The 72,089-nt window shown below is 40.9% G+C and overlaps 2 protein-coding genes and 2 long non-coding RNA genes across 9 annotated transcripts in view; 3 read left to right on the top strand and 1 right to left on the bottom strand.

Moving 5' to 3' along the window:
- Positions 1-23,552: 23,552 nt before the first annotated feature.
- Positions 23,553-53,112, top strand: dhx40 (DEAH (Asp-Glu-Ala-His) box polypeptide 40). 2 transcript variants are annotated; one of them, XM_088427187.1, is made up of 17 exons: positions 23,553-23,864; positions 23,965-24,110; positions 24,192-24,311; positions 37,796-38,029; positions 39,725-39,791; positions 39,870-40,001; positions 43,334-43,433; positions 43,514-43,600; positions 43,688-43,870; positions 44,687-44,767; positions 44,853-45,010; positions 50,268-50,382; positions 50,470-50,578; positions 50,651-50,745; positions 52,325-52,394; positions 52,490-52,718; positions 52,809-53,112. In XM_088427187.1, exons 1-17 carry the CDS (start codon positions 23,633-23,635, stop codon positions 52,928-52,930), a joined length of 2,280 nt encoding a protein of 759 aa, XP_088283313.1. In that variant the 5' UTR covers positions 23,553-23,632; the 3' UTR covers positions 52,931-53,112. The 2 variants fall into 2 exon arrangements, with proteins under 2 accessions (XP_088283313.1, XP_088283314.1); XM_088427188.1 differs by lacking the exon at positions 23,553-23,864 and adding an exon at positions 26,612-26,681.
- On the bottom strand, positions 51,494-56,155 carry LOC148416380 (uncharacterized). Its single transcript, XR_015867186.1, has 2 exons — positions 54,949-56,155; positions 51,494-54,690 (listed from the first exon to the last, which is right to left on the bottom strand). It is a non-coding gene; the product is annotated as an uncharacterized LOC148416380 (long non-coding RNA).
- Positions 56,156-59,647: 3,492 nt separating this feature from the next.
- LOC148416379 (uncharacterized) lies at positions 59,648-61,714 on the top strand. The gene is made up of 2 exons (XR_015867273.1): positions 59,648-59,726; positions 61,393-61,714. It is a non-coding gene; the product is annotated as an uncharacterized LOC148416379 (long non-coding RNA).
- A 3,720-nt stretch (positions 61,715-65,434) lies between these two features.
- ccnp (cyclin P) overlaps positions 65,435-72,089 on the top strand; it is a 15,346-nt gene continuing 8,691 nt past the window's right edge. Inside the window, exons 1-5 of one of the 5 annotated variants that reach the window (XM_088427190.1) lie at positions 65,436-65,667; positions 70,608-70,745; positions 70,996-71,026; positions 71,164-71,333; positions 71,533-71,631. In XM_088427190.1, the coding sequence (XP_088283316.1) occupies positions 65,617-65,667; positions 70,608-70,745; positions 70,996-71,026; positions 71,164-71,333; positions 71,533-71,631 (489 nt within the window). In that variant the 5' untranslated portion in view covers positions 65,436-65,616. Of the gene's footprint in view, positions 65,668-70,473; positions 70,519-70,607; positions 70,767-70,995; positions 71,334-71,532; positions 71,632-72,089 lie in introns of those variants that run through there. The other 4 variants (XM_088427189.1, XM_088427193.1, XM_088427191.1 and 1 more) reach the window with 4 other exon arrangements.

Genomic DNA, 72,089 nt, shown 5'->3' with positions numbered 1-72,089 from the left:
TACACACAATACACAAGAGCTACTACAGAAAGTCAGCAGATCATAGAAGTCCTTTCCAAAAAAATCAAATAGAATAAAATAAATATATAATAAATACAAAAATAAGAAAAATTCAAGTGTCAGGCAACACTGTAAATATTGTAATACAGGATTGATTTGACAATTTATAAAAGAACAAATAAATAAATCATAAGTAAGTGAATACAACACCAAATGAATAATTTCCCAACAAAAATTTCATCAAATGTCAGGAAGCACAGTTAATATCTTATCATAGCAATCAAGAAATGTTTTATTCTTTTTATGATTAACAAAGGCTAAGGATTTATGAAGTGAGTTAAATTCTACCAGAAAATATCACATTCTGCCTGAGTTACGTTCTGCTATGAGTTTGTTTGTAGAGATTTTGGGTTGTTTGTTTAGCCATTTAGTTTGTATAGTTTCTTCCCCTCGTCTGCCTCGCCTCCCTGTCCATTAGTTTGATCTTGTCCACCTGTCACCTGTGCGTTCCTGCCCTTGCGTGTCACCCAATCAGCTTCCCCTGCCTCTTGTTCTCGCCCAGCTGTTTTGCGTTGTCTTGTAAGTAGCCTTGTGAATTTAAGTTGCAGCCTTTTCACTGTTAGTCGTCAGATTATTGTTATGGTCACCCTCACGTCCTTGCTCCCTCGTCCACAGTCACTCCGGTTCATCGATTGCCCTTCCCCGTAAGTTTAGTTTTGCGTTCTCTCGTTCCTTTTGTACTTTGCCCAGTTTTTGTCTGTTTTTGTTCCTGCCATCTTTTGTTCATTAAAACGGTATTTTTGAGCACATCCCCTCCTGGCTTCCTTGCTCCTCGCACCCCCGGTCCATTCTCCCGCACATCCGCATTCAAGACATTTGTTCTTATTTTCTTAGTAACATATAACATCTTTCAGAGAAAAACTGTTATATTAACATGGGCGAAGATGTAGGAGCACGTTTGACCAAAATTGCATTGTGATGTTACATTCAAAAAACAGATGGTTTAATTTTTGTCCACAAAAATTACAAGAGCTATCCGCATCCGCAAACTTTGAAATGAAAAAATTAACGCGATATATCTTGTGAAGAATTTTGAAATGAGTTTCTTTTACTTTGTTATGAATACAGTACTTGTGTGGTAAAAGCCATGCTTTTTCCCAATGTATGTCCTCCATATAAGAGTGCCAATAAAATTTTCCTCGTGGTGAAAACCTCTTCTTATCTTGGAAAATTATCCTTGTGTGGCTATTGTTACATTTCTTGTCATGTATGTTAATAACATTCAAAAACAAAACAGATGTACCCTCTGGTATGATTTCTTGACCAAAAGATAAGTGACTTTTCATTAAGTTAAGTAAACCAGAGGGAATTGCTTTTATCACAGAGTTGTATTCCTTGAATATTATCAGGAAATTATGCTGAGATTTGAACCACTCATAAGGCAGAAAAAGACCATGTTCATTCAAAACTGATAAGATATTAATATTTCTCTCAAACCATTTGGGATAGAAAATAGATGTATTTCTCATACAGTAGTTATACACTCGTTATTCCATAACAAAGTTTTATGAGGAGAAAAATTAGGAGTGAAGCAGGAAAGAAGCGACTGCTAATGAAATTTAGACAGAGTGACCGGAAGTTTGTAAGGCAAGTAGTGCAAAACAAAAGCAAGCCAACCAATTCTTTTAAAAATATGATTGGGGATGAACAACCACAATGAACTTTGATGTGTTAAACATCTTTTTAACCAATTGATTTTAAAAGTACAGTCGGCCCCTGGTTTACGAACACCCTCTTTTACGAACATTTCGACTTACGAGCGTGGTCCGCGGAGTTTTTTGTCCCCCACTTACGCACAGACCATTCGCCTTACGAGCAATCTGACATGCCAACTATTGTATTTGATCATATATTTTCGCTTTACCGTGTCATCAAAATCAGTAGTTAAAGCTTGTCACGGCAACGTAGAACGATATTGCTCTTACAATGTCACAGTCACTGTCTTAGTCACGGTGTCAGTCACGGTCTCACTCACGGAGATGCTATTGGCCGGCGTCACGTCAATCACAGAAATGCCGATATGCTATTGGCCGAACGCCTTTATCTAGCTTGATGGCACAGCTGGTCGGGATGGAAGGAAGGAGAGAAAATGAGTCAAAAACAAAAGGAAGGAATGTTGTGAAGACTTTGCAAACTTTATCTGTTAGACATGGCTTCTAAAATTGTAAGTGGCGGTAAAGGAAGAAGTAAGAGGATGATGACAATAGAAACCAAGCAGGAGATAATAAAAACATACAAAGGAGGCGCGTGCATAGTTAACCTTGCTCGTGAGTATGGACGGAACCGCTCGGCAATCTTCTAAGGGCAAGACTTTCCTTGCCGGGGGACGGACCTCGCTCGACAACAAAATGGAGAGGCTTCTTCTATTATGGATTAAAGAGAAGGAAATTGCCGGTCATATGTTTTAGTTTGAGAAAACTTCTTGTTTAAGAAAATAAATAAATAAATTCTGCAAGTTGGTCTCTGCTCACCTCTGTCTCCACTCAGTCACGTCGCCCCAGAGGAAAATGTCATTTATCCTTTGTTTATCCATGCTTGTTATATCAACTATGCAGTAGATTATGGTACTTATTTTAAATATGTGTGCAAATTCGTTATGGTTTTAACTATGATTTCGCCACGCGTTGCCAGTCAATGTAAACGTACAATTGACCTCGCTTTGCTACATTAACGAAAGCATCTGCTCATGCATGACACGGTAACGCTGATATGCTATTGCTCTTACAATGTCACAGTCACTGTTTCAGTCACGGTGTCAGTAACGGTCTCACTCACGGAGATGCTATTGGCCGGTGTCACGTCAATCACAGAAATGCCGATATGCTGTTAGCCGAACGCCTTTATCTAGCTTGATGGCACAGCTGGTCGGGACGGAAGGAAGGAGAGAAAATGAGTCAAAAATGGAAGGAAGGAATGTTGTTAAGACTTTTTTGTTTTTGTTGTTAAAACTTTATCTGTTAGACACGGCTTCTAAAATTGCTAGTGGGGGTAAGGCAAGAAGTAAGAGGATGATGACAATAGAAACCAAGCAGGAGATAATTAAAAAAAAAAAAATACGAAGGAGGCGCACGCATGGCTCGTGAGTATGGCCGTAACTTTCCTTGCCGGGGGACGGACCTCGATCGACAACAAAATTGAGAGGCTTCTTCTATTATGGATTAAAGAGAAGGAAATCGCTGGTGATATGTTCTAGTTTTGAGAAAAGTTCCCGTTTAAGAAAATAAATCAATAAATTCTGCGGGTTGGTCTCTGCTCCCCTCCGCCTCCACACAGCTCAAGTCACGTCGCCCAAAGGTAAATGTCATTTTTCCTTTGTATATTTATGTTATTTAATTTAACTGTACAGTAGGTTATGTTACTCATTTTTAATATGTGTATAAAGTCGTGATGTTTTTACCTAAGGTTTTTGCACGCGTTGCACGCATTCACGAATTAACATAGGTTTGGATTGCCCATCCTACAAGCAGTTCGAGTTACGAGCGTAGCCGCTGAACGGATTAAGTTCGTAACACGGGGGCCCACTGTATTGATATCATTGAAATTAAGCATTTCAAGACCACCTTCCACTCTGCTATTAGATGGAACTGCATCTTTAATTTTTTGTGATTTATTTCGCCAAATAAAGTCTAGAATTAACTTACAAATTTCGTTGGCAGTGGCATCATTCACAGATAGAGAAAGAGAAGGATAAACAAAGTGAGAGATACCCTCAGCCTTTGACAAAAGGACCCTGCCGAATAATGTTAAGTTTCTCTGAAGCCAAAGGTGAGAGATATCTCTCGTTTTTCCAACTCTTCCAGAAAAGTTAAGATGTTGTCTTGCTAATAATGTTTTTGTTATATGAATGCCCAAATACTTGACCGTGGATTTTACAGGGATATTATTTATGAAAGTTTCATCACAATTATGTATGAGCAATAATTCACATTTGGATATATTGAGTTTCAGACCAGAGTTTCAGACCAGAAGCTAATGAGAACTTATTCACTAATTCAAGAGCTTTGACCAACTTTTCTTTGTCACACAGGAAAAAGGCCGTATCATCTGCCAGTTGAGAAATTCTTACAGGGTGACCCAAAAAAAAAAAAAAAACGGGCCCAAACTCTAATCAGGCCCCGTTTCTTAGTGTTTTGTCCGAATGAAATGAAACTTTGGTCATAACTAGTTTATTATATTCAAAACATCACATCAGAACACTAGGGTCTTAAGCCTTTTTTTTCTCCATTCTACAGCATATGTTCTAGATGGCCTCCATTTAGGTCCATGCATTTCTTGAGGCGCAGCACGAAGTTGTCCAGACATCTACCTGTCGCTCATGAGCAAGTTCTGGTTCCAACAAGACGAAGCCAGTTCTCACACCTCAAACCTGTCCCGAGATTGGCTGAAAGAGAACTTCGGAGGCCGAGTGATCAGTCTCAAGACTGATTTTGAGTGGGCACCCCATAGCCCGGACCTAAGCCCCCCCAGATTTTTTTCTTTGGGGCTATCTTAGTGACAGAGTCTACGCAGGGAAACCCAGAACCATCACGGAACTCAAGAAAGACATCAGGGAGGAGATGAGAGCCATTACCAATTCAGTCTGTAATGTCATGGACAACTTTGTGCTGCGCCTCAAGAAATGCACGGAGCTAAATGGAGGCCATCTAGAACATATGCTGTAAAACGGAGGAAAAAAGGCCAAAGAGCCTAGTGTTTTGATGTGATGTTTTGAATAAACTAATTATGACCAAAGTTTCATTTCATTTGGACAAAACACTAAGAAACGGAGCCTAATTAGAGTCGGGGCCTCTTTTTTTGGGTCACCCTGTATTTCTCTGTTAAATATAGAAATGCCCTTGGATTCTTTATCATGTACTACTTTTAATGACAATAATTCTTCAACTAAAATAAATAGAAAAGGGGCAGTTGGGCAGCCTTGTCTGACTCCGATTGATAATCACTGAGCTATTAATTCCCTTGTAAAGAATTTCAATATTATCAATGAATTGACATCCAAAACCAAACAATCTAAGACATTCTATAAGAAACTTGTGTTCTATAGTGTCAAAGTACACTTCTGAGTGTACTGAGTCTGCATAGTCCAATAGATCCAAAATACTTGTCTGATGTTATTATATGTCTATCTTTGGCAAAGCCTGATTGTGTCTCAGCAACAATATGAGGCAGACCTGTTTTTAACCTACTTGCATAAACTGATGCCAGAATTTTGTAATCGATCGTAAGGAGAGTAATAGGTCTCCAATTTTCAATATGTAAGTTGTCTTTATCTGGCTTCGGAATTAATGATATAACACCTTCTTTCATAGTTGTCCTCATCTCTCCCTGACCAACACACTCACAATACATACGAAATAGAGGTTCCTGAATGGTCTCCCAAAAGTGAACATAAAATTCGACCGAGAGCCCATCCACACCAGGGGATTTACCTCTTTTCATTGAAAAAAGGGCAGCTTTTACCTCCTCTCTGGTCAGGCTAGAGTCACAAGTCTTTCTCAAGTCCTCATCAATTGTGACTGTGTTTTTTAATTTGATCAACAAACGATTAACAAGAGGAGTTTTTGAATTCTGATGTATACAAATCACTATATTAGGAAAAAACAGAATCACAGATTAATATTTGATCCATACAATTTCTACCATTATTATATGCATACTTAGTGACTTTCTTTGGCCATTTATTTTCTCCACAGCAAAAAAATAGCTGGAATTTGTTTCCCCTTCTTCCAGCCACTTGGCTCTAAAGCAGTGGTCCCCAACCCCCGGTCCGCAGACCGATACCGGTCCGTGGATCAACTGGTACCGGGCCGCGTGGGCTGCACCCGAAATATTGTTTTGGGGATGATTTAGTTTAATGGTACGCGTGCACCAAACGTGAACGAGGCGAAAAAGCTGAGGGTTTTGAATTGTAGTCAATGGAGTTCGCGTGACTGGGTGCGAATGCATGTCAGGTGACGCGATGGACACGGAAGGAGCGATGCAAATGGCCGTGCGCGGTCACGAGAAGCAAAATTTCGCCTTTTGCGCGAAGTTATTTTTTATTTACTTTTTCCGCGTTTCGAGTGCCACAGCCAATCAACTTCGGGAACATTCAACGACTCACGCAGGGGGCAGGAATGAATCATGGCGGCCGCTCTGCGGTCACCGGGAGCGATCCAACACAGCCAGCTGAGCTTTCAATACGAAACAGAGCCAAGCAAGAGCCCTAACCTGGCTTGTCGAAAGGCAGAAGCGAGAACTTGGGACAACTGGTATGTGCAGCGTTTTCTTCACTTAAAAGCTGTTGAACCGTATTTACTGTGCTAAGCTAACGATAGCGCAGAATTGTCAGAACAATATTTAGCACAGTCTCGGCCACTTGATTGCGACATTGAAAGTTTTATTTTTTGGCAGACGAGTATTGCCACAAAGAATAAAGGTGCTGTCGGTGAAAATATTGGCTCCGCGATTAAAAAAATGTGGACTGATGGAATTATTGTATATATGTATATATGTTATCATATAAAAACACTTTGCTCGCACACCTCTTAACCTACTCACTCACACACACACACACGAACACACACAAATATGTGTGTATATATACACACTCACACTACAGACATAAACAACTCCTTATACGGTATTATATTGAAACTTGTAACCGCCTTCTTTATAATCTTTGGAATAAAACCAGGAGGAGAGCCCCAGAACACCAGAAGACCCTGGTGCTCTCCCTCTTTAGCAAAAGATCGTGTTTGACTAAGAGTTTTGGCTTTTCTCCAGTCTCTCATTATTGATAACTCTGACATAACTTGGTCCTTCGAGCCGGATCCCAACATATCTGCGTCCGTGGGGTGGCCACTGATAGCGACTGAAGACTGTGCGCACAGCCAGACTGGGTCTGTAGAAGAAGTCCACTTTCCCGTGGCCGGTTGCATCAGCGTCCTCCCTGGGATTGTTGATTGACTGCATCCGTAACCAGCAACAGAAATTGAGATGGAGAGAAGACATGAACTGTGAGTATAGTCTTATCTTGTTAGCATGCTTGGTGAAGTAAAAGGGAGGTGGAAAGCCCTGCCCGTGGCCCAAAAAACAAATAGGGAGACCTACACCTAGAACACCTAGAAGTTCTAGAAGATTAAGACTAGAAAAGGTTTCAGTACTGTACATCTTAATAAGTAATAACAAGAATTAGAAGATCTAGAAGTTCTAGAAGATTAAGACAAGAAAAGGTTCCAGTCCTGTGCATCTTAATAAGTGATACCTAGAATAAGAAGATCTAGAAGTTCTAGAAGATTAAGACAAGAAAAGGTTTTAGTCCTGTGCATCTTAATAAGTAATACCTAGAATAAGAAGATCTAGAAGTTCTAGAAGATTAAGACAAGAAAAGGTTTCAGTCCTGTGTGCGTCTTAATAAGTAATACCTAGAATAAGAAGGTCTAGAAGTTCTAGAAGGTTAAGACAAGTAAAGGTTCCAGTCCTGTGCGTCTTAATGGCCTCATAATATTTAGGCATGACCAGAAACAGGAATTGTGGTAGAGGAAGAAAAAGTTGTATGATAGAGGAAAGTGGCTGAAAAAAAAAAAGAAAAAGGAAAGTAGACAATGATCTGACTGCAGCCACTGCCCTGTCAGCAACTAATGTAGCCAGACAGGAAACCCAAATTAAAGGAGGAAAACAGACACCAACAATTAGTACCTGAGTTTACCACCATATTCTTAAACCCAGACACCTGAGGTTTTCAGAGGTGGAGTTGACAACCAGGCAAGACCGTGGTCACGGCAGTAAAACCCCTTTCCGGCACTGGGTCTCAGCTCCACATCTGAGTACTGAAGGTTGACATGAAGCCAAAGAAGTAAAGCCATTTGAAATGCTGTGTGCAAAAAATGTGTCTTGTACATGCTTAATAGAGTCCGCATATATGTTGTAAACTGTATGTTGTGTGATGTGGATCTGCGTGTCTATCTGTCAGTTTGCTGGTGTGTAACTATTCGTGTGTTACATGTTCGTTATGTTAGATTGCTGGAAATAAACAATGATATTGGTTGAAATTTGGCTAAAAGACATTGTTAGATCATGCTTTATCTAGTCTGCATGGTTAAAAGTCAAAATGACAAATTTTAGATGGTTTCAAACCTGAGGTTTGTGGGCAGAAACTAGTCCATTCACAGGGTTAATTCTAAGCACACAGGTGAAATGAGAAAAATGGAAAAATGTATTATGGGATCAGGTGAGACTAAATTATGAATTAGGATGTTTTCAAATGCCAGATGAACTGGAAATAAATAATTAGTGGTTGGAACACAAATAAAATACACAAGGTTGTTGAGTTATATGTCGGGCTATGCCAGGGGTGGATAGCCAGATGATGTTGAATTAATTGTAAATGTTGTGTTTTCATAGCTTAATAACATGTAGGCATGTTGTCGTATGATAGTCAGCTTGGGAGAATGTGGTATGAAAATGAGAAGTGATTATGAGTGTAAGCCTGTGAAGCTTGCTCTGTTGAAATTTTCACACAGTTTGCTGCATGTGTTGCTGTTATTGTTGTTGCCATAGTTGTGAGAATTGTCATTATTGCTAAAGTTGATTTTGTTGTTGTTGCTGTTGTTGTTCTTCAAAGAGGAAAATATTTGAAATTGGGAAATTGATAGAGACCACTGAATTTGTTAGAGCAAAGCCAAAAAAAAATTTCAAATAGCAAAATCGATAAAAGAGAAAAAGTTGGATAAGGAAATAGCAGTAGCCATTAAATGACCTGAAGAGAAAATAAATCAGCCAAGTAGACACCAAACAAAGCTGCTTGCGAGAATTGCAGATAACGGGACAAAGCAGGGGCACGGAGAGCAGGGATGGCAATCAGAGGCCCTTGCCTCCCTTTTTTACCGCAACTGCGACTTATTTTGTAATTTATCCTCCACTTTCTGAAAACAGAAATGTGACCCTTCTCTGCCAGCCACACCTGTATAGAAAATTGCATAGATACGTGATAGGGAGTTGTATTTCATGATCAAAGTAGCAAACCTTACATGTTAGGACAAAAGGAGACAGAAAGGGCTTAATTATTTTTGAAAACTGGCCCTGCTCAAAAAACAAGTAAATAAAAGTGGAGGAAAGCCTGGCACCTTACAAAATATGAATCTATAAGGTAGACGATTGATGCCTTATAGTGTCATAATTGTTTGGAGAGATTTACATGATAGTATCAGATTTTACAGTGAAATAGATTCAACTATGCAAAAGGAGGATGAACCAGTTGATATGTTAATTGTTTCATATAGTATAGTTTGCAAGAGGTTTTTTTTTAAAACAAATCGCATTATGGTAGATAATGGATAATGGTGTAGAGTTTGTCCAGACCTACAAATACCTGGGTGTGCAGCTGGACAATAAACTGGATTGGACTACCAACACAGAAGCTCTGTGCAGGAAAGGACAGAGCCGACTGTACTTCCTCAGAAGGCTGGCGTCCTTCAATATCTGCAAAAAGCTCCTGCAGATGTTCTACCAGACTGTTGTGGCGAGCGCCCTCCTCTACGCAGTAGTGTGCTGGGGAGGCAGCACCAAGAAGAAGGACGCCTCGCGTCTGGATAAACTGGTGAGGAAGGCGGGCTCGGTTGTGGGCACAGAGCTGGACAGTCTGACAACTGTGGCTGAGTGACGAGCGCTAAACAAGCTGCTATCAATCATGGACAATCCAACACATCCACTACACAGCATCATCTACAGACAGAGGAGCTGCTTCAGTGACAGATTGCTGTCACTGTCCTGCTCCACGGACAGGCTGAGGAGATCATTCCTCCCCCATGCCATGAGGCTCTTCAACTCCACCCGGGGCAGTAAAAGCTCACATTAAACTCTAAACCTCATACTCTGCACTGCACTATTCACTTTATACAAGCACCTTAATTATACATGCACTAGACTCCAACGATTCACACTATTCTGTTTACACTGTTAACAAGCACCTTAAGTATACTTCTGTACTGGACTTATGTGTATCTTTGTGTATTTTATTTCTCATATTTTATCTCGACTTGAGGATACTGCTGGAAATGTGAATTTCCCTACGGGGATGAATAAAGTATCTATCTATCTATCTATCTGTCTATCTAACAGGCTGAACATATTGACAGCAACTGAAAAGAATTGCAAGGCTAAATGGAATTATACTACAAACAAAAATGTAGACATGATGTGACCCTCGTCACTCAAAAGTTCAGATGTGCACTATTCAGCTGAGAGTGGCATAGTAAAATACAAGAAGAAGTAAGTAATAGAATGTAGAGAAGAAAACGGACATTCTGGTGTAATTAAAGAAGAAGTAGATCAGCGGTTGTTCTTGTTGTATCTAACTAGATAAAGTTATACAAACTATTTAGAGTCATTAGATGCAGAGGCAGTAGAAACTTACCGGAGATAACTTTAAAAATAGTTAGAGAAAGTTATTTATTCTCATGTGATTCAGGTGCATGTAGAAAATTAATATTAAATAACAGTTAGAGATGATGTTTACAGAAATCTATAATGAATGAAAATGATCCACAATAGACATAACTGTCAGAAAAAACTGGTGAATATACACAGTATGAGAAAAATCTAAACGTGGCAGTTGGTTCAGTAAAGGTGAAATGAAAAAAAAAAAAAAGAACATAATAATTGCATGTCACACTGAGAGACAAGGAGACAAACACCCGCTCCTGATGACTAATATGAGCATGAGGGGGTGAAACAATGACCAGAAACAATCCAACAATTTACGAATTTATGAATGCTATTGTATTAATTGACTGATTCTGTGGAACATACAAACATGTTGCACAATTTATTAGGAACATTGAAAGAAGCAAAAGAAATAATAGAAACATTATTGTAATTCTTATATTTGTCTTTGTTTTCACAAAACAGAGAGATTCCCATGTTTCTTGAATAAATGAGACAAACACAAATTTAGGTTTAATGGCTGTCGTGGAGAAAGGCCTGGGAATCCAACAAACTTTAGCAAAACATTGTAGACAGACTGGAAACCAAGGCCATATTTAACAAAACATTGCAGATGTACAAAAGAGAATGTACTCAAGATACAAAAACAGTGGCAGTGCAGCAAATTGCAGACACATGAATTAGAAGATGTATAAAGGCAACATTTTGCCACAAGACAAAAATATTGCTAATCCTGACATTGGCTTAATGATGATATTTGGGCATTAGTATAAAGGGAATATAGTTCATGCCAAGTCAAAAGCTAAACCAGTAATTGATCATTCACAAAGGTAAAAGTAACAAAAAAGCTAAATTATTGTCATGTACCAACAGTAGAGTGACAGAAGGTTGTGGGTTCAATCACTGACCCCTGGCAACTATGTCAAAGTGTCCTTGAGCAAGACACTGAACCCTAATTTGCTCCCAGTGGAACTGATGGTGCCCTGCGTGGCAGCAGCTTCCATTGGGGTATGAATGTGTGTGAATGGGTGAACGTGAGTCTTTGTAGGGCGCTTTGTACACCATACGGTGTGGAGGGCGCTATATAAATTCACTCTATTCACTATAAATCATTTGGATCCTACAACGAAGATATTTTCTGCAGTGGATTTAAGAAATGCGTTCTTTTTAATGAACACCCACAAGATATACATGAACGATAACTTTGAAAATGACCTGTGTTGTGTTGGAACTTTCACATTTGTTCGTAGTTTCGATTGCGGGCCCAATTGAATAATAGTATATTGTTTACATACCTTTGTGAAAGATTCCTGCGCGTTCGGGTATGAGCCGGGATAAACACACATGCACACATTCATTGCGTCAACAACACTTCGAAGATTTATTATTACCAAATTGTCTAATGCAGTTTACAAGCCAATTGTCCAAAACAGAGATCTCTGGATCATTCCCGTGTCATGGTGAGAATGATGCCGGTTCCTCATCCGCTCTTCTCTTTTGTATTTGCCGGTCCACTGAATGGGGGTTGTCACAGGTCCATGTCATCCTGTCCTCTGCTGCCCCTTTCGGTTGGAGGATTCCAATCCAGCCATTTCAGCAACTGTGTAGACGCTTTTGACACTCAAACACACATTAGAACGTTGTTTTTTGCACCATTATATAGCCCTGACTTTTATTGTTACATTCATCTGATCTTTTAACTCCTCTCTCATACGGTACGATATTTCAGTATTTTATTGTTTGCGCCCGTAGGTGTGTGTGTGTGTGTATGTGTGTGCATGTGTGTGTGTGTCCCCACCGTCCCAGACCTGTGGACGCCAATCACCTCTGTGTATTCGAGGTCGATCATCAAACAATGCATTCTGGAGGACTTTACCCCCACTCCTGTCTTTTGTGGCACCCCTCTTTTGTTATTGCCGCCAGTAAGTCCCTGTTTTACTGACTGCATCACAAAGACAAATGATCGCACCAGGTGTTGACCTCCCGGGCCGGCTCCACAGAAAGTTGCTACTCTGAATTTTTCTTGCCAATCAACCTACTAAAAACTACATTCCTTCAGTTGTGAGAAAGACACATTGGCTCTATTGGAACACTTTGTGAAAACGGGAAATAAAGTGAGTTGAGCCAAATTACAAATTTTGTGACGGTGGTGGAGTAATTGAGTCATATGTTGACTGTAAGAAGTCATCATGTGTACCCAGAGAAAAGAAACCATCTTGTCAGCCCCAAACTGACGCCGGGTCCCTCCAAATGGCCACTAACGTGACAAGATGGCGAGAAATGGAAATGTTCAGAAAAAAGCCAGGCAGTGAATCTACCATGGGCGAACCTCACAGATCTGCTTTGCCCCTGGTGGATTCATTTCAAGTTCATTTAAGACATGCACTAGAAAGGAAAGAACTTGTTTGTAAATGTCTTTTAATATTCAATAGTGTGGTGACTCTCTTTTTTAAATCTTTTATTCTGTGTTTTTTCTCGCACATTCTGTGTCTTAAATCAGTGGTACCCAACCTTTTGATCACCACGGCCCGGTCAACACCTTAAATTTAGACTGCGGATGTATGTGTGTGTGTGTGTGTGTGTGTGTGTGTGGGGGGGGGGGGGGGGGGGGGTGCTATCTGCTCTAAAAAAAAAAAAAAACACATCATCCTTGTCATTACGCCTCAGATTGAAAACTTTCACTTTTCTGGGATGTGACAGAGCCATTATTTTCACGGACAGCATCTTTATTCTTTGCGGCAATTCTCGCCTGCCAAAAAATAAAAGTTTCAATGTCGCAATCGAGTGGCCGAGACCGTGCTAAATATTGTGCTGACAATGCTGCGCTATCGTTAGCTTAGCACAGTAACTACAGTTCAACAGTTGTTAAGTGAAGCAAACGCTGCACGGACCAATTGTCCCAAGTTCTCACTTCCGCCTTTCGACAAGCCAGGTGAGGTCTCTTGCTTGGCTCTGTTTCGTATTGAAAGCTCAGCTGACCGTGTTGGATCACTCCCGGTGACCGCAAAGCGGCAGCCATGATTCATTGCTGCCCCCTGCGTGAGCCGTTGAATGTTCCCGAAGTTGATTGGTTGTGGCGACTTGAAACGCGGAAAAAGTAAATAAAAAATAACTTCACTCTTGACCGCGCGCGGCCATTTGCGTCGCTCCATTTGCGTCCATCGCGTCGCCCGACGTGCATTCGGGCCCAGTCACGCGAACTCCTTCGACTACGATACAAAACGCTCCGCTTATTCGCCTCGTTCGCGTTTGGTGCACGCGCACTATTAAACTAAATGATCTCCAAAACATTATTTCGTGTGCAGCCTACGCGGACCGGTACCGGGCCGCGGACCGGGGATTGGGGACCACTGTTTTAAATTGTATGTATTATTCTGTATGTTCTACTGTGAAGCACTTTGGTCCACCTCTAGGTAGTTGTAAAGTGCTATATAAACATAGCACATTTACATTTACATTTATAAAATTTTACACGGTTTAGCTCCTTCCTATCTCGTCCTTCCTATATGTTCCGTCCCAGCAACTTCGGTCTCAAAATGCCGGTTTGTCATTGACCACCCGGTCTAAAAAGAAGTCCGCGGGATCAAGGGCTTTTTCCATTCGTGCGGCAGCACTCTGGAATGCCCTACCTATGGAATTTCACGCAGCCACCTCAGTAGAAATCTTTAAATCCTGACTAAAAACACATTTATACTCGCAAGCATTTAGTTAATGGGCCTGTCTGCAGCTTTCTTCTTCCTTTTTCTGCCCCCTTATCCCGGCTCGGAGAGGGGGCTAGCTAGATGGTGGCCCTGCGCTGATCGACCATGGCACAATATGTTTTCTGTAATCTGTATTGTGTATTTGTATTTGTCTGTATTGTGTACCTGTATTTGTCTGTATTTGGTACACACAGCATCCACTTCAACCTGTGAGCCTGGAAGAGGGCTTCTTCCACCTGCAGTCCCTACTGATGGTTTCTGATTTTCCCCAAAGTGGGGTTTTTGAGTTTTTCCTTCCCCTTCTGGAGGCTTTGACAGGGGATGTTCTTGTGTACCTAAACCGAAAAGATGTCTCTGTATGACAGGGGTGTCCAAACTTGGTCCTCAAGGGCCGCTGTCCTGCATGTTTTCCAGGTTTCTTTCCCTCACACACCTGATTCAAATAATCAGGATCATTATCAGGCTTCTGCTGAGCGGGTTGATGTGTCGATCATTTGAATCAGGTGTGTCGGGGAAAGAAACCTGGAAAACATGCAGGACAGCGGCCCTTGAGGCCCGGATCTGGACACCCCTGCTGTATGACTTCTTTTTTCAAAAGAAGTCTCGACATGACCTCTTTTCACCTGTGAAGCCCTTTGAGACTTCGGTGATTCAGGGCTATACAAATACAATTTGATCGATTGATTGATTGATTGATTGATTGATTGATTGATTGATTGATTGCATAGCACTTGTGATGCATATAGTTCAGAGATGTGTTATTATTATGTACAGTGAAAACAAACAAAACAATACAATGGATTATATACAATATATACAATGTGCAACAAGTCTGTTGTTGATTGGCTCACTCACTCAGTGAGTCTAGAACAGTATGCAGCCCACAGTGTCCATATGATGTGTGACTGTGAACCGGCATAGGTGTGTGTGATTGGGTGCAGCCTTCCTACCACACCGGCAGGTGAATGCACTCTGGTTCGTAAAGAAAGGAATTTGGTCAATAATGCACCTTCTGGACAACACTGGAAGGCTTATGCCATTTGAAACGTTTTCTTCAAAATATAATCTACAAGATGAAGAGCAATACAATAAGATCATCATTGCAATTCCTCAACCTATTGTGATGATGGCTTTTAATTGTTTTCAAAGTAAGGTAAACATTAGATTACCTTTGCTTTTGGTGGATGGTTGCAACGTCAATCATTACAGATTTTCTTATCTAAAAGTTCGGCAAGCATTTGTTAAGGAAATGTATCCATTCTCTTCAAACAGAATTACAATTCTCCAATATTTTTCAAAAAGAGGTTTGAAGTTTGTGATCCAAATATTTTCAGTTTCCCATTGCCCCCAAAGCAAAGGAAATTCATTACAAAATCCTTAATGGAGTCTATCCCTCTTCTGAACTCTTAAGACTGCGTTTTAATTTGGACCACAACAACTGTGTATTTTGTGATGAAGACATTGAAACAACGGAACACTTATTTTTTTACTGCAAATTTGTTAATGTATTCTGGGAAGATCTGTGTGACTGGTTGTTTCCTAAACTGCCTAATCCGTCTGTTCTGACAAAAGAAAATGTCCTGTATGGTATTTCTGTTAAGGAGTCATCTCATGACCTGGTCATTAACATACTCATTATTCTTGGGCATTTTTTAATTCATAAAAATAGATATTTCAAATCGAGACCTAGCTTCATTAGTTTTCATATGGACCATAATATTTTAAATCTTTAAAATTTATGAAGAATAAAAAGGCGACGAAGATGTATGGGTTGGTGGAGGATCTTTATGTCTTTAATAACTTTTTTTTTTTTTGGTGTGGCTTGTTTGTATTTTTTTTTACTTTTTTGATTTTGTTTTTTTCTTATTTGTATACTTTGGACTTGTCTGCTGTGGATTGGATATGGCACACTGTTGTGCCACTATGTTTTGTGTATATGTATATTTGTTTAAAATTGGAGTTTGTTAAATAAAGTTTGAGTGGAAAAAAAAAACGCATGTGTACTGTTTAAAAAGACATGCATACACATCTCGCAGTCATTTCATGAACAATCCCACGATAGTTCAATTCGATGGTGCAATTGAATCAAAACGATATTTGATTGATTGATTGATTGATTGATTGATTGATTGATTGATTGATTGATTGATTGATTTCTGAAACACTGCATCAATATGAGGCACTTGTCGAAATGGGTCAGTTTCAAGGTATTTGACACAATTCAGTATGGGGACGTCTTCTGGAAAAAAATCATTGCATTTCCATTAATCATATTGCATTTCCATTTTTACATTTGGGCAAAGTATAATAAAAATATAATGTAAATATTTTAAATATAATAAAAATGCAAGACACTATTGTGTCATTCTTACAAAACTAAAAAGTGAAATACATGTGCAGCAACATACTGTGATTAGTTCTATATCATAGCAATTGACTGGCAACCAATTCAGGGTGTCCCTCCACCAACTGCAAAGTAAGCTGGGATAGGCACCAACAAGCCTGCGACCCTTGTGAGAATAAGAGGCTATAGAAAATGGATGTATGGATGGTGGTTATATAAAATGCTTGAAACACTGGAATGGGTATTTATTTATATTAAAAATAAAAAATCATTCAGCATCCATCCATCCATCTTCTACCGCTGTCTTCTGGGGCTGGGTCGCAGGGGCAGCAGCTTGAGCTAGGAAGCCCAGACTTCCCTCCCCCTGGCCACTTCATCCAGCTCTTCCGGAAGGATCCCCAGGTGCACCCAGGCCAGCCGAGAGACATAGTCCCTCCAGCGTGTCCTTGGTTGTCCCCGGGGCCTCCTTCCAGTGGGAAATGCCCGAAACACCTCACCAGGGAGGCGTCCGGGGGGCATCCTAACCAGATGCCCGAACCACCTCAGCTGGTTCTTCTCAACGCGGAGGAGCAGCGGCTTGATGCTGAGCCCCTCCCGGATGACCGAGCGTCTCATCTCTAAAGGAGAGCCCGGACACCCTGCAGAGGAAACTCATTTCAGCCGCTTGTATCCGGGATCTTGTTCTTTCGGTCACGTCCCACAGCTCGTGGCCATAGGTGAGGGGAGGAACGTAGATCGAGTGGTTAACAGAGAGCTACGCCTTTCGGCTCAGCTCTCTTCACCACGACAGACCGGTGCAGTGCCCGCATGACAGCAGACGCCGCACCGATCTGTCTGTCGATCTCACACTCCATCCTACCCTCACTAGTGAACAAGACTCAGAGATACTTGAACTCCTCCACTTAGGGCAGGACCTCATTCCCTACCCGGAAAGGGCATTCCACCCTTTTCCGACTGAGGACCATGGTCTCAGATTTGGAGGTGCTGATCTTCATCCCAGTAGCTTCACACTCGGCTGTGAACCACTCCAGTGAGAGTTGGAGGTCATGGCCTGAAGAAGCCAACAGCACCACATCATCCGCAAAAAGCAAAGATGCAATGCTGAGGCTCCCAAACCGGACCCCCTCAACGCTTTGGCTGGGCCTAGAAATTCTGTCCATAAAGGTAATGAACGGAATCGGTGACAAAGGACAGCCTTGATGGAGTCCAACCCTCACTGGAAACGAATTCGAGTTACTGCCGGAAATGCGGACCAAGCTCTGACATCGGTTGTACAGGGACCGAACAACCCGTATCAGAGCGTCCTGTACCCCATACTCCCGAAGCACCCCCCCCAGAGATCCCCGAGGGACAAGGCCGAACACCTTCTACAAGTCCACAAAGCACATGTAGACTGGTTGGGCGAACTTCGTCGAAGCCGTCCGGAAGTCGCGTTCCATGGCCTCCAGAGAGTCCAACCCCTCTCGAAATGACTTGTACCAGAGCCCAAGCTGTGTGTGGAGGTGAGTCTGACTATATCTAGTCGGAACTTCTCAGCCTCGCACACCAGCTCAGGCTCCTTCCTCGCCAGAGAGGTGACATTCCATGTCCCAAGAGCTAGCTTCTGTAGCCGAGGATCGGTGCGCCAAGGTCCCTGCCTTTGGCCACCGCCCAGCTCTCTTTGCATCCGACCCCTATGGCCCCTCACACAGGTGGTGAGCGCATGTGAGGGGGGACCCACGTCGTCTCTTCAGGCTGAGCCCGGCTGGGCCCCATGGGTGCAGGCCCGGCCACCAGGCGCTCGCCAACGAGCCCCACCTCCAGGCCTGGCTCCAGAGGGGGGCCCTGGTGACCCGCGTCCGGGCAAGGGAAACATAAATCCATTTATCTTTTTCTTCATATGGGGTCTGTGAGCCATGTTTAGTCTGAAACCTCACCTAGGACCTGTTTGGCATGGGTGACCCTACCAGGGGCGGAGTAACTCTTCTGAGTTACTCTTTTTGCTGCTATATCCAATTTTGCTCTTATTTCTGTCCAGGTGGAAAAATACCCAAACAGTTGCTAAGTTTCGGTTTTGTTTTGAAACATTTTGTTTCAACAAGTTCCGGTAACTCCCTGCTAAGAGTATAAAGAACTTGCCTTGGATGTACTCTTTGCACTTTGTGTTTGATCGTAGCCTTTGACTGCATCACACTTAGGTCAAGAATATTCTGCATTAAAAACTTTGAAGTGTCATCTTTCGTGCCCCTGGAATTCAATTATTGACCGAACCTAGAATTGGACTCACACGCGAAAGGACCCCAAAAGGCTCGCCTTTCAACAATACCATTTTCTTCCTTGATTTTTTTTCCATCTACATGTTAAAATATTTTTGAGTGAACCTTCCCTCCGGCCTACTTGCATTTGAGTCCACACTTTCCACCACTTCCCCTGATGCCACAACATAACACTGGGATTTTAAAGACCAAATAATCCGTCCATCCATTGTCTTCACCACTTTTCCTCACAAAGGAAGCAAACCTGCTGGTACCTATCACAGTTGTCTTTGGGCAGTGGTCAAGGTACACCCTGAACTGTTTGCCAGTCAAGGCACATATACATGTGTGATCATGTTTATTACATGTCGACACACTGAAGTTACTTGAGAGTAATCTGTTTACTTGCATAAACGTGCTGCTGTATTGGTCAGCAGCCAAGTTCCAGTATCAGTATGTGAACAATAGTTTAAACTAAAATAATGACTGAGGATGATGGTGATGGAATAATTGTACATTTGTATATATGTAATCATATAAAAACACTTTGCCTGCACACCTCTTAACCCACTCTCTCACACACACACACTCACACTACAGACATAAACAACTCCTTATATGGTATTATTTTGAAACTTGTAACCGCCTTCTTTGTAATCTTTGGAATAAAACGAGGAGGAGAGCTCCAGAACACCGGAAGACCCTGGTGCTCTCTCCCTCTTTTGCAAAAGATTGTGTTTGACTCAGAGTTTTAGCTTTTCTCCAGTCTCTCATTATTGATAACTCTGACAATGGTCTCAGATTTGGAGGTGCTGATCTTCATCCCAGCCACCACACTTGGATGTGAACTGCTCCATTGAGAGTAAGAGGTCACGGCCTGAGGAAACCAACAGCATCACATCATATGCAAATAGCAGAGATTAATGGAAATATGTGGGGGGGGGGGGGGGGCTGTTATATATAAATGCTATGTATTAGTAAAATAGTGCGTTCATGAAACTGTGGTATTCTAATAAAAATGTACACAACTTAATGTCAGCGTAAAAAAAGAGGAATAGCCTTGGCCCAAGAGACATTGAGACTGATTGTCTCCTACAAAAGAAACAAAAGGCTTCCTCCAACAGAGAAGTAACACACCTGCATTCTTCAGTGAGACCAAATCCCCCAAAACTGTGTAAGAACTGGATGTGGAAAAAGAAAGACCGCCACTATTGTGATCTGCTGTGGTCAGTGATCTCTTGTACTTATTATCCCCACTCCTCGTCCAGATTAAATCAATTCTTTCAGTATGTCGTGGTATGTGCGTTATTTCAACAAAAAAGAACACGCTAGGAATTAGTTTGACGCAGGAAGTTTGTCCAGGCTTCTTTGAGATGCAATGCTGAGGCTCCAAAACCGGACGTCCTCAACACTTCAGCTGCGCCTTGGAATTCTGTCCATGAAAGTAATGAAAAAAATATGTGGCAAAGGGTAGCCCTGGTGGAGTCCAAGCTTCACTGGAAATGGACTTGACTTACTGCCGGCAATGCAGACCAAACTCTGACATTGGTCGTACAGGGCTCGAACAACCCGTATAAGGCTGTCCGATACCCCATTCTCCCAAAGCACTCCCACAGAGCTCCCTGAGGGAGACGGTCGATCACTTTCTCCAAGTCCACAACGCACATGTAGACTGATTGGGTGACCTCTCATGCACCCTCGAGGAACCTACCAAGGGTGTAGACCTGGTCCACTGAAAGAGGCATCCAGCAATTTCATTCACTTACCATTAGTTATTTTCTTCTGTTTTAGACAAACCTTTAACCTGCATGCGCAAACAGAAATCACTGATGTGTAACGCCGCATGCTTCACTTTGTGTATCCTACCTAATTTTCACCCAAGAAAACAACCAAAGCTTAACTGATTTTTTTTTTCCCTGACAAGTGCCTCCAAGATGTGCCATTACTTGAAGCATACTTCAAAAGACTATGTGAATGTAGCGTAACTTATTCGTAAAAAACAAGCTCGTCGAGGAGCAAAAGCTAATCACCCTTTTGCTCGGTGGCGAGACAAACTACAAGTAAAACGCAAATTCAATTAGTTTTCTCCTTGCCTTCCTTCACACTAAGTACACACGTCTCATGTCTTTGTATTCTGACAATAGTTACGTTATTTTTGTTGGACTGGCTGTCTGGGGTGTGCATCACTCTCGTGAAGGAGATGGTTTAGGTTTTCACTTTACAGTTAATGGAGAATTTACCTCTGACTTCCTGTGGACTAATGTCAGCTGTTACTCCTCAACAGCTACCAATTAAGTAATTCAGCCTTCATCTCTGCCGCCTGAGCAGATCTAATGAGAAGAAGCAGTTGTGTAGATTAATGCATGTGGTATGATCCATATTTGCACGCTGACTGCCTACCACACATGAACACACACACACACACACACACACACACACACACACACACACACACACACACACTCGCTGTTGGGTCTGAGAGTGGGCTCAATATCCCACAAATGACCCAAGGAGAGGTGTAAATAATAACACAGGAGTCAGAGATTTAGTTTTACCACTGCAGTGGGGAGAGCTCGAAGGAGAGCATAACCGGGTGTCAGCCTCGTTGCAAAGTCTCTCTCCACGAGCTCTCGGGCTGCAGCCTTTTATTGAAAAGTTGTTGCTGGGTCCTGGCGGGTGAAACAATGCCGCTGCATCAGTGCAACAGCCAGTTTATCATTAAATTATCTTACACACGCACACGTATGGGATGATGTGTCAGGTTGATGTGGAGTGGGAATCCAATCTGCATATTCAAATCGACATGGATATCAGTTAGTGTGTCAGCTGATATTTGTAGTAGTAGTAGTAGTAGTAATAGTAGTAGTAGTAGTTGAAGTAATAGTACTGTCGTAGTCATATTGTCATGGTCGTGAGGCATATTGGTGAGGAGCGTGGGAAAGGTGAAACCAATAACTGCAGGGGCTGATCCAGTTGAGGCTCAAAAAGATGATTTAATCAAGAACTGAACAGGATAGGAAAGAACAAAAAATATTATAGCATACAACAGAAACGGTATCGACCACTTGATTGTGACATTGAAACGTTTTTTATTTTTTGGTAGACGAGTATTGCCGTAAAGCCAGGGACACGCAGGGTAAAACAAAAAGAATAAAGGTGCTGTTGGTGAAAATATTGGCTCTACCACATCCCGGAAAAATGAAAGTTCTCAACAATGCTCTCCTTTCCGGATCCACTGTAAAGTGCACAGCAAGCTCACTCCCCTACCCTCGCGTGACACTGTTGCGTGAAAAGTGAACTTCATCTTGAACTTGCGACTAAACGCCTCGTGTAGAGCGTAAACAATGTGCTACATCTGAACGCAGCATTAGCATAATAATAGAAGCAGGACAGGCAGGCTTATGGGTGAGTGATTGTTTCCACCTGATGGTGAATGGGCAAATTGTGGTCAGGCAGGTAGGTGAGGGAGAAAGAACTGTCTTACTGTGACACAATTATTATTATTAAAAAGGAACTAGCTACACTGAACAGAAATGCATAACACATTTGTTTTGCTCCCATTTTTTACGAGACTAACTCAAAGATCTGAAACTTTTTTTCAACACGTACAAAATACGCATTTCTCTCAAATATTGTTCACAAATCTTAGATGATGAACACATTCTTTTGCGGAGCATTAATTGATATGAAAGGCGGTTTACATACATTACAATCAGGACCGAGAATTGTTTGGAACTGGAACAGAATAGAAGAACCTGATTCGGAACCGGAATTGTCCAAATTCAAACTATGCCAAACCTTTGTCAAAGTTGACAGGGATGAGCCAGGTCCAGACGTTAGCCAAATTTGCATTGCAAAATAAACACCCAAAACAGTTCTCAGGAAGGCACCCTGTAATGAAGTACAGTAATATTGTGAAGATAAGAAGACTTGAGCTTTGCTTCCGGTTGGGAGCCTTCTATTGCCTTCAAGCAACAAAACAAAAGCTCAATTACATGCTTTCCTTAAAAATAATAAATAATAAAAATAAAAAACATTTCAGGATTCAAATGGTGACAAAGGAGACTCTGACAAAAGGGGAACAGAAACATGTCCTAAGAACATGAACCAAAGACCAAAAAAACCCATAAAGTGAAGAGACAAACACACAAGCACGTTTCCCTTTCGTCCAATTTCCTTGTCCCTCCTACTTCAGGTGACTTTGACAACAGTGTCTCCTCCCCACTAATCATAACTGAACAACAATACATGGAGATTACAGTATTTTTATTAGTTTGGGGAATTTTGGTCCTTTTCTTCATTTTGGGACTTCGAGTGGGTGCTTTTCTTCGTTTTGGGGTGCTTTTCTTTATTCATGTAAACATGATGGAGCCCATTTTATTAATTAATCCCATTCACTTACATTCGCAAAATTTTTGAGAGCCAAAAATTCTAAATTTTTGTAAATGTTCCTCGCGTTCCCTTTTTTTTTTTTTTTTTACAGACACAAACATTACAATGTTGCCATCCCAAATCATTCCACATCATTTGAAATTATTCTAGATCAAACTACACTTTTTAATCTAGTCTCTCAGCCTTCACAATTTCTCAATAAATCGCATTCTAGTTCTTAGTCTCTTGTGATTTGGACGATTATTATTATTATTATTATTATTGGTAACATTTTTTAATGACTGTTGCCGTTTTGTTGTTCAAGTTGATTTTTTTTCCCACCATTTCCCGGTCACATGTCCGTTGATCGCCCAATAAGAAAACAGGAAGAGATCGTTAGCGGAAGTAAATGGGGTTCTGTGTTGTTTTCCGAACAACAATCACTTGAGGACAAGACGCTTTTTGTGGCAGCATTATGAGGTCCCTTTGTTTTTGTTGTTATGGGGCGCAGTATCAAACGATATAGTTATGTATTATTTGTTGTATTACCTCACGTCATAACTTCCGAACCGGCAATGTCCAAATATACGGTGAAGCGGGACAAACTTTTGCCAATCTACAAGCATAAAGCTCAACTTGTACTGGCTGTGAAGGAGAACACTTTCTTGGTGGTCACCGGGGAGACTGGCAGCGGGAAAACCACACAGCTTCCACAGTATTTACACCAATCAGGTAAACCACCCTATAATTGTGAATATAATGGTTGTGTATTGTATTGTGATGGTTATTATGGGGTAATGTGTACACAAGTGATGTCATGTTTCGTTGGTAGGCTTTTGTAGACGTGGAAAAATTTGCATAACCCAGCCCCGACGGGTGGCCGCCATCACAGTGGCACAGAGGGTTGCCCATGAGATGCAGTGTACTCTGGGAAGACAGGTGGGCTACCAGGTGCGCTTTGATGACTACACAACACAGGTGAGCGACTACCATATAGCCACCCCTTGCATATCGTGTTGTGAGACAAACTGTAGTGATATTACAATTTGATTCCGGCAGAACACAGAGTTGAAATACATGACAGATGGCTGTTTGCTCAGAGAAGTCCTGGCTGACCCTGGACTTTCTCACTACAGCGTTGTGGTCTTGGATGAGGTCCACGAACGAAGCCTCAACACCGTGAGTTCCCAAGTCTTGTCAATCCATAAAGTATTAGGGCCTTTAAACGCGACAGAATGGACAGTACAGGACTGTTATGGAATTGCGTGTTTAAAAACCCCACCACTACCACGCCGTTTATACATAATATAATTGTCTAGACAAATTGTATAAAATACTCTAAAGCTGTATCTTTTTAACATGAACAAAAAAGCAATATATATATGTATGTATGTATATATATATATATATATATATATATATATATATATATATATATATATATATATATATAGTCGCATCTCACCTGTCATATGTCCGTTTCATCTTTTCCCTAGCCTCCTTGCCTGCCTGCCCGTTGTGTTTGTTTTCTGTCTTGCCAGCCAGTGCCTTTTGTTGGAGTTTTTGCCATCCTGCTTTTTCTGTTGCTGTTCTTATCAGCGGGCGGCTAGGTGGCGCAGTGAATAGCACGTCCGTCATGTCAAGAAAGTCTGGTTACCCTGTCCCAGTTTGATTTAGTATCCCTGGAGTGTCTTACGCACCTGGTTAATGCAGCAAAGCTGACGTCACGCATGCTCGACCCGCTTCCAGGCAAACTCGTTAAAGACTTATTCCCAGTCTTACGGTCATCTGTCTTGAATATTATCAATCTGTCACTCTCCTCTGGCATTGTACCTGAAGCTTTTAAGACGGCTGGTATTCAACCATTACTTAAGAAACCTCACAGAGATCCTGAAAATCTCTTTAACTATAGGCCAGTGTCACACCTTCCGTTTATTGCCAAAATTCTTGAAAAAGTTGGAGCACAACAGCTTAGCGATTTTATGATCGATAACAATAGATTTGAACTCTTTCAGTCAGGTTTTAGGGCCAACCACTGAACTGAGGCAGCCCTTGTAAAAGTGACGAATGATCTTCTCTTAGCCATGGATTCCAACACCTCATCAATATTATTATTGCTTGACCTTAGTGCCGCATTTGACACTATTGATCATCATATTCTTAAAGAACGTCTTAAATCATGTTGGTATCTCGGGATCAGCACTTTCTTGGTTCAGATCTTACATCCTGGGAAGGACGCATAGTGTCTCTTATGGCAATGCGATCTCTGAATCTTTCTCCGTCTCGTGTGGTGTCCCGCAGGGGTCAGTACTTGGTCCCTTACTGTTCAACATCTACATGATTCCTCTTGGCGATATTATACGTAAACAAGGTATTAGTTTTCATTGCCATGCTGATGATACCCAACTGTATATGCCTTTAGAAATAACAGATCCGTGCAAGTGCAGTAAACTGGAGGCCTGCCTCGCCAAGATTAAACAATGGATGTCTTCCAATTTTCTGCTTCTTAACCCTAGTAAAACAGAGATGTTAATTATTGGCCCTGCTCATCATCAGCACTTGATTAAGATTACCACGTTGAACCTGGAAAACTGTACTATTTCCCAAAGTAGTTCTGCAAAAAATCTCGGCGTGATATTTGACTCAACTCTCTCCTTTCGAACACATATTAATAACATGACAAGAACGGCGTTATTTTACCTTCGCAATATAGCTAAAATTCGCCCTATTCTTTCTCCTAGCGATGCAGAAACATTAATTCATGCATTTCTTACGTCGCGCCTAGACTATTGTCACGTTTTGTTTTCTGGACTTCCCATGTCCTGCATCAAAAGCCTACAGTCTACTATTGACAAGGACGAGAAAGTTCGATCATATTACTCTGGTTCTAGCTGACCTGCATTGGCTTCCAATACACGTGAGATGTGATTTTAAGGTGCTGTTAGTTACTTATAAAATTTTACACGGTTTAGCTCCTTCCTATCTCGTCGACTTAGTATCACCATATGTACCGTCCCGACAACTTCGGTCACAAAATGCCGATTTGCTGTCGACCCCCACGGGCTAAAAACAAGTCCACGGGATAAAGGCATTTTCCATCCCGCGCCAGTACTATGAAATGCCGTACCTATGGAAATTTGCGCAGCCACCTCAGTAGAAACCTTTAAATCCTGACTAAAAACACATTTATATTCAAAAGCATTTAGTTAATTGAGCCCGTCTGCAGCTTTCTTCTTTTTTCCTTTTTCCTACCCCCATCTTCCGGCTCGGAGAGGGGGCTAGCTAAATGGTGAGGGTTGACTTGAGGGTTGACTTGACCGCCTCCTTTTGCTTATCGACCATCTGCGGTCCACTTGGGTGGAATGTGGGATGGTTCCTGCCCAATGGCTTTGCTTGCTGTCAAGACATCACTGCACTATATAGCACAATATGTTTTCTGCAATCTATATTTTTTATGTGTATCTATTTGTCTGTATTAGGTCCATTCAGCACCCACTTCAACCTGTGGGCCTGGAAGGGGGCTCCTCCCACCTGTGGTCCCTTCTGGAGGTTTCTGATTTTCCCCTAATTGGGGTTTTTGAGTTTTTCCTTCCGTTTCTGGGAGCTTTGACAGGGGATGCTGTTGTGTACCTTACACTGAAAAAAATCTCTCTGTATGACTTCTTTTTTCAAAAGAAGTCTACACATGACCTCTTTTCATCTGTGAAGCCCTTTGAGACTTCGGTTATTTAGGGCTATACAAAAAATTTGAATGCTTCAAATATATGGAAAATGGTTATTTATAATGGGCGTCAATGGGACAAAAAATTGATTTATATCACATTCCAGGGTATCATTTTCTGAGTGCCAATCTGAAACAGAGACTAGATCTTAGTGCCCTTTTGCATTTTTGCCTTCTTGCCTCTTTTGTCATTCCATAGGAAATTTCAGTACAGTTCTGTTTTTTTTTTTTTTTACAATGCTTTATGCTTTGATGAGACACAAATAAGGTGCAAAGTCCAAAAAACTCACCAAAAAAATACAAGAGTTAAAAAGCCAGGCTCAGCCTGCGTTGTCTCTCTGTCATTTCCAAATCCACTCACACCTCACCCACATGTACCTCCCCTCACAGCTGTATCACTCACAGCCACAAGCGTACTGATTGAAACCTGTCGTGAAGAATTGTTGTCAAATCAACATTGTATAATGCCAGGATTCAGCCGATGGAGAATGACAAGTTAGTGGTTTAGTTTGAAGCAAAAGTGCCTTCCTTCAATTGCAACTGGATAAGACCAAGGTTTAGTATAGGCAGGGGGTCAGCAACCTTTGGCTCCGAAGCTACTTTTGGCTATTTCATTCTTATGTTGCGGCTCTTCGAGGTTTGGGAAAATAAATAATGCTTGGTTCAGATTAACCATGTGGTCAAGCGACGCATTTAAATTGCCGTCAATGCTCTTTGCGTGACTGGGCGATTGGACGACATCTATAGGACGTGTTATGTGCGCTGTGCGGAAACCCAAGATATGACTACAATCGCAAAAACGAAACCAAAAAAAAAAAGCTATCTTTGTATCGTTAAAATTTTCCTGCTGTTTCGAACATCACCTCACTCAAAAGGTAGTGTAACATTTAATTTGTTTGGAATGCATTATATGTAAAACACAATTCATAATTTGACAAAAAAATCACGATACAAAAGCCATAGTGGAGAGAATTGATTAAAAAATAATTCGAAAATAAGGTGCTTCAAATCCGATACGAGATACATTGGAAACTGAACGTCATAATGCAATATGCGTTTTACGTCACTTTATATCGCAAATTATCGATATTATCGCCCAACGCTACCTTTAGATATAGGTTGGGCTGGGTTTTGGGTCTTATAAGTGTATTGTGATATATCAAAGGCATATTGTGATATATTGGGCAATGTTTGGTAAAATAAATAAATAAATACATCTATGGCACATATATTAAAATGTCTGAATGACCTTATTAATATAGAAAAATTCCATTCATTCTTTTTCAGAAGCTACTCATTATTGACATCTCTGAGCACACATAAACATTCTTTATTTAAGAAAAGCATGTCCACCTTCTTTATTTCGAGCAGCAGTTGAGAATACTCTCACACATGGCATGGATCTGGCCGAAGTACAGAGGTAGCATTTTGTCACACGTGTCAGCACAGAATACTGGTGACAGTACTCTTCAACCGTAAACGAAACCGATCAGTGACGTCCCTCGCTGTGGTGAAAAAAATAGGACAAAAACCAAGGAGAACGGTATTGTAATTTATCAAATACAATAAAATGTTGAGATATGGTCGCTTCTGTGCGTTTTTTTCCCCCCTTCATATATTACTTAGTGTATAAAAGAATACAAAATAATACAAAACTTGAAATCTCAAAATTCCAATTTGAATTAAACACACTATGATATTCTATTACTAATTAATATGACTGCTTGAATATTATTGCACTTTTCAGGAACACATAAGATAGCTTACTGCCGACTTGAACAGGAGCAATTTCCTTTACTGCTGTTTGCCCTCCTCCGCTACCAGAAGTTTAGCAAAAGTTAATCTTTTGTTATCCATCCCTCTTCCACGTCAATTGCCTTCCAGGGTAGGCGGCCCTCACACATTGGCTTCAATTGGAGCCAACAAAATCGGCAGCGGCAAGGCAGGGTCCAGATTAGCTGTCACTTTTATTACATTTAAAAACAACACAGCAATCTACCGATCTCTTTCCTGTTGACACTCGCGCTGTCTTGCTCACTCACTCAACCAAACCTCTCTCTCCAGTCACATCATGCACGCAACACTATTTTAACATTTAATGTGGTGTTTCTGAAGAGCTTGGAATAATTTATATTTAAAGCACAATTCATAATATGACAAAATCATAATACAAAAGCCTGTCCGGAGCAGATTGATGGAAAAAAACAAAAATGAACTAGAGCTGCAAGCAGCTATAAAGGGCCCTCGCCGACCTGTGCACGTTGGGGTATGAACAGGTCGGGGTATGAACAAAGCGTATGAACGATGAAAAATTAGTTGTAGATCACTTCAGTGCAGGACTAAAAATTAGAGAAGGTGGGATTATGTGGGTTGAGTTACTGCAGCTTTTATCGTTACAGTTGTGTGACTTTACACTGTCGTATCGGCCACGCCCATTGTCGAAACATCGTACCATTTGGTGGAAGGCATTAGGCGTGGCCAGTGGCTTTTCAGACATTATTTAAGGGATATCACTTAAAGAAGCTCAGCAGAGTACATAAAAATGTTAAGGAATTGCTATATTTTTTGCTGCCACTAGGTGGCGCTCGTACTATGATAAATAATAGGCTTGAAGCTGTGTTTCACATTGGACACCCATCCCATATACGAAGTTTTGCAAGTATCAGATTATCTAGGGTCAATTACAGAGGGAGATATTTGTCGGCCACTAGGTGGCGCTGTAAATGATTTTGAAGTTTATCACATAGCTGTATTATTGCATGACTTTTAAAGTCCCTGCAGAGTTTCACATGGTTTGAAGCTGAAACAGCTGCGTTATTAAGGTTTGTGTCACTCTTGGCGAAGGAAATATTCAAAATAATTTGAAGCTCGGCCCACATATTACAAGTTATGGGATCTTCACAATTTTTGGCATATTTGTGCCGCTATATCTGCTTATAGTTTGTGCCCAAGTAGAAGTTAATCGGGTGAACCGTTTAAGAGAAAAGGGCACTAGTTTTAGACCAGCTAATGTCTAAGAATGTGGTAAAATTGCACATTAAAAAAAATTCAGAACAATTTTTCTGTACATTCTAGCACGTCACTTCTATTGACTTTTTTGTAGGTCTTACAGTCCTTCATTTGCCTAAAAAGTTTCATAGCTGTAGGTCAAACCAAACAGGATTGACTGTAATCTTTCGACTAATGACATTTTTTGCAGCCACAAGGTGGCGCCAGCTTTAAACTGGAATATAAATTTGTTGATGTCTTCAGGAATGGATTTTTATCCAATGTGTGAAATTGTGAGAAGATCAGATCATCTGGGTCAAACTACAGCAGCTTTTACTGGTCCGATAAAACTTCTGAATGAAAATGGACGTATAGGCCACGCCCATTATCAAAACTTTGTAAAATTTGGTGGAGGTCAGCAGGGCTGTCTAGAGGCTTGTCAGACTTAATTTCAGCGATATTACTTCAAAGGACTCAGCTAAACACAAAAAAACGTTTAAAAAATGCTATATTTTTGCCTGCCACTAGGTGGCGCTCGCACTAGGACAAAAAATACGTTGATAGGTGTATTCCGCATTAGGATCCCATCAAATATGTAAAGTTTAAAAATGATAAGACCATCTGGGTCCAAATACAGCAACTTTGTTCGTTTTGGTGAGACATCAGACTGATATTTTTGTTGGCCACGAGGTGGCCTTACAAGCAATTGAAGAAATTATTAAACACATCTGTTAAGGGCTTGAGTCTTCATGTGTCTGTGAAGTTTCAGATTTTTCCAAGCTTGTAAAGCTGAGTTATAAAGGTTTGTTTCACATGTGGCAAAGTAATCATCAAAGGCATAATATAAAGCCCCGCCCCCAACATATTTGTTGGCGGATCGTCACAAAAATTTGAACAATTGTGCCTCACAGTCAGATAAAACATCACAGCAAATTTGAAGTCGATCGGGTCAAGCGTTTGGGAGAAAAAAGGAGCAGTTCGGGACCTGCAAATGAGCAAAAACGGGCCAAAAGTGCACATTCAAAAATTCATAACTCTCTTTCTGTACATCTGAGCATATGGCTCGCGCTGACTTTTTTGTAGGGCTCGAGGTCCTACATAAGGCTACAAATTTTTGTAGCTTTAGGTCAAGTGGGCCGGGAGTGAGAGGCTATTTTCCACTCATAAGGCCATTTTGGGGCCAATTACAGCCACTTTTTTCGTTTTGGCGAGTCATCTGACTTTGAAGTGGCGTGCAGACCACGCCCATTATCGAAAAGTCATAAAATTTTAAAATCTTAATATTCCATGTCTTAATGATATTCTGACCAATTTTCACTTGCTTTACTCAAACAGACTGAGCACAATACATGAATGTGTAAAAAATGACATTTTAATCAACCACTAGGCGGCGCTAGTAGTTATTTAAAAACTTTTTTCAAAGGTGTTAAAGACATAAGTTTCCATCTATCTATGAAGTTTTAGATTTTTATAAGATAGTACATCAAAGTTATTAAGGTTTATGTCACTCTTGGCGAAGGAAAAATTGAACACATAATTTGAAGCCACGCCCCTATCATATATTTCAGCGGATCTGCACCAAATTTTGCCCAGTTGTGGCCCTATGTCTAATTATAGACCACAGCAAATTTGAAGGTGATTGCGTAAAGCGTTTAGGAGAAACAAGGAGCAGTTTGGGACCTGCAAACGTGCAAAAATGAGCCAAAAATGCACATTCAAAAATTCATAACTCTTTTTCTGTACATCCGAGCACATGGCTCACGCTGACTTTTTTGTAGTTCCCTAGGTCCTACATATGCCTAAAAATTTTCGTAGCTCTAGGTCAAACGGGCCAGGACCAGGTGCACTTTTTCGACCTTAGGTGGCGCTGCAGAGCCATTTTTTTTGCATTGTTTTGGGAAACACAAAAATATCAAATTTTTCACCGGGCCCGACAAATGTGCAAATTTTGGTGACTTTTCGTGCATGTTTAGGCCCTCAAAAATGGAAAAGCGCTGCACAGTAAATGATAATAATAACTAGAGCTGCAAGCAGCTATAAAGGGCCCTCGCAGACCTGTGCTTGTTGGGGTATGAACAGGTCGGGGTATGAACAAGGACTATGAACGATGAAAAAGTAGTTGTAGATGACTTTAGTGCAGGACTCTTACCAAATATGTAAAATTTAGACAAGGTGCGACAATGTGGGTGGAGTTACTGCAGCTTTTATTGTTCCAATTTTGTGACTTATAATGCCATATAGGCCACACCCACCGTCGAAACATCGTACTGATTTGTGGAGGGCATAAGGCATGGCCACTGGCTTTTCAGAAAACATTTAAGGGATATCACTTCAAGGGGCTCAGCAGAGTACATTAAAACATTAAGGATTTGCTATATTTTTTGCTGCCACTAGGTGGCGCTCGTACTATGATAAAAAATAGGCTTGTAGGTGTGTTTCACATTGGACTCCCATCCCATATATGAAGTTTTGCAAACATCAGATCATCTAGGTCCAATTACAGCAACTTTTACCGTTTTGGGGAGACATCAGACTTTGAGTTTGCATAGAGGCCACGCCCTTTAATGAAAAGTCATAAAAGTTGAGAACCTTAATGTTCCAATGTGTCATAGCTTTTCTGACCATTTTTTAGTTCATTTAGTCAAACAGGCATTTCACAGTACATAAAAGTATAAAAAATGAGATTTTTGTCCGCCACTGGGTGGCGCTGTAAATGATTTGAAAGTTTATCACATAGCTGTATTATTGCATGACTTTTAAAGGCCCAGGAAAGTTTCAGATGGTTTGAAGCTGCCATAGCTGAGTTATTAAGATTTTTGTCACTCTTGGCAAAGGAAGTATTAAACATAATTTGAAGCTCCGCCCCCATCTTTTATGTCAAGAGATCTTCACGATATTTGGACTGTGTGTGCCCCTCAGTTGGATAATGATTCATGCCAAAGTTGAAGGTAATGGGGCGAATCGTTTAAGAGAAAAAGGCACTAGTTTGAGACCAGCTAATGTCTAAGAATGAGACAAAACTGCACATTAAAAAAATTCATAACAATTTTTCTGTACATCCCAGCACATCACTTATGTTGACTTTTTATTAGGTCTTACAGTCCTTCATTTGCCTACAAAGTTTCATAGCTGTAGGTCAAACCAAACAGGATTGACTGTAATCTTTCGACTAATGACATTTTTTGCAGCCACTAGGTGGCGCTAGCTTTAAACTGGAATATATTTTTGTCGATATGTTCAGAAGAATATTTTCATCCAATGTGAGAAATTGTGAGAAGATCAGATCATCTGGGTCAAATTACAGCAACTTTTACTGGACAGATAAAGCTTCGGAATGGAAATGGTCGTAGAGGCCACGCCCATTATCGAAACTTCGTAAAATTTGGTTGAGATCAGCAGGGCTGTCTAGAGAATTTTCAGACTTAATGTCAGCGATATTACTTCAAAGGGCTCAGCTAAACACATAAAAACGTTTAAAAAATGCTATATTTTTGGCTGCCACTAGGTGGCGCTCGCACTATAACAAAAAATACGTTGATAGGTGTATTCCGCATTGGAAACTCATTAAATATATGAAGTTTAGAAAAGATAGGACTATCTGGGACCAAACACAGCAACTTTGTTCGTTTTGGCCAGACATCAGGCTGACATTTTTGTTTGCCACTAGATGGCCTTATAAGTAATTGAAGATTTTTTAAACACTTGTGTTAAGGGCTTGAGTTTCCATGTGTCTGTGAAGTTTCAGATTTTTCCAAGCTTGTAAAGCTGAGTTATAAAGGTTTGTTTCACATGTGGCAAAGTAATCATCAAAGGCATAATATAAAGCCCCGCCCCCAACATATTTGTTGGCGGATCGTCACAAAAATTTGAACAATTGTGCTTCACAGTCAGATAAAACATCACAGCAAATTTGAAGTCGATCGGGTCAAGCGTTTGGGAGAAAAAAGGAGCAGTTCGGGACCTGTAAATGAGCAAAAACGGGCCAAAAGTGCACATTCAAAAATTCATAACTCTCTTTCTGTACATCTAAGCACATGGCTCGCGTTGACTTTTTTGTAGGGCTCGAGGTTCTACATAAGGCTACAAATTTTTGTAGCTCTAGGTCAAACGGGCCGGGAGTGAGAGGCTATCAAGGTGAATTTTGTGTGCTTGGCCGTCGATGTAATCAAGTTGATTTTCGTGTGCTTCTTCCTCTGGGTCGATGCATCTGTTAGGAATGTAATTTTAAAAAATTTTAATCAGGAGATGTTGATGTGGTTATGAGGAGATGTTTTTTTGGTGATGTGAATGGAAAACAGTGGTTGAGAAGAAACATTAGAGTGAGAAGTATTGTGTGTGAGTTGTATATGTTGGTGTTTGTATAATGTCTTATAATCATAGAAAAATGATTTGCCTATGTCTGATATTTCCGGTTTTGCCTGCACTTCTGCTAGCTGCTGCTCTTTGAAGGCTAGTATTTGTTGCACCGCGCGAAGTTGACGTGTCAAGTGGACCAAGTGTTTCATGACACGTGAATTGACAGTTATGCTGCGTTAGTACAGTCTGCAGCTATCAAATGGTGTATCGTTGCATGCATACTGTCAAAACAAAGCAAGTTGATATGAACAGCTTAGTGGGGTGGGATAAAATGAGCAAGGAGGATATTATAAGTAGCATTTCAAAGTACAGTAGTTTTAGAATGTTGTGAGGTAGTGTGTTGTGAGTAATTGGAGCAGCAATAAAGATGTATTTGGAGTTTGCTATTGATGTGAGCGGTTTGCATGTAAAAAAGAGAACAAACATGAGCAGAATTGATGACTTGGTGTTAATTAGATCCCTCAATCAGACACAACTATCAGTTTTATATAAAGTTCGACAGTGGTGCTTAGAAAAGGGAGCAGGCAAAAATCCTGATGCAATACACATATTTATTACAGGTGGTGAGAGGGAAAAGGGAAAAAGTCACCTAATTAAAGCAATTCAATATGAAGCAACAAGGTTGTTGTCAACTATCACCATCCTGACAGCATTAGTATTTTAATAACTGCTCCTATAGGAATTGCTGCATACAATTTCCATGCATCAACTATTCACCACACTTTTGGTATTAGCAAAGACTGCCGTTTACCTTACACACCACTGGGTGAGGAAAAGTTGAATTCATTGCGTGCTAATTATAGCGTTTTGCAGATTCTGATAATGGATGAAATATCTATGGTAGATCACAAATTGTTGACATATAATGATGGTAGATTGAGACAAATTAAACAAACCGGTCACTCAAATCCCGTTGATGGATGGAATGGTAAATGTAAATGTGTGGTAAATGTGTAATGGTAAATGGTAAATGTGTGTGTTGATGTCTGTAGGCATGGACTTTCATTCAGTGTGTGAAAGCGCGACAAGATGAGATCGTCTGGGTCAAATTACATCATAAAGTGCATTGCTGTGTAGGCCACGGCCATTATGTCAGGAAAAAAAAAATCTGTGATATTCCTTCGACAGGCTCAACAAAGTACATAACAATAAAAATCTAGCTATATTTTTGTTTTGTTGCCGATTCAATGGAATAAACATATATATATATATATATATATATATATATATATATATATATATATATATATATATATATATATATATATATATATAATACATATATATATATATATATATATATATATATATATATATATATATATATATATATATATATATAATACATATATATATATATATATATATATATATAATACATATATATATATATATATATATATATAATACATATATATATATATATATATATAATACATATATATATATATATATATATATATATATATATTTGTCGGGACGGAACATATGGTGAAACTAAGTCGACGAGATAGGAAGGAGCTAAACCATGTAAAATTTTATAAGTGATTAACAGCACCTTAAAATCACATCTCACGTGTATTGGAAGCCAATGCACGTCAGCTAGAATTGGAGTAATATGATCGAACTTTCTCGTCTTTGTCAATAGTCTCGCTGCTGCATTCTAGTCTAGGCGCAACGTAACAAATGCATGAATTAATGTTTTTGCATTACTAAGAGAAAGAATAGGGAGAATTTTAGCTAGGTGAAAAAAACGCCGTTCAAGAGCTCAAATCTATTGTTGTTATCATACAATCGCTAAGCTGCTGTGCTACAACTTTCTCAAGAACTTTGGCAATAAACGGAAGGTGTGACACTGGCCCATAGTTAAAGAGATTTTCAGGATCTAGGTGAGATTTCCTAAGTAATGGTTGAATGACGGCCGTCTTAAAAGCTTCAGGTACAATGCCAGAGGAGAGTGACAGATTGATAATATTCAAGACAGATGACCCTAAGACCGGGAATAAGTCTTTGACCAATTTACCTGGAAGCGGGTCGAGCATGCAGGACGTCGGCTTTGCTGCATTAACCAGGTGTGTAAGACACTCCAGGGATACTAAATCAAACTGGTTACCCTGTGGTAACCAGACTTTCTTGAACGTGATTGTCTGAACTAGCATAAACAATACTCTGCAAGGTGTTGAAAGCACAGAGAAAAGGTGGGTTTTAAGAAGAGTTTTAAAAACAAATAAAGAGGAGGTCTGTCTAACATGCAGCGGCAGGTCATTCCAGTTTTGGAGCTGTGACGGCGAATGTTGGATCACCTCTGAGCTTAAGCCTAGTTTTAGGCACCCTCAGGAGCAGCTGGTCAGCTAACCTGAGAGAACGGCTAGGGGAACTGCTCCACCCGTAGTGCAGAGTGGAGTGAAGCTAAATTCGGTGAAATATGCTCGTACTGTATTTACTTGCGCCAGTTAAAAGCCGTGCAGCAGCATTTTGAACCAGTTGCAGGCGACTAATGAAGGACCCACTAACCCCCAAATAAAGTTCATTGCAGTAATCTAATCTAGTGGTCACAAAGGCATGAATTACTGTTTCAAATTGTTTTCTCTGCAGGACTTGTTCAATTTTTGCTAGCTGCCTCAACTGAAAAAAGCTTGACTGCACCACAGCTTTAATTTGGTCGCCAAATTTAAGATTAGCATCCACTTTTACTCCCAGATTTTTTGCAATTGGGACACAAAACTACGCCGTAAGATCCAACCCAGGTTCTTTTAACAGAGGCTTGACAACTGAATGTTTAAAATTAACAGGGACCACACCAGAGGACAGATAGCTATTAATAACTCCAAGACAAGATGGGTCAGAAGCAGGAGATGAAATAAGTGCTCTTGTGGAAGTGACTTTATCGATGAAGTACTGGAGAAAATTCACAGCAGGAGAGACCTCAATACCAGTCTGTGGTGAATTCAGAAGTGCTTTCTCTTTGCCTCTTTCACAGTGGCTTGGTAATGGCGTCAGGAGTCCCTGAGCATTTGAGAGGACAATTGCAGTTTATCCTTCTTCCACTGTAGCTAGATTCTTCGAAACTCCAGTCTGGCTGCACGGGTTATTTCATTTAGCCAGGGATATGACTCAGCCTTTTGTATATGGCAGTATGGCAGCTGTCATGAAACTGTGACAGTAGAGCCTCTGTATCTTGATACACAGAATGAGGAATGACACAGCTCTGGCTGAAGACTGCGGAGAAGTGAGCGGACATACTGTACATATATAATAATGTATTCGTGTTATATACTGTATATGTATATTATATATAAATAGCACTTATTGTACTGTATTGTTTTTAGTTTTTAATATGTATACACAATTTTGATGTTTTTAACCTGGGCTTTTATACACATTATCTAATTACCATAGGAGCTATTGTCCTCCATACAATGATTTCGCCTTACGATCCCAACTTCGGAACACATTAATTTCCTATGTTGGGGCACCATTGTATACATATGTATATATGTATATAACTCACTTCTTCATATCCTAATCAACTTGGCCTTATCAATAATTTTGAATTTTCAAATAAAGCGCACACTTACATTGTGTCTTTTTATTGCAGGATATCCTCCTGGGCTTACTGAAGAAAGTCTTTTCAAATCCGACAGCTCTGAAGGGCCGAGCTTTCCCACTAAAAGTGGTAGTGATGTCTGCCACCATGGAAATAGACAAACTTTCAGCCTTCCTCGGTGACTGTCCCGTATTTACTATCCCTGGAAGAACTTTTCCTGTCACCTGCACGTTCGGGATGTCTGTGGGACCTAAAGACCTACAGAGCACGGGTTATGTGAAAGAGGTACAAAGCTGAACATTAAATGCAACAAAATGGTTGAATTTTGTCCCTCTTATGTAGCCTTAGCAAAACTAGAAACAACCATCAGTAGTTTTGTTCAACTTTTTAGCCACTAAAGTTATGCAAGATTGCTTGAGTCTTTCATTGTACTATTTTTATGGCATTTGATTATGGAGGTTCAGCTGCATCTTTCTTAAGTGGTGGGTCAAAGTGTGCATAGGCATCAAAGCGTGTCAAGTAATCTAGGATGAAATTTCTGAAGCATGGAGCGTAATTAATTTATGAAAATTATGTAATTGATGATGTATGAAGCCTAATCGATGATGGGTGAAGCCTTGCTGTCTCGTGAAGTTGTTCGTGTGTTTGCTCAAATAATGAACAGACAAGAAAAATGCGTTTTGGCTTTCCTGTTTGTAATACATTTACAATACATTAATACATTTAGTCAGTGCCCCTGCCTCCATAATATAAAACACCAACAAAAAATACACGTTCCCATATATGAAAAAGCTCAAAATAAGCATTTTTTTTCCAGCGTATATTTTGGGCTTCATGTAAACTCATCGAATCGCTAAAAGGATAATCAAGAGATTTATCTAATTTGGCAACCCGAGTCACTAACCTCTGGGCTTCAGTATGAGTGCCAACATTAGGGAAGAGGGAACTTGAGCGTGTGTTGGTTTTCTTTCTTTGGAAATCTGTATCATTTGCCCACAAATGTAAGTCATTTTTAGACAAAATAAAGGTAAACATTATTAGCCATTAGAGGGTGTGTACACAGAATAAATTCTAGTAGTTGTTCCTTGTGAGTTGAAGTCACATGAGAAGTAACCAGACACAATTTCTATTCAAAACTAGTGTAAATATATCACTCATAAACTCATAATGTAAAATATCTGGGGATGAATTTGCCCCAAAATTGTACAGTATGTGGACCTCTTTGCTACTGCCCAATTCAACTCTATTCATTCACTTCAAATATTCATTGAAAATAACTACTATTAGCCACTGCATTGCCATTCATGAGAACATATGAGCAGCGCACACAATTCTGCCAAGCCCGATGTCTTTTTTCTTCTTCTTTTTTTCACCAAGACGCACCAGGTTTTTGTAAGCTTTATTGTTCGCACGTCATTACAAATTGAATTTCAATTTAAAAGTGATAGCTTGACTTTTTCTCCTAAGTCCGCCTCCATACTTCATCATTTTCGGGTGTGCATTTGCATCGTAATCTGAAATTGATTCCCCTGGCCACTGTTGGTTGTTAAGTTTTTAGAAGTCCGCCTATTCATCCATTATTATTCATTATATATTCATGGCTATGCAGCCTCAACAGAGTTGAGGTACTGGCTTTTTCAAGCACATGAACCTTTGAGCTGAACCTTTTTGTGACACAGTTAGACGGCAAGATTTAAGGATAAAGAAGCCCCAGCAATACCTTTCTGCCAGTGTCACTCAAAATCTTTTTAAAGCTCAGCATTACTGATAAAGACCTTAATCCTTTTACTTGTGCAGGTATAATGATAATAAAAGTTCTCTACCTACCTACCCACCCACCCACCCTCTCTCTCTCTCTCTCTCTCTCTCTCGCTCTCTCTCGCTCTCTCTCGCTCTCTCTCGCTCTCTCTCTCTCTATCTCTCTCTCTCTCTCTCTCTCTCTCTCTCTCTCTCTCTCTCTCTCTCTCTCTCCCCCCCCAGGTTGTGTCTCTCGCTCTGCAAGTTCACACCAGTGAGAAGGCTGGCGATATTCTGGTCTTTTTAACAGGTCAGACATAGTCATCACTTGACGATTAATCTGAACCTTGTTGACATCAAACTGTAATAATTAATCTACATTTAATAGGTCAGTTGGAGATTGAACGAACCTGTGATTTGCTGTTTGACAAAGCTGAGTCTATAGACTACCGCTATGACGTACAGGACAAAACAGTGGATGGACTCCTTATTTTATCTCTTTATGGTTCCATGCCAACGGGTGAATGTACACAGCAACCATCACACACTTTATGAACTAATGAATGAAACATTTACTTAATTATTAAAGCTTTTAATTAATGAATGAAACATTTATTTAGTTAATGACACACTGTTGCGGCGTTTCATGCATTTCGTTTATCTGTCAACCTCGCTCGTCAAAGTTTGATGGGCGGATTCTAACACGTGATTGGTTAATAAACCCTCTGTGGGCGATCACCTTAATGTGGTAGAGGGGTTTGCGTGTCCCAGTGATCAGACAGCCAAGGCGGGGACCTTGGCAGTCCGATCCCCGGCTGCAGAAGCTAGGTCTTCGGACATGGAATGTCACCTCTCTGGCAGGGAAAGAGTTTGAGCTGGTGTGCAAGGCCGAGAAGCTCTGACTAGATATAGTTGGACTCGCCTCCACACACAGCATGGGCTCAGGTGCCAGTCCTCTCGAGAGGGGTTGGACTCTCTTCCACTCTGGAGTTTCCTGCAGTGAGAGGCGCAGAGCAGGTGTGGGCATTCTTATTGCCCCCCAGCTCAGCGCCTGTACATTAGGGTTTACCCTAGTGGAACAGAGGGTAGCCTCCCTCCGCTTTCGGGTGGGGGGACGGGTCCTGACTGTGGTTTGTGCTTATGCACCAAACAGCAATTCAGAGTACCCACCCTTTTTGGAGTCCTTGGAGGGCATAGTGGAGAGTGCTCCCTTCGGGGACTCCCTTGTCCGAGTGCTCACAGGGGTAATGACAGTGAGACCTGGATGGGCATGATTGGGAGGATCTGGAATCGAGTGGTACTTTATTATTGGACTTCTGTGCTGGTTACGGATTGTCCATAACAAACACAATGTTGAAATATAACGTTGTGCAATTGTGCACTTGTGGTCCACCTTTTTAAGAAAGGGACCGGAGCATGTGTTCCAACTACAGAGGGATCACACTCCTCAGCCTCTCCCGTAAGGTCTATTCAGGGGTTCTGGAGAGAAGAATCCGTTGTAAAGTTGAATCTCAGATTCAGGAGGAGCAATGTGTTTTCGTCCTGGCTGTGGAACAGTAGACCAGCTCCACACACTCTGCAGGATCCTTGTGGGTCCATGGGAGTTCACCCAACCAGTCTACATGTGCTTTGTGGACTTGGTGAAGGCGTTCAGCCATGTCCCTCGGGGAGCACCGTGGGGGGTGCTTAGGGAGTATGGGGCACTGAATGGTACGGGCTGTTCGGTCTCTGTATGATCAATATCAGAGTTTGGTCCGCATATCCGTCAGTAAGTCGAATCCGTTTCCAGTTAGGGTTGGACTCCGTCAAGGCTGCCCTTTGTCACCAATTCTGTTCATTACTTTTAAGAACAGAATTTCTCGGCGCACCCAAAGTGTTGAGGGGGTCCGGTTTGGGAAACCTCAGCATTGCATCTCGGCTATTTACGGATGATGTGGTGCGTGGTTTGCAGACAAGTGTGAAGCGGCTGGAATGAAGACCAGCACCTCCAAATCTGAGACCATGGTCTTCAGTCGGAAAAGTGTGGAGTGCCCCCTCTGGGTCGCGGATGAGGTCCTGCTCCAAGTGGAGGAGGTTAATTATCTTGGGGTCTTGTTCACGAGTGATGTCAAGATGGAACGAGAGATTGACAGGCTGATTGCTGCAGCCTCCGCTCTGATGCGGAAGTATTTGAAGTATCTTGGGGTCTTGTTCACGAGTGGGGCCAAGATGGAACGGGAGATTGACAGGCGGATGGCTGCAGCCTCCTCTCTGATGCTGACGCTGTACAGGTCTGTCGTGGTGAAGAGAGAGCTGAGCCGAAAGGAGAAACTTTCTGTTTCTCTTACCGGTCAATCTACAGTACGTTTCTGCCCTCACCTATGGTCACGAGCTGTGGGACGTGACTGAAAGAACAAGATCCTGGACACAACCAGCCAAAATGAGTTTTCTCCACAGGGTTTCCAGGCTCTCCCTTAAAGATAGGGTCAGAAGCTCGGTCATCCAGAAATAACTCGGCATCGAGCCGCTGCTCCTCCGCATTGAGAGGAGCTAGTTGAGGTGGCTCGGACATCTGGTTAGAATGCAACCCGAATGCCTCCCTCGGGAGGTGTTCTTGGCATGTCCCACTGGAAGGAGGCCCCAGGGACAACCCAGGACACGCTGGAGAGACTACGTTTCTCAGCTGGCCTGGGAACATCTGAGGATTCTCTCAGAGATGCTGGACGAAGTGGGGAAGAGGGAATTCTAGACTTCCTTGCTGAAGGATGGATGGATAGATTAATTAATTAAAAGTGTCATTCATTAAATAAATGTTTCATTCATTAAATAAAACATATTTAATGAATGTCACATTTATTAAATGAATGACAATATTAATTAACTAATGAAACATTTATTTAATGAATAACACTTTTAATTAGTTAATGAAACATTTATTTAATTAATGACACACTTGCGGCATTTCACACATTTATTTTGATGGGTGGGTCCTAGCACCTGATTGGTTATCCTGCTCTTTAAACCAAGACAGAGCAGGGTACTCAAACAGGTGTTAGGTCCCGGCCATTGAACTTTGACGAGCGAGGTTAACAGTTAAACTATATGCATGATACGCCGTGTTTCATGCATTTAGTTTATCTGTCAACCTCACTGGTCAAGTTAGTAGGCGGTGCCAAAGCCTATTTTGCACAAATCTCATCCAATCCAATGCTTTGGCATAAAGTGGTTGGAAACATGCCAACTCCCGTTTTATTCAATTAATGAAGCATTTAATTAATGAAACATTTATGGTATGAATGACTCTATAATCAATTAATGAAATATTTAATTATTCAATGACCCTTCTATTGAATTATTGAATAGTACATTTATTTATTGAATTTTGGCATTTCGGTCCACCATACAAAATATAACATATTGTCATTTAAAATTAAATTTCTTGTGTAGATGTTTTTATTTTGAGATCCAAACAACCATCAATAATGCCTTCAAAAATGCAGCATGAGGTTCACATCACCCAGCCAACAAAGGTGTACCTTGCAGTGTCTAGTATGTGCTCAAATTTACCATTTTTTGATTTTTGATTCAAAAAAAGGTGTTCCTTGTAAAGCATTAGTGAATGCCACGTTACAATATTGCCAAATTTATTCTTATTGTAAAATGACAAGAAACTCATTGCATTTTAACCTCTTCAACTGAGCCGTACTGTATCGAATCAAATTGGAATACCACTGAATCAAACCAAGTCCTCCCACTTTAAAATGAATCGTATCACACTCATGCATTCAGACGTGTATCAAATTGTTTTTATTTGGCAGATGCTTCCCCTACTACCACTATATTGTGTATTATCATTCTTTGTCCTCCTCACAGAGCAACAGAGGCAGATTTTTGAGCCTCCTCCTCCAGGAACAAGGAAATGTGTGGTGGCTACCAACATTGCTGCCACATCTCTCACCATCGATGGCATAAAGTGAGCTTGATGCTTTTGTGCATCCGTCACTGTAACAAGCGAAGTAAGATGCCATTAAAGTTGGTGTGTTGTGTTTTCAGGTATATCATTGATAGTGGCTTTGTGAAACAACTCAACCACAACTCCAGGGTGGGCATGGACGTTTTGGAAGTGGTGCCCATTTCAAAGTGAGTCATACTCTTGATGAGTTCATTTACTTCTTTTGCCAGTAACAACAAATGAATTAATGTAACTTGATGATTTCCTGCTGTTAGGAGTGAAGCTCAGCAGAGAGCAGGGAGAGCTGGAAGAACCTCAGCTGGGAAGTGTTTTCGGATCTACACCAAGGAATTCTGGGAGGAATGCATGCCCGAATATACGATTCCTGAGATTCAGAGGACAAGTCTGACTGCAGTGGTCCTCAGCCTCAAGTGCCTTGGTGTACATGATGTCATTAGGTATACCTAAAGTATCTTCTCTGAGGTTGAATGCAACCAGTTCTGTCAGAGTGGTTGCCTTCTAATTGCAAAACAATTATTATCAATCCTGTAAATCCTTGGCTATTCATAATGGGGCGTAGGGACAGAGCCCTAACACCATATAGTCACAATCATGTAAAAGTCACAATCATGCAAAAGTAAATACATCTTAAACACTTGAATATCATTTAGGACTCCTATTAGAACACTGCATTAAAACATTACAAATGATTTCATTTCGAAAATATGCACCAGATATTCACAAGTATGCTCCTTTCGGAACCTGTAAAAATGCCTGTTGTCAAGCGAAAATAAGACCTCCATCTACTCAGCAGTATAATCACTGTTCTGTTCACTGTTCACTGTTTCTGTTAACAACTCAAGCTTAACTTAGCTCTGAAAGGAATATAATATTTTTAAACAGTTGGTACTTGGGACATATTGCTTTATTTTACTGTACATATATATATATATATATATATATATATATATATATATATATATATATATATATATATATATATATATATATAAAGAGGGGTTCATTTCCATGAAAGAACTGCAATGTTTTAACATTTTACAATGTTTATTTTCTTAAAATGTTTTGTGTCAAGCAAATACAATTTGAAACAATAATTTACTTATTGTTTTTTAATCATCATCTATAGGGTTTTGTCTTCTTAAAATTGAAATCAACCAAACGTTCACACATCCATTCTTTAGATGCTCACTCAGCTCCAGTCTCATCTCATCTCACAGGTTGTATTGTTTAGTTGTGGGCATTTTTTTTCAAAGGTTTCCCTTTCTGGACCCTCCAGAAGAGAGATTTATCTTAGAGGCGCTGAAACAGCTCTATCAGTTTGATGCTATTGACAGGTTTGTTTTATGCACCCTTTGCCTTTTTTGGTATTGTTAGCACAACAGTGCTACTGATTGTCACAAGAGGCCTGAACTTTTCCAGGAGGGGTAGAGTGACTTGCCTGGGAGAGTTAATGGTGAAGTTCCCCCTGCAGCCAGGCCTCACCAGAGCCCTGCTTAAAGCTGCTTCACACGGCTGCCAGGACCTGCTGATTCCTGTGGCTGCCATGTTGTCTGTAGAGAATATCTTCATCCGTCCTGGTAAGCTTACTATGTGGCATGATAATAGTCCACCAATAAAGATGTAATTTAATCTAGTTTAGTCTAGTCTAGTTTCTGGTAGCTCTTTTCACCAAATTCTTGAAGGCACTGCATATACAGTTATGTTAAATAATCGCAGTCCCTCAACAGGGCCAGGATAAATCACTGTTTTTGTTCAAATTTTCAACCCAACAGGTATGCCGTTCATGCTGCTGATTCTGCGAAACTGAAATTGAATGATGTACTGAAAGGGATGTGTTCAGTAAAATAGCAGTGGTGATTTCAATTAGGTAGAGCATTGACTTTGTGAATTACAACAAATGGTCCTGAATTAAGGGTTGAGGCAATTGACATTGCATATATGCAGGCTGCGCATTTGTCTCGAAAGACCACAAAAAATGGATCATTCAAGAACACTTTTTTGATGAAAGACATTTTTTTTAAATCAATAAATGGATAAAAGAGAGAAAAACTCACAAAGAAGTGCAGAAAATTATAGGGTGTTCAACCACAATGATAAACGCTTTAAAATGGCAGCCAAAACCAAAAAGAGGAGGAAGAAAACACAACTTCTGTGTGTTTATATCCAGACTGCCAAGTTTCAGCTAGCAAAGAACATTTATCATAAGGTATAAATAAAGAAACCTTTGACTTCTCAAATGGTTTGCAAAATAGCCTAAGATCAAAGAGGATCAAAGATCTAAACTTGAATACTGTGAATGCTTGTCACAATCAGACAGATGTCTATCTGAAGCCATTCTGCCAGCAAAAAGCCCCCGTAAAGGCTCATTGTTAACGAAACAAAGTAATGTGCTGAACACAATGACTGGCCTGAGTGGAAACGCCTTATATTTTGTGGACTGATGAAGGTAAAACTTTTCTTTTTGTTCGAAGGGTCACAGACAGTTTGTCAAATGTCCTGCAAACACAGAATTCAAGCCACGGTACCGAGTGAAGACAGCTAAGCATGGTGGTACAAGCATCATATGGGGATGTTTTTGTTATATGCTGTTGGTCCTGTTCATCAAATTCAAACAAATTTTATTTGTATAGCTCTGAATCACCGAAGTCTCAAAGGGCTTCACAAAAGAAAAGAGGTCATGTCGAGACTTCTTTTGAAAAAAAAAAAAGAAGTCATACAGAGACATCTTTTCGTGATAGGTAAACAACAGCATCCCCTGTCAAAGCTCGCAGAAGGGGAAGGAAAAACTCAAAAATCCCAATTGTGGGGAAAATCAGAAACCTTCAGAATTGACCACAGGTAGGAGGAGCCCCCTTCCAGGCTCAACAGGTTGAAGTGGATGCTGCGTGTACTAAATACAGACAAATACAGAAACGCAATACAGACAATTACAGATATACAATACAGATTACAGAGAACATATTGTGCCATATTGTGCAGTGATGTCCTGACAGCAGGCGAAGCCATTGGGCAGGAACCTCCCCACAGTCCAGCCAGGTGGACCGCAGGTGTTCGACCTCATATACCGCGATGGTCGATCAGCGCAGGGCCAAATGTGGGTGTTGAAATAATCTTTCACCCTCGAGCTAGCCCCCTCTCCGAGCCGGGAGAAGGGGGCAGGAAAAAGAGAAAGAGAACTGCAGACATTAACTAAATGCTTTCGAGTATAAATGTGTTTTTAGTCGGGGTTTAAAGATTTCTGCTGAGGTGGTGTGAAGGGAGTCATATATTAGGTTGTTGTCATTATGTGCTTATTTCTTGACTAGAATAGTGTGCATTGCTATCCATCTATGCAGTCCTAGTTCATCTCGCCCCAGTCCTTAGATAAAGCTGTTGACGCCGGAAAGTCCGAGCTGGGACCTTGGCCCAGCTGTTGGTGGTGCCCGACTGGCTCTTTTTGTTATGTCATGGAATGTGCAATGCTTTGCTGAAAGAATAAAAAGCAGGCAGGGATGTTTGAGCGACGAATGAGTGCTCTTGGCAATGCATGAGTTCCTTTGCCAAGCTTTTTTCCCTTTGCCTGGGCAGAGAAACGTCAATCTTGGCTGGGCTGAGTTACTCTTTTTGCTGCTTAGCAGCTTGTTCTAGTCTTCTTTTAGAGATTTCTCTGACAGGTGGCTATGCAAACTTCATAGGCAGGGCATTCCAGATTGCTGGCGCACGAATGGAAAAAGCCCTTGATTGCGCGGACTTCTTTTTAGGCCACGGGGTCGAGAAGTTTTCGGGACAGAACATATGGTGATGCTAAGTCGACGAGATAGGAAGGAACTAAACCATGTAAAATTTTGTAAGTAATTAACAACACATTAGAATCACATCGCAAGTGTATTGGAAGCCAATCCAGGTCAGCTAGTATCGGAGTAATATGATCTAACGTTCTGCTGCAATTTGCACAGCCTGCAGACTTTTAATGCAGGACATGGGAAGTCCAGAAAACCAAACGTTACAATAGTCTAGGCGCGACATAACAAATGCATGAATTAATGTTTCTGCATCGCAAGGAGAAAGAATAGGGCGAATTTTACCTATATTGTGAAGGTGATAAAACACCGTTCTTGTCATGTCATTAATATGTGTTCGAAAGGAGAGAGTTGAGTCAAATATCTTGGCGAGATTTTTTGCAGAACTACTTTAGGAAATAGTACAATTTTCCAGGTTCAACGTGGTATTCTTAATCAAGTGCTGATGATGAGCAGGGCCAATAATTAACATCTCTGTTTTACTAGGGTTGAGAAGCAGAAAATTGGAAGACATCCACTGTTTAATCTCGGCAAGGCAGGCCTCCAGTTTACTGCCCTTGCACGGATCTGTTATTTCTAAAGGCATGTATAGTTGGGTATTAATAGCATAGCAATGAAAGCTAATAGCCTATTTATGTATAATATCGCCAAGAGGGATCATCAGGTGTTAAACCGTATAGGATCAAGTACTGACCCTTGTGGGACACCACATGAAACGGAGAAAGATTCAGAGATCGCATTGCCATAAGAGACACTTCCCGAGATTTAAGATCTGAACCAAGAAAGTGCTGATCTCAAGATCCCAACACATGATTCAAGACGTTCTATAAGAATATGATGATCAATAGTGTCAAATGCGACACTGAGGTCATACAATAATAATATTGTTGAGATGTTGGAATCCATGGCTAAGAGAAGATCATTCGTCACTTTTACAAGGGCTGTCTCAGTTGAGTGGTTGGCCCTAAATCCTGACTGAAGGAGTTCAAATCTACTGTTATCAATCATGTAATCGCTAAGCTGTTGTGCTACAACTGTTCAAATACAAGAATTTTCGCAATAAACGGAAGACGTGTCACTGGTCTATAATTAAAGATATTTTCAGGATCGAGGTGAGGTTTCTTATGTAATGGTTGAATGACTGCCGTCTTAAAAGCTTCTGGTACAATGCCAGAGAACGACAGATTGAAAATATTCAAGACAGATGATCCTAAGATCGGAAATAAGACTTTTACAAGTTTGCCTGCAAGCGGGGCGAGCATGCAGGATGTCGGCTTTGCTGCTTTATCCAGGTGTATAAGACGCTCAAGGGATACTCAATCAAACTGGGACAGGGTTACCAGACTTTCATGAACCTGATTGTCCAAACTAGCATCAGCAATCACAGAACCCAAGAGTGTAAGTGGCGCTGCATTTATTATTTTGTCCCTCATTAGCTGAATCCGTAAAGAATTGCATGAAATCGTGTGCTGAATGGAGGGAGCTATGATTAATCCGCTACTGCTGCGTTAGCTTTGCTACCTAATCAAATAAATATTTAGGGTTGTATTTATTAAAACTAATCATTTTGGAAAAACAATTTGTTTTAGCTAACCTAAGAGCCTCTTTATATTTCAGCACGCTATCGCACCAGGCCTAACGGAAAATCTCGAGTTTGGTTGTTTGCCATTTAAGCTCAAGTTTTTCGCGGTTCATCTTTCAGGTGATCGCTGCTTCACGGATTTTTTACAGTGTGGATATATATATTTTTTTTTTTTTTACAGCGCATTGTGCTCTGACTCCTGAATGGTTCAGGGGCTTTACGGTTTCTCGAAATAAAATATTGACGCTGTACTGTATTGTTTTTTCACTTGTCAATTTATTACAAAACGCAAGAGGATCCAAAAGCTTGCGTTCGTCTCTTCTGTGTCTCTCCTTTAACTGCCGTGTGCCAAACGTGCTGGTAAGCACATTGATTGACAGCTTGGGCTCTGGGAGCCGATCACCTGACTCGTAGGCGTGCGGAGAGCAAACGCACACACTAGACACACAAACAGCAACGAAGAAACGCGCAGCTTTGGAAATCTGACTTTTATTTATTTTATAATAAATTAACATTTCAAGTGTATTGTCATGATATAAGAGGCTTCACTTTAATTCGATGACCGGGCATATCCGTTTATAAAAATCTTCTTGCTCAGAAAAAGAAAGAGCTTGTCAAACGCTCATAACAATGTGCCGATTCAGGACGAAGAGGCATAGCTGGGACTGTGAAATACGTGAGTGACAATGTTTCCAACTTTGTATTACTATATTAAAATGATTGTTTTAAACAAATTTGGGGCTTTAAAAGAGGTTTTGATCTTTGGTTTTATTCTATAGTTTAGTATTGCATTGTAAAATAATAAAAACATAAAAATAAAGCTGGCTACTTCACGGATTTCACTTTGTGCGTGTTATTTTTGGAATTTAACCGCCGCAGTAAACGAGGGATTACTGTAGTTAAAGTCCAGACAAAAAATAGAAATAGAAAAAATGGCGCTAGATTCTCCACAGCAGCAGTACATTTACTAGATCAACACACTAGCAAGAGCAAAATCATTGTTTCAGACAAACAGCATCCAACTATGGAGTGGCCAGCACAATCTCTGGCCTTTCGTCGCATAGATCACTTGTGGATTGAGGCAAAACCCAAGAAACGCAGAGTAATTGTGGAACGTTGTACAATTTACCTGGGCTGCAATATCTGTTGATTCTTGCCAGAAGTTGCTCAACTCCATGCACCACAAAAGTTATCAGAAACCATGGTTATGCTAAAATATATTAGTTTTCGGGCAGTGCTTCTCAAATCGTGGGTCAGACACTTTGATTCACTTCGGGTTTTTACTGCTTACACAAACCTGTAACCCGTACAAAAGCTTTTTAACAAAAAAGTAGTTAAGTTATTGAAAGTTGCTTTATATTGCTTTTTCCTTTTGTCACTGTTACAAAAGAATAGTTTTAGGTGTTCTTATTCAAGTTTTTATAGATAATCTTATTCATGGTTTGCGTGGTAAGTGATTTATCTGTAATCCAGGCCACCCTCAGAAGCAGAATGCAGCCCGTGAGAGCCATAGAGCACTAGCAGCCAAGAACGGTGGCATAAATGACTTTAGTACCCTCCTCACCGTGTTCCAACAATGTAAATCAAGGTACTGGTCACAAGATCAACTTTCTAGGATCTTCTTCATATTTTACTCTTATCACAACATATATTTCCTTACTCTTGTATTATGCAGTGAAATGCCATCACTGTGGTGCAAGAATAATTGGATCCACTGGAGAGCGCTCAGGTCTGCCTTTAATGTGGAGACTCAGCTGCGCAACATCCTACTTCGCTTGCAACAAGTACGACTGTGCAACACTCATTTGAAATCAATACCTGTAGATGTACCTTATGTTGCTTGTTTTTCATTCCAGAGAGGAGCTTTCCCTGTGGAGGAATTTGCCGGCAATAAGAACGAGCTCTTTAGACGGTGTCTCTGTTCAGGATATTTCACCAATGTTGCCAGAAGGTAATACGAAGACTAAATGTATTGTAATGTACACGTATTTTTTATGGCAAATGAAACTTCCCCATTTATTTCCTTAGTGGTATGGTGGTCTTTTCACAACCCAGAGGTTGACGGTTCTCTGTTAAGACGGAAGTCTTAACAGAGGAGTCTCGTGGGCTGTAAGAGAGAATGAAAGGACAGTGTGAATTTTTTTATTCACTCAAGGGAGTGAATGCTAAGACTAAAAACACCAAGAAACAGTTCTCTTGTTAAACCTGCTAATTAGTCAGCAGAGTGGAGTAAATTAACAGCAAGAAGGGAAGCACACAGAGTTCTCAAGTACGCTAATTGAAAGGGTCTTTTCAATCAAAACTATGTGGTCAGTGAACAAAGTATTTTACTTATACTGGCTAAATAGGCTACTCACTTTTTCATTACGTGTCAACAGTTTGTGGAAAAGCGCTTTATAATTGAAGTTAATTCCAAAGTCCCAAACTGTCACCACCATAGAATGTTTAACTTTATTTCTCATACAAGTACAGTAAAGACTTTTCACCATGATGTCAGGTGAGGTGTGAAAGGCAGAACATAAATGGCTTGAATGTTTATGCTAGCTTTTTCTCAACTGCAAAGATGTTACTTAAGGTAATTGCTTAGATGTGAGAAAGAACGCAGAACATGGCACAATCAGATTCTCGTGAATTTATAATTGTCACGGCTGTGACTCGGGCAGGTAGATTGTGAACCCCGGGACACACAGGAGACAGCGTGGAGTTGAAAAAACGGTTTATTAACACAAAAAGCACGCACCACGTGGGAATCTAACCAAGATACTTCAAAGTACAACAAAAGATGATAAGGGACTCAAAGTACAACTGAAAGAGACTATGCGAAAAGTGCAAGAACTTACTGAGACTTGGGGGGGGCAGAACCAGCAGGAGGGCGTCGCCGAAAATGCAAAGTAACAGAGTAAAGTGCTGACCAACTGGCAGACTGGGGGCAAGGAGGAAAAGTAGCAAATAAAACACGAGGGCAGGGGCGCTAGGAATCGAGGGAACGAGGAACGAGGGAATTGCATGTACTCGAGAGGGCTACAGACGCAATAATCCGGCGACGCCCTCCAGCTCTGACCGCACCTAAATAGTCTCCTGATTGGAATGAGGAGCAGGTGTGCGGCCAGTGGTTCTGCTCCCCAATCTGCAAACAGGACAACACATTAGGGACGCAGGATGTGACAATAACCTTGAGCAAAAATAACACAGTATTGCGGTGTCATGGTATTGAAGTTACGGCTGTGAAATATATGCACAGTGCTGCAAACTGCAGTTGCTGGTTAAGGCAGACAACGCGGGAGGGGGAAAAAATGTCAGTTTTTGACACATTTGGACCGTGACTTAAAATCACGATATATTGCCTATCCGGTTATCATCCCATACCTAGACGGGACATTCCGATCATTTATTTCAAAATAGAAGTTAAGGGAAAAATAAAGATGGTGGAAACTTCGACCTGCTTTAACATGTTCAATCAGCTGAATGTTGTGTTGCTTGGTTTGAGTGGAGTGTTAATTATTCAGACTCTCTTTCTGTACCTTGTATAGATCTGTTGGAAAAGTATTTTATACCATGGATGGTCATGGTTCCATGATTCACATTCATCCATCATCATCTGTAAGATTTTTATGAAATGCCTTTTATTACTATCAATATTCAACCTCCCTTGTTTTTACTGGAAATAATGTCGTGTGTTGTCTTTTTGTTTTCAGCTGTTTGAAAAGGAGCTTGAACTGGATTGGATTCTCTTCCACGACGTGTTGGCAACATCACGCATGTACATCAGGACAGTATGTCCCATCCGATATGAATGGGTGAAGGATTTGCTACCTAAGCTACACGAGGTAGACGTTTATGAACTAAGCAGTGGGGCGAGAGAAGTCACTAATGAGGACTTGACTACGCGGGAGACAAGGAAGGCTGCCAAAAGGCAATCAGCAGGTCTTAAGATGGTTTTTAAATGCACAGAATTTCAGGCAATCACCACTTTCTTGCTCCTGTTGAATGTTTTCATGATCTTTTTTATTTCAGAGATTTCTGCTGAGGATGCCTTGAAGAAAGTGGGGAAGCGAAATGATGAAAGTAGTATCAGTGATGCGCGTGCTCGCTATCTGCAGCGGAAGATGCAAAAACAACACAATGGACTTCTCTGAGAGTGTGTTTACTAGTGACGGGAAAGAGTGTGCTATTATGTGGATAGTACAGTGCATTAGTAAGATAGCAAGTAATTGTGAAAACAGGCTACCATGCGCACAGACATAAACAGCCTGATTCACAGTTTCCCTACATCTGTGAGATTTCATCCTGCCAATAAATATTTTTGATACATATTTAACCATGCTTTTCTCTTTATCTGTACAGAAATTATGCAAAGGTAAGATGTTTGCCTTGACACTGTCACAATCGGTCAATGCAAAGAGAGGTTGTGATAGATTCAGAGGATGTGGACCCCAAATGCAGGGGAGTGGGGTCTGCTGAAAATGTGTTTTAATAATGTAAAAATAATACAGGATCAAAAGTGGTACAGAACCTAACAACAACAAAAAAACAAAACTACCTAAAAGACAGGGATGCCCGACTGTGGGCACACAAGCAATGACAACAATGACCAGACAAAACAATTCTAACCAAATTAAGGATGGGAAAATCATCACCTTTGAAACACTTAAAAGTAAATGTTTTGGAGAGCCAGAATTTTTACCGATATTTACAACAACATCATTATATAAATACCAATTTTAATGCAGAATCTGAGGTAAACAAGGATCTACTGCAGATATTCACAAACCTATATGATGAAAACACGAATGGTAAGGCTGTATCATTTTGGTACAAATGGTTGACAATGTCTGACTAAACTAAACATGTAAAGAAAGTGGGAGAAAGAAGGGGGGATAAGTATAACTGAAGAGGAATGGACGACAATATGGAAACTAACAAGGGACTTGACAAACTTCCAGAGGTGGAAAGGATTTGGATGGAAGACCATTATAAGATACTTTATCACTCCATGTTAAACGTCACACTGTGATGAAGGCCCTCCCAAACGTTGGAGAAAGTGTGGAGCTCAATGAGCTCATCATTTTCATATATTGTAGGATTGCCTGCTTATCAGACAGTACTGGGAAGATGTCCATGGCGCACTACAAGACATTTTCAAATGTACGATTCCATTTGCAATGAAAACTATTTTGGTTGTCTTCAACATTGGCGTAAAAAGGAGAAATATTTACTTGGTATTCTACTGATGGCAAGCAAAAATCCCATAAAGACATTGACACAAGGTATTCTTTGTCAATGTGGTGGGGCATAATAATTGACATTTGCAAAACGGAAGACTTGACTGCACGTGTAAATCAGAAACATTGGTTCGAAAATTGTTGAAAACAATTGATAAGGTAAAAAATGGAAAAATGGATGTGTATGCAAATTAAAAAGCCCAATTTAATTGTGATCCAAGACAATGTTCTGGTGACTCCCTGTTGTTGGTCATGTTCCATTGTTCTGGCTTCCACCCTTTCTTTTGTTTTGAGATGGGACAATTTAGGGGACATGTGTTTAAAATGACATGTACTTAAATGCTTTGACATGTAAATTGTTCCCCTTTGTAAAGAACTAAAAGGAAAAACATTGACCTGACAAGAACTGAAAGGAAAGAGGAAACTCCTAAATACACCCACACCGACGAGACAACAATGAACACCTGGGCAAGAAACCATTGACGCAAGGAGCTGATTGGCAGACACAAGTGAAGCAGGTAGATGATGGGCAACATGGCTCGGTGGTAGAGTGGTCGTCTCCCAGCCGAAAGGCCGTGGGCTCGATCCCCCCCAGTTACTGCTTTTGCAGAATAAACAAACACATACCCTCATTCTTCAAGCACTGGAATGATGTCACAAAATGGGTGTGGCAGCTGCAAAGTCAGAGGAAGGGAGAAGGAGCACGTATTTCTTGGTTACATATATTGCCACCAAAATAACTTTTATTTGATAAGAAAATGAATTGCCATTGTGTCAAAGATGATTATAATCAAAAGTCGTTTAAAATTTCACAATTCAGGCCCTTTAAAATACAGTAAACAAAACCTAAACAGTTATAAATGACATTGAAACGGACATTCCGGGTTCAAACCCAGCTCACCCCGACCTTTGAGGAGTTTGCATTTTCTCACCGTGCTCGTGTGGGTCTTCTCCAGGCACCCGGTCTACTCCGACATTCCAAAACATGTGTGGTGGGTCCATTGGACACAACAAAATGCCCTTAGGTGTGATTGTGAGTATAAATAGTTGGTTGTCTCTGCGTGCACTGCCATTGGCCAGCAAGTTGTACACTGCTCACAGGAGGAAAGCAAACACCATCCAACGAACTGAAGTGACTAAACCAGCAGAGAGATTGCAGGAACAAAAGTTCAGTCTGACAAGTCTGAGGGGATAGTAGGAATTGTGTATTGTGTGATAGACAATTTTGACAAGCGATCCATCAGACCTTAAACGCATGGTCCATTCGACCTTAAACGTACGGTCAGACCTAAAAAGATAGTGGGAAATAGATCTAATTTCCAAAGAGAAAGTTTATAATTTTCAGGACAGTTACAGGTAATTTCTGTGTGGTATGAGTATGGAATAATTGTGGAGTGAATGTCCTGAGTAACGGGAATTCTAAAACTGGTGAAACGGTCGTGAGTATAAACACGTAGGGATAGCCGCTTTTCGAGGTAGAAGCTTGGTATCCGACACGACACCAGGCACATCGTATTTTACCCGTGACAAAGGACACATAGTTAATCAGGAGTAAAAAATAAGTCCTCCGAGGTCGCAAGGAGACGGAATGGGAAAAGGAATGTTGTTACACTGCAGATAATTTGAAAGAAAATGTTATGAATAACCACGGAATCCGAGTGGATTCAGGACCTCAGCAGACCACACAAGGAAGTGGATAGTCAATGGTAGTTCATTAACTGAAAGCGCACACTTGGCGTGGAAACAAACGGTCCTAAAAGGTAAAGCATCAAATCAAAGTCACAAAGTACAAACCCAAAGTGTCTCAACAAAGAACAACATGGGATTAGAAAACAAGAGATATGATGAGGGTGCTTGGAGCGTGGCAAAGCAATATCGGCAACAAGCTCTCCAGCGCCGACCGATTATGAAACTTTCGGAAGCCTAAAAGGAATCCTTTATGACAAGGGGACTGTGAATTCAACCTAAACAAAAAGCACAATTTAAAAGCAAAAAACACAACAGGCACTATTTAAAATCAGATAACACAACACTACCCCCCCTTCAAAGGATGCCCCCAGGTTTATCAGGGTGAGACCTATGAAACTCAGCCAACGACCTTGGACCCACGAGCGTGGGTCCCACGAGCACTCCTCCAGCCCCTACCCCTCCCAATCTATAAGATTTCGAGGATAGCTCTCACCGCCTAACCCTAACCCTGGATCCCCATCGACCAGGCGAGTAGGAGGAGGAGGCACAAGGGGAGGACACAGCGCACTGGCAACGACTGGCTTGAGCAGAGAGACATGGAAGACCAGGTGGACCTTCATGGACGGCGGCAAGGCAACTTTGACCGTAACAGGATTGATGATGGAGGCGACTTTGAAGGGCCCAATGAATCTCTGGTTCAGTTTCTTGGAGGACCCGGCGAGTTGCAAATCTCGGTTTAACAACCAAACTTCTTATCCCAGTCAGTACTGCGGGGCCGCAGACCGTTCGCTGGTTCGCCAGTTGGCTGTTTTTGCTCCACCGTAGAAAGAATAGGGCGAATTTTAGCTATATTGCGGAGGTGAAAAAAAATGCCGTTCTTGTCATGTTATTAATATGTGTTCGAAAGGAGAGAGTTGAGTCAAATATCACGCCGAGATTTTTTGCAGGACTACTTTGGGAAATAGTACAGTTTTCCAGGTTCAACGTGGTATTCTTAATCAAGTGCTGATGATGAGCAGGGCCAATAATTAACATCTCTGTTTTACTGGGGTTGAGAAGCAGAAAATTGGAAGACATCCACTGTTTAATCTCGGCAAGGCAGGCCTCCAGTTTACTGCACTTGCACAGATCTATTATTTCTAAGGGCTTATAGAGTTGGGTCTCATCAGCATAGCAATGAAAACTAATACCTTGTTTACGTATAATATCGCCAAGAGGAATCATGTAGATGTTGAACAGGACCAAGTACCGACCCTTGCGGGACACCACATGAGACAGAGAAAGATTCAGAGATCGCATTGCCATAAGAGACACTATGCGTCCTTCCCAGGATGTAAGATCTGAACCAAGAAAGTGCTGATCCCGAGATACCAACACATGATTTAAGACGTTCTATAAGAATATTATGATCAATAGTGTCAAATGCAGCACTAAGGTCAAGCAATAGTAATATTGATGAGATGTTAGAATCCATGGCTAAGAGAAGATCATTCGTCACTTTTACAAGGGCTGTCTCAGTTGAGTGGTTGGCCCTAAAACCTGACTGAAGGAGTTCAAATCTATTGTTCTCTATCATAAAATCGCTAAGCTGTTGTGCTACAACTTTCTCAAGAATGTTGGCAATAAACGGAAGGTGTGACACTGGCCTATAGTTAAAGAGATTTTCGGGATCTAGGTGAGGTTTCTTAAGTAATGGTTGAATGACGGCCGTCTTAAAAGCTTCAGGTACAATGCCAGAGGAGAGTGACAGATTGACAATATTCAAGACAGATGACCCTAAAACCGGGAAAAGGTCTTTGACCAGTTTGCCTGGAAGCGGGTCGAGCATGCAGGACGTCGGCTTTGCTGCATTAACCAGGTGTGTAAGACAGTCCAGGGATACTAAATCAAACTGGGACAGGGTAACCAGATTTTCTTGAACCTGATTGTCCGAACTAGCATCAACAATCACAGCCAAGGGGGAAAATGGCGCTGCCTTTTTTATTTCGTCCCTTATTTACACAAATCCACACAGCACAAGAATTGAGGTGAATATAGTTATAGAAACCATGACAGAAAACACCAAATTCAAACACCAGACGCGCCCTTCAAGGAATCGAACAACTTGGTGCATGCACAGCCTTCACTGCAACAGAGACTATACAACATAACCCCACAAGACTTACCCACATGATAGTCATGTCGACCGAGAACCCCTAATGAGGTAGGGTGTCTTGAAAACTTCACTGGCCTCAAGTGTTTTCAGATACTATAAATCTGCTCCCACCTTCTCACCAGACTTTGCTCATCTTTCCCTCTTTTTGGGTAACTCGGTTGAGATGATCTTTTTACAATGTGTAAGGTGTATCCAAGAGTTTCTTGCTGCTATTGTTATGGCTGTTGGTGTGGTCAGCAGTACTTGGTGAGGGCCTTTCCCCCTGTTGACACATGAATCACTCCATGTATCAATATAGTAGCCCACCTGAAAAGATTCCTTTTTTGGAAGAATTGGCTTGTTATTTGTGCTCACTTAAATGCTATCAATTAGAGTTGCTCCCCTTGAGTGACTGCTGTTTTTTTTTTTTTTTTAGACTGTAATACTCTTTCGGCATGTAGAGCTTGGTTAATGTATTGTTCAAGCGTTCCTGTCACCTTATCTAATGCTTTTCAACCCATTGGTGAATGGAGTGTTGCACATTGGCATGGAGGGCATTTTTTTTAATTGCTCCTCAAAAATGCTTCCTTAAGTATGATCTTCAGGAATGCCACTATTTGCTTTTTTTACTGTTTGATTTCCCCATGTTGGAAGTCAGCGGTTCACTTCGGGTGACTATGCTGACTTTTCGATCCCTGAACAGGCTGACAATTACACTCTGTCTCGGGTAATTCCCACTTTTACCACAAGTGGCGGGGAATTCTTGGCTCTGCTTCCCAGACAGTTGTCAGTTAAATTTCCTATTCAAATGAGGTAGCGATCCTCCATGCACACTTCTACATTCACACTGTTATGACCCGTGGGTCATATGTAGTTTTTGTATGTTCTGCTGTGTTCTCTTTTGTTTGTGTGTGTGTGCGTGTGCATGAGTGCCTTTTGGTTGGAGTGTGTCAATTATGTGCAGGTGGTGTCATCCCATTGGCTGGCTCTCCTGATTTGCCGCCCTATTTAAACAGTCCACGGATCAAGCTCTCTCTCTCCCCGGTCATCCCACCACCAGAAAACGCCACCTCAGAAATTGTTAGATAGTGTGCATCTGTGTTGCTCGCTGTGTTTGTAAGAATCTGTAGATTGAGCAGTAGTAGGAGGGAGACGCCGTATTGGTTTAACCCTTTTTCTTCTGTTTTTGCGTTAGGTAGTTAGTGAGCCAATTGTCATTCGTTTCCTTTTTGTTTGGCTAGTTAGTTAGGGATTCAGAAGATCTTTTGTTTGTTATTTTGTTTGTTTGCTCTCCCTCCGAAGACAATAAAAGCTGCTGTTTTTGTTCTCAACAACTTTAGTTTCACGGGCCTTTTCTGGTGGTGAGGGTACGGACGGGGGAGCACACACGTTATATCCCAGTTTCCCTAGGCTGGGTGTACCAACACTCCCCCTTTTTTTTTTTTTAATGTATTTTTCTCACGGAGTTTAAACGTGCTTAGGACACCGTCGCCCTCTTCCAGTTTTAAAGACTCTCTCTGTCTCTACGTAACATTGACTAGTATTCTTACGGTTTCACTTCACAGTTTTAAATACTTACTCTGTCTGCACAGTTTTATAGACTCACTCTGTCTTTTCACGGAGTTTAACCCTTTCATGCATGACGGTTACTGCAGTGGACAGCTATTAAAACGTAATTTTCAAAAATAAGAATTGGTTTTGAGGGCAGTGTTGCTTATAAGCCTCTAAAGTGGACGCCTGTGAATCCACCCAACACTGCTTTGTGTGGTCAACCATTGTAACTGCAGAATAATAGTTTCAACATTCAAGATGGCTGTCAGGAATGAAAACATGCCTGGCACCTCAGGGATTTCTGCTCAATCCTTCTATAATAGGAGACTCCTGCAGGTAAAAAAAAATATTTTTACTTCAAGTAACACCTTATAATCACCATAGTTGTGAAAATTTCCAAGTATTGATTTTAGATTGGGAGGAAAATGCAATTTTTCAGATGTCCACCGAAGTGGACTGCATGCAATTACATGCAATTGCTGAACAGTATAGCACTCTTGACAATGCTTTATCTGTAGTAGTTTTCTTTTGTATAAATCAACATTTTATGCTATTAGATTATAAATTGCATTGTATATAGCAATATACATGTTTTGTGCATTATTCATTATGAGTAACAGGCACAATTCACATGACACAGGCTAGTGCGTCCCTCGACCAGCCACATACATCAGGTCCTATGCGCGTTTAAACTCCGTGAGAAAAATATATTAAAAAAAAAAAAAAAAAAAGGGGGAGTGTGAATGTAAAAGTGTGCATGGAGGTTCGCTACACAGGCTGGTACCAGGTCAGCCTGCTTCTGACCTGGTCCCGGCCAGCACCCTGCTAAGGGTCCTGTCGCCCAGTCCCTCAGTGCCCTCGGGCTCAAGAAAGCCAGCAACAGGCTGGTACAGGTACTGGTGAGAACGGCTGGTGCAATCCAGTTCCAGAGTCCCAGGACGTCTACCGGGATCATCCAGCCGGGCGGCCTCATCCAACACTGATGTCTTTCCGGCCTCAGCAGTAGGCCTCAAGCCAGCATCATCCAGCTGCCCCTCGGATTCACCATGCCCGTAGGTATGGTCCTGGTATACATCTGAGCGGGTCAGCTGGTGGTGGTGCTGCAGCAGGTTCTTGCCCAGGCACAGGCTGGTCCCTCAGAAACCCATCGTGCCTGCCAGCATTCAGGTCAGAACATCCATTTGGCAACGCCAACTCGTGGTTTTCATGCTGAGAGTCTTACCCTTACTCCTGTCACACCTTGGACCCCTGGTGTCACATACACCGCCCAGGACCGGACTGTGTACTCAGGGTGTCAGACAGGCGAATACCCTGTGGGGTTTTTGTTCGGCCTTTCTGGGTGTTTCGGGGGGAGCAGTGGCAGGCACAAGGACCATTTCTCTCACCCAGTAGACATGTTGGAATGAACCTTTGATGCTTTGAACCAGGTGGCTTTGGTTTTTATGATTTGGACAATGTTGTACAGTTTTGTGACGGCAAGCAAAAAGTAAAGATGTACACTAGCCCAGCAACGTGAGGTTTCTTCGTCTTGCCGCATATTGTCTTCAAAGGCAAATTGTGTATCAAGCAATACAAACCCCAATACACTGATTACTTGAAGGAACAAGGTATCTATGACACTGGCACATGCCGGGTCAACAGGCTTCAGGGGGCACAAACGAATACATAAATTCTAAATTACAAGAAATGTATCTTTTGCACACGTACAGACATGGTGGTGTGGGGGGTGACACCGATGACCAAACTGATGATGATAAAGTGATTTCTCCCGTAACCTTATTCAACACTTCATAAGTCTGATGACAACAACTAAACAGGAGGGAGTTTCAAGTTTGCTATCCAGTACCTGATTCAATTGAATAAAGCCTATGGGAAGTTCTTTTGATGAGGGTTTTTGGGGCAAATGTAGAATAAACAGAAGGGAAATGTAGGAATCATTTTGAGTAGTTATTATACATTTGTCATGATAGTATATATTTGCAGCATTAATGAGTGTTTTCAGCTTGGGTGTGGCTACAAGAGGACGACTCGACTGCAGAGTGCGAACAGCTGATAAGGAGACATCGACAGCAGAGCCCCTGGGAGGTGACGTCAGGACCTCTGAGCTCACATCCACTACCGGAGAATGTGAAGATTGATAAAGGATTCTTGCTAATATTAACACATAAACAAGTATACTGTCTGCCAATTTTACATGTAATCAGATGCCTGTGTATCATATAAAGTGGGGGGTGTTAGAAGTAGTGTTGGAGAACGAATCTGCAGTGAACAAATAAATGCTACACTCCTTCTTCCTCTCGATCCCACTCGAGAAAATTATGAAACTTGAGTGCCTTTTCTCTCTTTATTGCCTAATTATTATAAATGTCTATTTGGTGAACCCGACAGATATACAGAAAAAGAATTACAGATGTTTAAATTTGCAATTTTTATGGATTTATGGCCATTTGTAAGTCTTCCACTGCTGCCGCCTTCTCTTATACTGTTGACCCCATTAACTTTCAATTTGGTAGACCATTATCAGACTTAGAGGCACAACTGGTCCAAAAATAGTCAAGATCCCATTAAATACATGATGGAGGCAGGCTTTTATAATATGAAATCAATGTTTCTTTCGCCCACAGTGACAAAAAAAAACCTTATTATTAGCTGAACAAGCTTTAAAAAATCTGAAAATTGACAGTATCAGTCAGACTCATGGTCTAAACCTTCTACATGACACATTTCCAAATTACCAATAGCGACACCTGGTGGCAGACAAAAAAGTTCATTTTTACACTTTCATGTTCTATGTTATGCTGGTTTCAGTAAATTCACTGAAAATTAGTCAGGAGAATATTGAGATATTGAAAGGGAACATTATGAATCTCAAGTTTTATGACTCATCAAATTTGGGCGTGGCCTTTACACTACCTCAAAGTCCAATGTCTGGCTAGACTGGTAAAACAATGTAATTGGACCAAGATGAGCTTCTCTAAATTTCATTTCATGGGAGTACAATGCTAAACACACTTTTTTTTTCCTCGTAGTGCGGGCGCCACCTGGTGATAGCAAAAAAATTGATTTTCATTAATATGTACCTTGTTGAGCCTGTCAAAGTAATATCACTGATTTTTTTTTCACAGGCCTTCAGACACGCCTAATTTCCTCCACCAAATATTACTACCTGTATGTTTTGATAATGGTCGTGGCCTTTACAGCAGTGCTCTTTACGTCGATTTATCGTATTAGTAAATGCTGCTTCAGTTTGACCAGATGATCTCATCTTGTCACAACTTCACACGTTGAATGAAAGTCATTTCCTACAGACAACAACAAACATATATTCCATCTTAGTGCTAGAATCACCATATGGCAGAAAATAATATATTACCGATCTTGCGAATCCAATTAGTTGAGCCCGTTGAACAAATGCTAATGAAAATTTGACCTTTTCTAAAACATTGACTTCTACAGTTGGATTGCATATACACAAATACATTCATACCTAAATATGTTCATACCTCCAATTGTTCATACTTCAACGTGCTCAGGTCTGCGAGGGCCCGTTATAGCTGCTTGCAGCTCTAGTTTTTTTTTTTTTCTCCTCCTGAATGAATCGCATTTTTGAGGGTCTAAACATGCACGAAAAGTCACCAAAATGTACAAGCTCGTCAGGGCTGCTGTAAAATTTGATATTTTGGTGTTTATATACATGAAATCTAAAAACTAGATTTTTAGCGCCATCTAGTGTAGAACAATTTTACTGGGTCACGGCCCGTTTCACCTAGAGCTATGAATTTTTTTTTAGGCATATATAGGATCTCAATACTTATAAAAAAGTTATAGGACGTCATATGCTAGGATGTACAGATTCAGAGTTATGAGTTTTTTCATTTGCCTTTTTGGACCGCTTTTGGATATTTGCAGGTACCAAATTCCTCCGGTTGACCTTATCGACTTCAAATTTATCATGCTTTATTATCCAGCATAGGGCCACAAATGCGTAAAATTTTGCAAAGATCGGCCAACATATATCATAGCGGCGGGGCTTTAAGTGATGTGTATTAAATTTCCTTCACCATGAGCAACAAAAACATTAACTTCAATGTGCAAGCTTAAAAAAAATCTGAAACCTTACAAAAATGTGCAAGCTTAAAAGAATCTGAAAACCTAAAATATCTACTATACATGATAAATTTTCAAATATATTATAGCGCCACCTAGTTACAGACAAAAATGGCCACTTTTAATCTTTCATTCGTATTCGTATTTTGCTAAGCCCGTAAGAGTAAATGTACTGAAAATTTGTCTGACCAGCATCAAGATTGGGGAACATGGGTTTCCAAATTTTATGACTGTGATATAGGGGGTGGTCTGTATGCCACCTCAAATTCAGTGTTTGCCCAAATCAGCAAAACTTGCTGTAATTGAGCCCAGATGATCCTAAAAGGGCAGCCAGTTCCAACCTGTTTCACCTACAATGAATTTTTTTATGCATATGTAGGACCTCAAGACCTACAAAAACATTATAGAGCTATTGTTAGGATGTACAGAACCAGAGTCATCAACTGTTGGATGTAGAATTTGGCCTGATTTTTTACATTTTTCGGTACCAAAACCCTTGACCCGATCAACTTCACATTTGGCGTGCTCCATTTTCTGACATAGTGGCACAACTGGGCAAAATTTTGTGAAGATCAGCCAACATGTATGATGGGGGCCAGGCTCCAAAATCCCAACTTGATGATCCTACCATTACTTGTTTCAAATTTCCTTTGCCGCCAGTTGTTTCAAATTTCCTTTGCTACCAGTGACAAAAACCTTAATATTTCAACTTTTTGCACTGTGCTAATCCTGTTTGAGCAATTTAACTGAAAATTTCCCAGAATAGCGTTGAGGCATGGAACATGAAGGTTCTCCAATTTTACAACTTTTTGCCAACGGGCGCGGCAGTACGTCGTCTCAAATTCTGATGTCTCGACATTCTGAAAAAGTTTCTGTAATTGGACCCTGATGGTCTTAGGTTTTCCAAATTTCATATAGTTGATGGGAGTCCAATGTAAAACACACCTACTAACCACTTTTTTGTTGTACTGTGAGCGCCACCTAGTGGGAGCAGAAAATGTAATTGTAGTCGAAGGACTGCATCTAAACCCAGTTTGTTCGCCTTACAGCTACCAAAATTTGTAGGCATATACAGGACCCTAAGACCTAAAAAAACAATCAAATACAGCCATAAGCTAGGATGTACAGAAAAAGAGTTACAGATTTTTGAATTTGCAATTTTGATGCATTTATGGCAGGGGTGTCCAAACATTTTGCAAAGTGGGCCAGATTTGGTGTGTTAAAAAAATAGGGGGGCCAACCTTGGCAGGCGTTCTTTACATATAGCACCAATTAATTTAAATACATTTCATCGAGCCGTTCTTTGTTTAACATTTGCTTTTTTTATTTTCACTTCAGCTATCTTAAGCATGTGTTTTGGTTAATTTGAAATATGTATATCAAAATTGAATTGACATTAAATATTGAAATTGAAAATTCTGGTTGGAGCGGGCATGTCACAGGACAGCTAAGACGTGTCCTACGACATTGGGAGAGGTGTGTGGGCGTGGAGGCTTGTTTACATTATATTGGCGGGTGATGACAGCACGAGCATTAATAGAAATACGTTGGGTTTATTGTTTTGGAGTTGCCACGTTCAGTTGTGAAGTTGTAAGGAAAATGAAAGCCACATTGTTGAGCCATATGAGTCCGACCGCTCTTTGATCTGAGCTGCTTTGCTTTCGCAGTCTCTCTCTCTCTTCCGTACACCTTCACTCCTGTACAGCGTATAAGGTTTAATAAATTAAGATTTAAGTAAATATGTGTACTGCGGTAATATTTTTCTTAAAATAATATGTTAAGCATGAAGACTTTTCACGTTTAAAACGTATTTTTTTGGTTTATTTTTTTATGTGAAAAATGGGGGTGCTACTTCGCGGATTTTCAGCTATCGCAGTCGGCTCCGGAACGTATCTACGCGATAAACGAGGGTTCACTGTATAGCAATATAGGAGACCGGAATTCATCATCCGGCTGACGTCACTGCGCCAAATCAATCCAGCGTGGTCCACCTGAGACGCTTCCTATAATTGGCGTCAGAGGAATTGAGCTAAGGTCTCTTGTGATCCGGACCTTCGTCGACACTCATGGCCAAGTAGCTGCAGTGGCCCGGCGCTGAACTCCATCTCTGGCTCGAACGATGGCCAAGACCGGGTTCGCGGACTTCAAGCCTCTGCTGGACTTACACAAGGTCAGCCTCGGCTACAAAATTAAGTTTTTCTGTGCATCCAAAAGTGCGATATGAAGTGATAAGCCTTATTTCGCCAAAGCGTTTCTTTTACAATACGTAAATAGTCCAAACCTCTAATGCTGCGTTCGGATGGTGCGCGTTGTTTATGCTCTACGCGAGGCGTTTTGTCGCGAGGTCAAAAAGGAAGTTTACTTTTCACGCAACAGTATCACGCGAGGGGAGGGGAGGGGAGTAAACTTGCCGTGCACTTTACGAGAGCAGTGCTGAGAACGTTCACTTTTACGGGATATGGCAGAGCCAAAAATTTCTCCGACAGTACCTTTTATTATTCTTGTCCCTTGCTTTCACGGCGATACTCGTCTGCCAAAAGTTTCAATGTCACAATCAAGTGGCCAATACCGTTCTAAATACTGTACTGTCAGTGCCGCACTATCGTTAGCATAGCACATTACCTACGGTTCAACAGCTGTCAAAAAAAGGAAGCAAACGCTACACATATCAGTTGTCCCAAGTTCTCCCTTCCGGAAATGGAGTTCCCTATCACGGCTTTAGGATTCTTCTGGATCCTGCTTTAGAACTGATTCATGCAATCATGGACACACACACACACACACACACACACACACACACACACATTTGGATTTGGTTTCCATTTTTGACATCTTCGCTGTCACTTGCTGCACCTCCTGTTTGAGCAATTAACTCTTTGACTCAATTTCGAGTCAAGGAGCTCCTGTTGTTTCTTCCCCAGACACTGGCAGTCATTCTTTTACTGAAGCCACAAGTTGGTGATTGCCAGGTCAAAAAAGTCAAACTGCACGGACTGTCCATTTTCTAGTGCGAGAGGCCATCCTGTAAAACTCAACACTCGATCGAGCAAGTCCACACCACCCATGTTGGTGTTGTACTCCGCAATTGCCAGTGGCCTTGACACTTGAACAATTCTTTTCTCTTTCTTGGACCATCTTCTGCATGTGTCCTGAGGTTCAATCCCATAGGCAGATGATGCCATGACCACTAGCTTGTTGTCCAACCATTTTATGACAGCAAGTTCAAGTGTGTTTCGTCTCACCACCATCTCTGATGACCCTCTTTCTTTCTTTTTGAAGAGCTGATCGCCTTTGATCTTGCAGCCCTTTGGAACTCTGTTATTCGTGAGGTTTCCAGTCGCTGTCAGTCCTTTTGTCATCAGGGTGTCAATGAGACTGATTGTTGTAAAGTACCTGTCAAAGAACAGGAGGGTCCCTTTGGGGAACAGACTCTGTCATTTGAAGAACAGCTTGTTCCCAGATGCCCTTTCCTCCTGGAGCTGTGAAAGTTGTCTTGCCCTGGTAGACGAGCTTGATGGAGTTTCTCATTTGTAAAACCGATTTCTGGTCATGGATTCCGCCACAATTTTTACTCTAGTACTTGAGGCCCAATACATTTGAATGTTTGGAAATCCTAGACAGCCCATGTAAATAGAATTCCCAAAGAATGTCTTCAGGTGTGGTATTTAATATTGCTCCAGACACAAGTACCTCACGCTGATTTGTGTTCAGGGCCATTTCTTCAAACAGAGTCATCAATGTATTGCTCAAAATAATCAACTGGGGTCCAGTTTTGGCGTGTCAGAGCAGCATCATTGCTCTGAATAATGGTAGGATCATCAAGTTGGGATTTGAATTTTGTATTCTTGCTCCATAGTAGCCGTCGACTGGACTTAGATGTGGACAGTGCTGCTTGATCTGAATCCTCTGCATCTGCTAGCCCTGCCTGAATTTCCTCCTCAGAGCTCCCTGAGATCCACTGTTTGAGGTAGAACTAGAGGAAGATGATTCCTCTAGTTCTACCTCAAACAGTGGATCTTGATCATCTTCATCAGATAACTCAATGTCTGAGTTTCCATCAACAATCTGCAGTAAAATTCTCTCTGCTTCTGAGAATGACTCTTTCTTGTCATTTGGGGAAAAAAGAGCAAAATGGATGAAATAACATCAAATGTCCATTACAGAGGATATGTTTTAGACACTTGAATACTAGGCTCAAATACACTTAAAATAACTATAAAAATCACTTTAATGTGTTAATAAGAGTCTTATAAATAAAATGCCAACAGCATTTCAAGACAAAATGTGTTTGATAAAAAGTATTGAACACTTTTCCTCTTCCCATAAAAAGTGCTTGCACTGAGGGAAGCCATTTTCTTCTACGGTGTAGTCAAGGTAACAAAGCCCAACCCCTACAAATTTGGTATTGGAAAGCTCTGAATGTCCTCTATAAAGCACAAAAGTCAATGCACTGGGTGGGAGATATTTAGGTTTAGAAATGTCCTCTACATATGTTTTTATTTTTTTATTTATTTTCCTTCAAATAATTTCCTGTGGACTTTCCAGTGGCTTAGTAAACAATCATTTTCTTTTGATAGTCAACACTTCTCTACATATGTTAAAACAAGTGCCACTTTTATATATCTGAGTATTCGTAAACTGATCTTAAGAACCTGGAATAATGAATTTTGTGCAGTTTCTCCTGTTTATAACTGTTTGGACTGGAATATTGTTTAAGACAGTGCTTCTCAAATAGTGAGGCGATGCCAAGGGGAGTGCAGCTGACCCCAGTAAAAAGGCTTTGTTTTATCATGTAAAGTATAATTGCAATAAAATAACAATTTTCATCATTTTGTTTGTTTCAGGCACTTTAATGCACTTGGTTATTTTTTTCTGTTTTAGACTAAGCTGTAATCCGTACAAACGCTATAAAAAATAATGGACAGTTGTTGAAAGTTGTTTTTTATAGGTTTTTTTTTTTCTTTTGTCAATGTCGACATCTGCAAATAAGGTGGCTGAAGCAGTAAAGGGTGTTGTCCAGTGTTAAAATCTCGCTCTGTCAGAGTCACATGTTGTTGTGTCCTTTGGCAGACACTTAACCCACCTTGCCTCCAGTGGCTTATCGGAGTGGCTGTTGGTGCAATATGGCAGCCTTGCTTTCAGTCTGCCAGTCTGCAGCTGTGGCTACGCAATGTGGTTTACTGCCACCGGTGTGTGTGTGTGTGTGTGTGTGTGTGTGTGTGACTGTATTTGTCATTTGTAAAGCGTCTTTGAGTGTAATGAAAAGCGCTATATAAAACACAAGCATTATTTTTATTAAAAAAATAAAATAAAACAGCTAATGTCCATTCACTATAAATAATTAAGGATGAAGCACAAAGCCTAGATCAGGGGTGTCAAACGTACGCAGGTTTAATCCGGCCGGCAAGATGATTTCATAAAACATTAAAAAAGTAATAGGAAAAGGACCGAAGCCGCTGTCTATTATACCATAATGCCTTAACATGTCTAAACTCCTGTTTTACGTGTCAGTCGTGGTTCTGTTCCATAGATAGCTTCTTTTATCGAACAAATATGTGATGCTGAGCTGCCATCTGCGCAACTCACCTTCGTGCTGGGTAACAAGTGACTGACTCTCTTTGTTGTCCTCAGCAGTCTGATGACGAGCAACGGTACACTTAACAAAAAATTCTTTTTATAAGCAATTCCCACATCAGCACTGCAACTTACAAGTGGGAGTGACCAGTCGCCATGCTTGTGCCAAATAGATTGCTGATCGCTTCACTGACACAAAGTGGAATGTTCACGTTAGCATTACAACATTATATTTACAGTTGACCCCTTCTATTCGCAAGGAATTCAGACCAGGCCGGCACACAGCACATCTACACATGTTGATGCAGTTTTTAAGAAATATAGCATGTTTTTTACCTGTACAGCCCTCTTGAGGATAGCTTTTTCTCCATGTGGCCTCTGAGCTAAAATGTGTTTGACACCCTCAATGGCCTAGATGGGCCCAGTGAGTTCTATACTCATTAGGTTTTACATTGTTAAACTGCACATTGATTCCTGTTTGCTCAGCCTTTAAATCATTTATGTGCCAAACCTATTAATCTGGATTTCTTTACATTTTCCATTGTTTCATCAAACAGTATCGAAGTCATGAGTCTATACAAATCCCAAAAGTAAATTGTCTATTATTTACAATATCTTGCACAAGTATACCAATAAACTGCCTTGGTTCAAATTATCACTGATCATTCACAGCATCAGTCATGTTCACGTCTGTATTATCACCCATCAGTTTGGAATGTAATCTGTTTTTGTTTTTTGCTACAAGACATAATGAGCTGCCTTTCAAGTCACTATATCGTAGTCAAAGCCTGATGTTGCGAGGATGTCATAGAAATAAACTGTACTTGTAATGCTACAAGTCACATGACATGAACGGCCTTTTATTTTGACGTTTCCAGTCACTCAACTAACTTGATCATCTTTGGTTCCGGGAGTGGGCAGGCTCCTATGTGAACAGACCGCTGATCTGAAATGAAGTTCACACTGTCAATTCGTGAAGCTTATGACAACAAAGTTACAACAGATGTTGACTTTTTTTTTCTTGATCTTTTTTTCAGTTTTTTTTTTTTTTTAAATAAAATCTGATGTTGTGACGATGGTGGCTAGGACTGCCAATTACTGACTAGTCCCAACTGCGCACACGCTTTAGAGCAATTTAGATGACGTGATGACTTATTTCAGTTAGATGTCTAAGACTTTGCTTCACTTAAATCACTATAGACCTGCATATTTTAAGTAATGTGCAATAGTATCATTCAGGACATCAGATTAATTTTAAAAGTAGAACGGAGATTAAAAATGCTTGAGGGGTGCTTACAGAAGGCTTTTGGGTGGGGTGCTTACTGGGGCAAGTGACGACAGAAGTGAGTGACGGGTGGTGACGACGAACGGGCGGTCTGACAGACAATTTTCAGTGTGGAAAAAAAAAATGGCGGGCCGATCAGGACTGTGGGACTAGCAAAAGAATGTAAGATGCCCACCTCTGCATATTTGGATCAGCAATGGCTACATAGCCGCAAAGATCTCCACTTGTCTTCTATTCATTTGATCCCGCAGAGTGACGAGAGGCGAACGCTAAGGAGAACTTTGCCCACTCCCTTTGGCCTCAGCGATTGCTGCCAAGCAGCAGGGGTGCCTGAGTCCAGACTGGTGCCTGTTAAAAGGGAGCCGCCTTCCTTCTATACAGTACACAAGGTCAGTTTGTCTTGGAATGATGTACTAAATGTTACATATGATTTAATTGAATTTACAAACATATTGCTTTTTGAAGAAAATGGAATCCGAAATAACCAGTTCCTGAGTCAAACTTCCTGCTTAATGTCAATGAATGTCCTCATCGTCCATGGTCGTACAAACGTATGCATACGTGCGTGCATGGGTGTTTTGGATGGTGTGCTTCCACTGTAAGACAACCCATACCACTCATAACACATTTTGTTTATAGGACCGGATATTATGTGCCAAGAAGAGCGACGGTATTTTTGGGGGGTTTAACAAGGGCATTGTCCTTGCCTGCGGTGATCAGAATGGAGGTAATTACTGTAGTTGGCAAATGCAGTGTGCATTTGCATGGACTTTTCTCTGCGTTTTCTTTTCCATCTTTGTGTAACAGATGGATTTGTGGAAGACCCTTTGCATCTCTACCCTCGCAGCCTGCATGGCTTCAACAAATTCCAGGCACTAGTACCCAGCTTGCTGCACCATGAAGTGGAGATCGCCCTGGAGAAACTAGGCCTTATATGGGACCGCGCGTTTGCCTGGGAAATATTCCTAGATATGATGGTGAGGCCCATTGTCCTTTTATTTATTGATTTGTTTATTTTTAATTCTTTATCTGCTTCAACACATGCAACGTCATTTTCTAAACCTATTTTGAAGAATGTAATTTCACGAATGTATGTTGGGCAGACTTGCATTGCCCTTTTAAACTGAAACCTTTGTATTAGTTTCCAATTAAGGCCTTACTTTGTTGTGTGTGCAGAGAAGTCAAACCTGGCACACTTTGCCAAAAGCTGAGCTTCCGCAACACTTGGCTGACGCCACTCGAACTGTCCTAGTTGATTGGCTCGTTCAAGTCCATGTGAGTTAAAGGGCCTCCGATGGCAAAATATGTCTTGTGTATTAGACCTCATAAATTGCAATGATTGGTTAACTTTATCATTCTATTTCTAAAATGAGCTTTACTCTTCTTCCAGCAGTATTTTGTCATTGTATTTTAGTATCCAAGCTGTAATTGTGAGCATAGGATAGGACAGAGCAAATAAAGCGCTTGGCCTTTAGGCTCAGCTCGTTCTTTACCATGACAGACCGGTACAGTGCCCGGATCACAGATGCTGCACCTATCTGCTTCTGGATCTGCCATTCCATCCTACCCTCACCCGCGAACAAGACTCCAAGATACTTGGGGGCGGCATGGCTTAGTGGTAGAGTGGTCGTCTCCCGCCGTAAGGTCGTGGGTTCGATCCCCCGACCATCAAGACAATGCCTAAGTGTCCTTGAGCAAGACACTGAACCCCCAGTTGCTCCTGATGCTGCGTC

This window comes from Hippichthys cyanospilos, chromosome 11, assembly GCF_059441005.1.
Source record: "Hippichthys cyanospilos isolate Australia breed blue-spotted pipefish chromosome 11, RoL_Hcya_1.0, whole genome shotgun sequence".
Classification (NCBI taxonomy): Eukaryota; Metazoa; Chordata; class Actinopteri; order Syngnathiformes; family Syngnathidae; genus Hippichthys; species Hippichthys cyanospilos.
This window is presented reverse-complemented; position numbering and strand designations above follow the sequence as displayed.

Bases quoted from the DNA above. Each gene is read 5' to 3' on its own strand.
- dhx40 (XM_088427187.1), top strand. From the start codon at position 23,633: ATGGGGCGCAGTATCAAACGATATAGTTATGTATTATTTGTTGTATTA. The intron at 43,601-43,687 runs GTGAGTCATACT...TCCTGCTGTTAG, and splicing joins GAAGTGGTGCCCATTTCAAA to GAGTGAAGCTCAGCAGAGAG. The intron at 44,768-44,852 runs GTTTGTTTTATG...GAACTTTTCCAG, and splicing joins CAGTTTGATGCTATTGACAG to GAGGGGTAGAGTGACTTGCC.